Raw genomic sequence first — 65,945 nt, 5'->3', positions numbered from 1 at the left:
AAGTCCTAGAATAATTGCTTGTTTAGGGTTATGTCCCAAACATTTTTCGTGAACTTACTAAAGTTGAAAAAAAAGTTACGATCAGGTTACCCTAAACAAGCAATTTTTAATTTCAGGCGTAAGAACCTTTTCAATATTTAACTAAAACTGTAATAGATTTGCCAGTATTTCACTCTCTAGCACAAAGATCTTCAAAATGTCTAAGTACACAGAATTGGCTTGATACATTTATATCTGCCTTTGTATGTATTCTTGTAGTTACACTGATGAGTTTCCTCCAACTTACAGCAGCTAATTATGAAGCGTATTACGTAGTTAAAGCCAAGTACCAGTTCTCTTGACCATTTCCAGTTGACAGGATTAGCAATGTCAATGTATGCTATAAATGCCTGTCTACAACCTGCTTGATACAATGTTATTTACGTGAACATCTATCAGGGGGTTACTTTCAATACGTCTAATTGCTTAAAGAAAATATATTCTCTGGCTTCATTTTGATATTTCTTTGCATGATAGAACAACCTATCCTTCCAGTTGTCAAGTGCGCTTCTTGAATCTTTTAACACGGCATAACCATAAGTAAAGATATCCTATGCCTTTGATGTGTCTTTTCAAAGGCATAGGATATCTTTACTTGAAGTCACAACATGTGGTGCACTAACTGGTATGCCAAAAAGATGGCTTACTACTGAATTAGTCAGCGTATACCTGAACTGTTTGGAACGGCCAAATGAAGCTACAGCTAACACCTAGCAAACTGTTTTACTATAGAAAATAATTATGTTGGTTGCTCGTAACATTATCCCTTTGTGTTGTTTTTTTTTTTTGCATCTGCGGCAAACAAATGTGTACCATGTCGCACGCATACCAGTTACTGCACCACATGTTGTGATTTCAAACTTTTGCAACAATACATGGTCATGTTATAAAACAAAGGTATCAAACTGTAAGTTAGTAAATGGTGCCAGATAAAATTCAAGTCCCTAAAGGAAATGGATAACATGAAAACATCTAAATTACCTGATTTTCACATTTCTAATATTTATATATGAAGCCATGTTTGGGGAGAGACATTAAGGTATGAACATACTAAATAGCTGGCCTTTATTCTAGATAAAACTGACAAATTTCAAATGGCTACAGCACAGAGCAGGACCTCTTTTTAAATGTCTGTAGCTTACATTTTTACATTTTCTTAAAGAATATTGTCAGTGCTGAAAAAAAACATCAAAAGAAAATTGGGGGTCATGTACTTCAGTCAAACAAACCAACTACAATATCAACTAAAAATGATACCCAAAATTGTATGACCTACATTTCAATAATAAATCTGTCATGCTATCATATTATTGCGAAAATGATTCCTATATGTCAAAGATAGACCTGTTACTAGTATGTGATTTCAGCAAAAAATGTACAAAAAGGAAGGAAAAAAAGCTCTAGAGAGCAAAGAAGGGGGACTCTTTGAATGCGCCATTTTGCGACTACCATGATTTTTTCCGCTCCAGTTTTCTATTTAGTGTCTGTATACCCTAATTGTGACCCTTGCATTGCTTAATTCTGTTGAATCTACACTTGACTTTCATTACCATGTACACTTCATAGAACCAATTAAATGCCAGTGCAATAACACAGTCATGTATAAGAAATATAAATTTGTCAAACAAATGTATTAGAGAAGTACTGGGAAACCTAATAAAATTCTTAGATATCTATTAAATTGGTCTTAATATCAGTTTCTTTTATTTCATGAGTCTTTGGATGAGTCATTTGATTTGAAAACATGATTATGTCATTATATTGTTATGCAACATACAAAAATGATCCATTGAAGGGCCTCTCTTTTTTATATAAATCTATTGCCCTAATAAATACAGATATATAGGTTAACTCGTGGACCTAAACATGTGAATATTTTTTACTTTTTTGATATTTTATACATTAGATCCATGAATTCTGTTTCTATACTTATGTTAAGTTCAGTAATATGTTAATTTAATGATTGAAATAAATTAATTTGCCCTTAAAAATGTGATTTTTAACAATTTCCCCTTTAAGGACCTCATATTATTTTTCCTGAGTCATGTATATTGAATGTGTATAAAATGTAATTGAATAAATTTTGTGTCAAGGGTTATAATTGGTTAAGGTAATGAATTAACATTTTTGAAATTGTTCTAGATATATTTAATTGAAATAAATAAAAGGTAGTTCCCCTTTTGGGCCTCATGTTTTGGTCTATTCAAGCCAACAAATCGTATATGTAGTCCATTTCTGATCCAGCATTCTTTATGATAGTTAAACACAAACTTTCATGCTTTCTTCATAAGAAACATCTTTTCACACGCAGTTTTGAAATTAAACATAAGTAAAATCTGATTACCTCCCTTTTTAGTATGTATCTTGAGAAATAAGAGTATTTTGTATTAAACTTTGTATATTTGTCAATACCAAATGGTTGTTAGTCTATGCTAGTGATATGTTATCCATGTTTAGATCATATGAAACATTTCTTTATAGATAAAGTTCAAATTAAAGGAAAAGAAATTTTTTTTCAAGACATTTTACCTCCCTTTTTAAACTGATTTAAAAGGAGGTTCCAGGGCAGATATAGCGTGTCTCCTCCTCTTGTATGATTTGGGATACATTAAAGTAATTTCATGCAAAATTTGGTGCTTTCTTCACAAAGGGGAACATCTTTGCCATTTTTTGTTCCATATCTTACTCGCTAAAAAAGAAGAACTCTAAACAAACTGAAATTTTAGTTCGTCTTTGCACAGGGCAGTTAATACATATGTCTGTAGCAATGCAACAAGTTCGACGTTTTACAGCATAGCTCAAATTCAACATCAGAGAATAATTAAAAAATTAACAAAGTAAATTTCTAAGGCCAAAGGTTGACCTAATCCTGTTATTACTTAGAATTATCAAAATAACAACAAAGATAATAAATCAAAAACAAAAGTACAAATAAAGTGTGTATTGAAAGGTATGAAAGTCGAATGACACAAGTATTAATTTTGTCTAGTTAGTGATGTTTTATTTACAGGAACACCTTTTCTTAATAACCTATGTCCCTTGTGTTTAAAAAGACTTAAAAATAAACAAGAGGGCCATGATGGCCCTAAATCGCTCACCTCAGTATCTGAAGACATGCAAACAATAGGTCACACTCAAGAACAGTCATAAATGTGACCACTTGGGTGTTAACAAGTTTTTCCTTTGATTAGACCTAGCGACCCTAGTTTTTACCTAAAATGACCCCGATTTTAACTGTATCTATAGATTATGAATTTAAACATTCTGACCAAGTTTCAAGAGGATACATTCATAAAAGTGACTTCTATAGGGTAAACAAGCTTTTCCTTTGTTTTGACTTGGTGACCTAGATTTTGCCCCCACACGACCCAGATTTGAACTTGACCTAGAGATCATCAAAATAAACATTCTGACCAAGTTGCAAGAAGATACAGTCATAATGTGACCTCTAGAGGGTTCTCAAGCTTTACCTATAATTTGATCTGGTGATCTGGTATTTGACCCCATATAGCCCAGATTCGAAACTGATTAGCGATCATCAAGATAAACATTCTGACTAAGTTTTACGAAGATACAATCATAAATGTGACCTTTAGAGTATTAACAAGCTTTTCCTTTGATTTGACCTGGTGACCTTGTTTTTGACCTCACATGACCTTGATTCGAACATGACTGAGAGATATTCAAGACAAATATTCTGACCATTTTACACAAAGATACAGTCATAAATGTGATCTCTAGAGAGTTAACAAGTTTTATCTCTGTTACACTATGTAAAAACAAGTGACCTCGGGGCAAGGCCAATTTTGATCCTGGAGCTCAAATTTGAACAAACTTAGTTGAGGTCTACTAGATGAAGATAAAAACCAAATATCTAAGCTCTAGGCCTTGTACTTTAGAGAAGAGATTTTTAAAGTTTTTCCTTTTGGTTGCCATGGATCAATATAATTTGAACAATTTTGGCAGAGGACCATCCAAGGATCATTCCTGTGAAGTTACTTTAATTCTAGCCTTGTTGTTTCAGAGATGTTGTTTAAGTCAATTGTTAACGATGGACGATAGACACTGGATGCCGGATTATCTACCTATACTAATAGCTCACCCTAAACCTTCGGTTCAGAAGAGCTTACAAAAAGACAAAACAAAATGGCAAAATAATAAAACAACAAAACGGAAAAATTTCTGTTTGACAAAAGAAATACACTGATAGGACACTCAACAATGTCATCACAAACCTTCAATTAGTTACTATGCATGGTTTAAATTTGTCTTTTCAGATGGAAAACTTTTTGATTCAGAAAATTTACACAATTTTAAGAAACATTGTGTGGATTTTGATGAAAATATTTGTCTTTAGGTTATACAATATCTTTGTGGTTAGGACCTAAAAGACAAAGGCAACTGTCCTTTTTCTTGAAACGTATGTACTAAACATTCTCATTCTTTCAGTTTGCATTACAAAGATCATGTAACGTCTAAATCAATGAAGAATATTCACTTCCGTTCTAACCATTTTCCATGTGTTAAATAGGAAGTTTTTCATTATAAAGTTAACAATTATAAAATAATTACTTAAAGCTAAAACAGAACAAATAACAACCAGGAATCTTACAAAATATCCCAATACTAACACAAATCTAGAGCTGTCACAGAATGCGCCAGATGCTGGACTTAGTACAGTGTCATAAGAACAAGCCCTATAAATTACCATGTAAACTGTGACCCAAGAATGACCCAAGAATGCAGGAGCATGGCAACAAACATGGTAGTTTAAACCTGATTTTAATTTTTACCCAAAGTATCTCTACAAACTTTATTGTTGGATCTTGAGCTTTTAGAGAGACTTGGTTATTTGTGCAACACACTGGCTTGGTATGCGTGTGTGTGTGTGTTCGGGTTTAACGTCTTTTTCAACAATTTTTCAGTCATATAAACGACGGTGTCTACTTGTAGCAGTGAGCACAATGCCCAACTTTATAGTGCTGCCTCACTGGAATATCACGCCGTAGACACGTGGCATGATACCCCACCCAGTCACATTATACTGACACCGGGCTGACCAGTCCTAGCACTATCCTCTTAATGCTGAGTGCCAAGCGAGGAAGCTGCTAGTACCATTTTTTACGTCTTTGGTATGACGCGGCCGGGGATCGAACCCACGACCTCCCGCACTCGAAGCGGATGCTCTACCACTAGGCTACCGAGGCGGTTGGCTTAGTATGCAATGCTATTGGAAAAACTATCAAAAACACAAGAGATAAGAATCGGACACGAAATGAAATTTTTGACATAATACAGAGGCAAAACTCAGTAATAAAACTTGGCATATACATGTACACTTTAATAGTGAAAAAAAAAATTGTTTGGTTAAGGTTTCTTTGAAACTGTTTATTTACAAAAAAAAAAGTAAAAAAACCCAACAGGAACAATGTAGTCAGTCAGACAAGATGATTACACCTGCAAATTCTTTGTGGGGGCCTTATTTATGTTCATACAAAAAATGTCTAATCATCAAAATCATTGAAGATTGACTTGATTTTCTGAATGTTTTCTCTGCAATGCGGGCACCTGCTTCCATTTGTCTTCAAGTGGAGGGCACATACCAGACAGCTTGTGTGTCCACATGGAAAATAAAAGGCATTAGGATCTCGATCGTAACACACGATACACTTTCTATCAGTCTTTATTTGAACATGAAAAGAAATTAAAGAAATCTATGTAAATATTACCATCTTAATACTTTGGGTGTCCCAAAAAAGTGAACCACCTTTATAAATATTTACGAGGAGTGATCGGATAGTACATAGACTTTGTTTATAAAATCTAAACTAATCGTCAGACCTATATTAAATTTGCTCCACATTTTTGATATCTTAATAAACTCTATATAAATTTTTATGAAAATGTATAAATGAACAATGAAGCTATATCTATAAACTGAACCATATACGTGAAAACCTGGAGCAGGCCAAATTTTGTGAATGATGTTAGATTTAGCGTCACAGCATATCTTGATAAATACACAATATTTTTATTCATACATGCATATTGACACAATAAAATGGAAAACAATCTTGTGCAATTATTTCATTTAGACATATAATTGTTATGTATTTTTGCAACGCTAACACAAATTCTGTTGCAATTGCACAACAGCTATGAAACTCCCTTATCTTATATTTTATGGTTCTAGACTGCTCCGGGTTGAGAAAAAAAGGTGGAATGACATTTACAGAATTGAATTTGATGGAGTTCTCTAGGAGAATTCAATTTTATGTAGCATATGTATAGAAGGTTAAACTACATTTCAGTGAAAATTTAGAAATGGTTTAACATTTCAAAACAAAGATATAACAAATTGTATGAACTTTTTGAAATCCCTCATATATCTCATTTGTGAATTACTCTAATTTGATGAAGTTATCTATAAATTTATGTGCTATTATATGATATACATTTACAATATATTGGTAAAAACATATACATTTTTCACAACTTTGTACTTATGTACATAAATTTATGTTTCAAGTGAAAAAACAGGATGCGTACTGATAGTAAAAAGGAGCAACCGAGTATTAAGTACATTTGGTTGAAAATAATGATCTAAAACTTTCATGTTTGCAAATGGTGATCTAAAACTTTCATGTTTACAAATGGCAATATGAAATTGATAGTCAACATTGTCTCTGAATATGCTTAGTGTGTTTGTTGTTATTTTTAAAAGTGTACATGTAAGTCAAATGTTGTTTGTAATAAGCTTATCATGTAATAAATGCACTGCTGAAAGTATTTTTGTTTAAATACACACTCACATAAAAAGCTTTTTGCTAAAGATGTTTTATGTCTAAATATCACACATATCCAGGAGGAATCTTATTTTTTGAAATAGTCCTTTCAGTACAATAATTAAATCTTTAATAGATTTTATTAAAACCTAAAAATGTCAGAAAATGATGCCCAAACATGAGTGACCACCTTTAACCAAATCTATAAAGAAATACAAGTTATGGCCAATATCAAAATTTCTCAATTAAAGGTCAAGGTCAGTTTGAGGTCAAGGTCAAATGATCATACCTCAATGTAAAGGCGTTGTTTTAAGGAACAATGCGTGTCAGTATGAACAAAGTCTGTCAAGAACTAAATATTCAATTATGTGATCGTTTTAATCATTCACTCTTTCCATGCCCAACAAAAAAGTCTATAAAAACCTGTAAATAAAAGCTAAATTTCAAACTGCTTTGCTGTTCTTATGTCAAAGAAACAATCCTGAAAGGATAAAAAATATACTTACAGTAGGTGTTCCAGCTAAGGCAAATGATGTGACAGGGGGTGATACAGTCAGTGTGTTCGTTTCTGGAACCTAAAAATATACATGTATTGTTAATGAATGAATATAGTAAACGCTATTCAAAGTCAGATAATGTAAAAATGGGCCTATTACAACCTACTAATAACTCCTTAAAGTTCAATCAATAGCATTTATTAGAATTTGTTTGAAAAAAACTGCAAAATTTAACTATCAGACCAGCTCAATACAAACATGTGAATACTCAAATAAGTATAAATTCTTTTAAAATATTTATATACATTTTTGTACCTTTGTTGTCATTTCCACTGGCATTATTGTATTTGGTAAGCCAAATGACACATCATGGTCTATGGGATGTGAGACATTATGTTCCATGGACTGTGAGGCATTATGGTCAATGGATTGTGAGACATTATGGTCTATTGGATGTGTGACATCCTGGCCTATTGGTTGTGAGACATTATGGTTCATGGGTTGTGAGACATCAAAGTCCTAGAAAGAAAATATAAATTTGATATTATAAAATTTTTTGATAGATCTAAAATATAAACACTCATTCAGAGCAACCAGGTATAAAATTACAAGAGGACCATTGGTTCTAAAGCGCTCTCCTGAGGAGAGGCACAAATTGCACACAAATTTGGGTATAGCGAATGCAAAATGACATTCTGTAATGGGCTTAAAACTTGCTCTAAGTGATGTAGTTTCAGATTCACTTTTTGTAGAGGGCCCTTACATGTCACATGTTAACATAATACATAAGCTCAAGACCTTCAGATTTTAAGGTTTATTTCAGTGTAAAACACGTGGCCGCAGCTAAGGGCATAATTTAAACAACTATTGTTAGGAACTCTTAGATGTTATTATTTGCTCATAGCTTTATGTTTCAGAGAAGAAAAAATACATTTTCATGTAATATATCTGACCCCCGGGGAAGAGCACGTCTAGACCTCAGGGACATAAATTCAACAAGATTCAGTGGGTCCCTTAGATTTTATTTTATGCCAAATATCTAAGCTCTAGGCCTCATGATTTTTCAAGTTTAACTTTATAATTCAATGTAAAACATGAAACCCATGAGGCGGTGCCAGTTTTGACCCCAGGGGCTTAATGTAAACAACTTTCAAAAAGGACCCTGAAGAGTTATTACGTTTCAAATATCTTAGCTCTAGGTCTCATTGCTTTAGAGAAGAATTTTTTATGTTTTACAATACATTTTCATGCAAAACATGTGACCTCAGGGTAGGCAAGTTTTGAACCCATGGGTATAATTTGAACATTTTCTATGAAGAACATGTAACGACGAACTGTACTCTTTTCTAACTTAACGATTGTCGATATAATTATTACGACAATTGAAAAATATTTCAATTATCGAAAAAATCGTATCGTCTAAACAAAATCATCTGCCAAACGACATTAGTTTTGTCGAGTTTTCAAAAACTATTTAGTTTGACGAGTTGTATCATCTCGCTTTGACAAAAGTATTAGGTTATGTCAAGAAAATATAAGGTGTGTTGACCAAATATTTCATGATAATGCACATAATTAAATCGAATTATATAGATATTTCTAATCAAGGCGATAAAACATAAGCCGACATTCGTAAAATTATCTAGACAAGTGGAGGCCCTTCTACGTTTCCGTATCTGAAAACACTACGAGTGAAGAAAATAACAAGATAAACAATATTATGGCGTTTTCGTGCCTTATCGTAAAATAGCATTTATATGTGTGAATTTTAAACATTCAAAGTAAAATGTGAAGTAAAATATCAGATCTGCACTTCCTAATTTCTTTCAATTGTATATATTCATTTTCTAAAAACGCACCTTTCATCTGAATAAGGGGTTGAACGGGTGGTAAAATAAAAAAAAAATACGTTATCTGATACAAGTGAAATTTTGATATGTGAATTATAATACATCGATCTGGTCTAACACACACATTTTAAGCGAAAAAGATTCAATGATTCTTTCAACAATCCCTAAAATGTGTTCTCTGAATGTGAAAAGCGGTACATAAATGTATAACATTATTGACAGGAGATTTTTACTATATATTTTTTTTCTAAATAACCAACTATATTGTACAGAACTCGTTGTAATGCTTTAAAATTAATGCATAAAATTCTCATTCTCCTCACATTTTTACCAATATCTAACTTTTTCCCCCACTTCATCAATTTCAATGCCATATATACATTGACATTCTGTGTTAAACTTGGTTGAAATGTGCATGTTGAAAACAAAAACACCTAACAGTCGGCGAGCAGATGTACTTTCAGTAATTTCTTAACTATTTGCAAATAGCGGGTTAGCTCTTTCGGTATAATTAACAAGCTTTAAAGTAATTTTAAGTTTCTATTTTTGTGTATATAATAATTTGTCTTTGTATGCTCCCCACGCTTTGTTGGGTTTCTTTTCGATAAAGATTGTTTATCTATCCTCTATTGACTGAAAGTTATTGTAGTTTTTCGCCACATTTTGTTTCCTGGTTGTCAACACTTTTTATTATATTTTCGATACAATTGGCGCAATTTTGTCTACAGAGGTACCTTGAATATAAAGTGAAATCATTCTTTTTAATCATTCTTTTTATTTGATACTTGTTTGTCATAAAGTGGAGTGGGCATAAGCACCTAGTTTGATTAGTTCAAAATTAAAGTTTGGAATAAGATATGGTTGACTGATCATATTAAGTAAAATAAAAAGGTGACAATATTGGGAATCATACTCTCTCTCTAAACATTTCTAATTAGCCTAAAACTTGATATGCATTTACTAACTTTGTACTTGTGTTCGCAAGATATAATATTTTAGAAATATTGATGAACAGCCTACGACAAAACTTTGTATAATTTGCATTATACATGCATGAGTGGATCTATTGTGGGGTCCATAGGTTCGGACCATCCCTCACCCCCACCCCCACCCCCCACCCCTCGAAAAATTCTTATAAAAGGAAATAATAAAAAGGAAAGAAAATGGTTTTTCGAAAAGGCAACATTAGGACCGCATTTAAAGTGTATGTGTCTGCTGCTACATACGACCCCTACTTAATTCGTATTTTTAAATTAGTTATTCAGCTCAAAGGAGCAATGAATTTTACCTTTAAGAAAACTTATATTTATCATTTGTTAATAAAATTGCGCTGGAAAAGTTGTTCTGAAATGCTCCTAAAATGTCCCCGAATGCAGGAAATTAAGCGTTGAATTTCAAAATTTTCCGGGCAGGGGGAGGGGAATATGCCTACTTGATTGACTGCCTGTTTAACAAAATGTCATTGACTCTAACTGACATCCTTGTTATTGGAAATGGCTAAAACAAATTATTTAGTGTATAAAGACGCATATTTGCCCCCGATTCCACCACCCCCGAGAATATTGATTGGTACCTCGCTTGGTATAGGTAAATTTAATGTTAACAAATGATCATAACATTTAATACATAAATAACTCACAATTTTAATTTTGTATGACGAAAGCTATTTAATTTTGAGTTGATTTGTTTTTTAAAAGGCGTGCAATTTATCAAGTTGAATTCATGGCCAGTTTTTAGAGGGCCATAAACAGTTCCATCGTTCAGTAAATACACAACGCGAGGTCAAAACTGCTTGTTGTTAATATGAAAGTGGATTAAATTCTGGGGTTTCCTTGGCCGAGTGGTTAAGGTCGCTGACTTCAAATCACTTGCCCCTCATCGATGTGGATTCGAGCCTTACTCGGGGCTTTGAATTTTTCATGTGAGGAAGCAATCCAGCTGGCTTACGGAAGGTCGGGGTTTCTACCCAGGTGCCCGCTCGTGATGAAATAATGTACGAAGGGGCACCTGAGGTCTTTCTCCACCATCAAAGCTGGAATGTCGCCATATGACCTATAAGTGTGTCGGTGCGACGTTAAACCCAACAAAATAAATAACTGAGTTGCTTCCACTTACAACGTTATTGCCAACCCAAAACAATCCACTTAGAAATGTTCTTCATTATACATGTATATTACGGTTTACATTTTTAGTTTTACTGTTAAGTTAGTAATTCAAAAGAATGGTTTTGTCCGAAAGTATATACATAAACCTAGGTAAAAGGCAGAGATCAACACAAACAAACTAATCTGAGAAAGTTTAAAGGTAGCTCAGGCAAAGGCGGACTCTGTGGCCTTAGGTGCTAGAGAGTGATAGAGTGGCCTACGAGCCCGGGAGATCTGTCAGCGAATAAGAAGCTTATCTACATTTAAAAATTTTATACCAGTTACAAGATACAATTAAAGTAGCAGGACCTCAACAGTTTATCCGTTAAAGGAGGTATTAGCTGTTAAAAGGTGGTGTTGACAGTGAGTATGCTGTATTTCAGAAGATTTTATCATTAATATATCTAAGGCACAGACATTTTTCTACTGAAACAATCGTTTACCTACTAAGGACTATGGCTGATTTACCCCTGTATTCATTTCTTCTTTCATTAATTTCTGTTACTTCGTCTAAGTTGGCACCAACCGTTATGATATTTAGACAAAAAAAATAATCCAACAAAGTGGTACAGCTAAAATGACATAGAGAAACCGAGCCGTTTAGATTTTCGTTCTGATACATCAAATTATCTGCAGCATCACACAAATCAATTTTGCATTCTTATTGTATGTAACACTATGGTTACTCTGGATTAAGTTCATCATGTATGAGGTTCTTATAATACCTGTTTTGTGTCGGTGCGACGTTAAACCCGACTTTATGTTTGAATATGCGAGCGTTACCTTTCTTACATTTCTATTTAAAATGTGCATTCTTACATTTATATTTAAAATGCGCATTTGACATTGAGTGTACAGTTTTATCTACTATATATATGACGTGAAACTATATTTGAAATCGAAAGGTTGCAAGCTTTACGACAACAATGACTTGTTGTGCTGTCGTTATGCCGTTCTGTCGAAGGCGCAGGCACGGTAGCACGACATAACACAAAGAGCCACCATATCAAATAGATACTTTCTACTGGAGCGGCTTTTGATTTTGCAAATTCACATTCGAGGCTAAGCCTAAATCACATTGTACATTGTTTTGAATTGTGACACTTACAAAAATGACTAAAATATAGAATGAATTACTAAGCTCACATGTACAAACTGTATTTTCTTTGGAAACGTATTGCGTAAAAGAAGACGTAATACATACATTGAAATATTATTTCCAGAAGTCTTCAAACGTCCAAATGTTGACAGTTTTTGTATTTTTCAGGGATATGAATCCCTGTTTTTGCACATATAAGGACATATTCTGAAGTAATTCTGTGACACACTTCTCTCAAGCAGGGAAAATGTGTATGAATGCAGCAAGGTTTAAAAGTAAAGGGGGTTACCGCCTGATGTAAACCTTATCTAAATACTGATGATTATTATTAGATATTTCGTACCTACCATAATATGAATCTTCGAGTAACTCAAATACTATGATTAATTTTGTTCTGTTCGTCAATAACACTGGAGATTTATGAAAAATGTACTAATATTTTTTTTAAAAATTAACAAAAGAAACAAACGTTAAAATAATTCAAAGGGTTATCGCGCATGACCGGTGTCTCCAATGATGCATGAGATTGATATTGACATTGTATCTGCTCGCGGTTAAGATATGGGCATTCAGTCTACTTTTTTTTACTTTTTATATTTTGTTCGGCTCAAATAATTAGGTTCTTTTGTGTCTATTTAAATTGTCTAATTGGTTATTCAAGCAAAACATCTTAACAATTGTCAAAGTTGAAAATGTCGGAGATATTACAAGTACTAAACACAACTGTCATATTGATCGATATTTGAAGTAGGATTTACGCAATTATTATTATTTTCGTAAGGATTAAGACGCCATTTAGACAATTTTGAGATAAGAAAATGAATTATGAGGAAACTGTCAATTTCATTAAGCTGTTTTTGTTATTAATGAACGGCGGAACTTTTTTACTTAGGACGTTGATTTATAAACTAATTTCAGAATCTGGAAAATCATTAGATGATCTTTTACTGCAAAGTCGTTATTTATTCGACATGGAATTAAAGAAGAATAGGAAGCAATTCGATCTATTGTTTCCAGGAAGCTCTCAGAAGGCAGATATTGAACAGTGGGATATTTCATTACTTACATTTGTTTTACTCAATGTGTTTAAAGGATTCTTTGATTGTTCAGAAATAATATCAATAAAAGTTATTAGAGATCACAGAAATAAAATTTTAGCACATAATGCAAATTCAGAAATGACACTCAAGGACTTTATGTCAGCTTGGAACCAGGTTTCGTGTGCTCTAACACATTTGTCTGTAACAGTGACACCGAAAGATCAAAAGGAGTTGAAATGTATTGAGTCAAGTATATTTCAAGATCCCTTTCAGAAGAAAATAGTTGGGCAACTAAAGGAGATGGGACAAACAGACACGTTAGTACAGGCTGTTATAGAAAAGTTCATGCCACTGGTTAAAAAGACAATATTGGAATCTGAGAAGAAAACCCAAGAACGTAAGTGGGTTTAAATTGCATTATCTGTTAATCTAGCCTTATGCCAAGCAATTAGAAACAAGTATATTCCTCGTCCTTTATTTCCTTTTCCGTAGACCAAATTTCTGAACGATACAAGTTATCGCAGAAAAATATAAATACCTCTTAACAGACATTTGCTAATTAAGACGAAGTTGAGTGTAAATACCTATGACGATCGGTTTTTCACGGGGGCCACCTCAATGTTATTATAATTATTATGTGCAGTTATTATAAGGTCAAATGCGTGATCGAAAAACTTATCACGCTACTACTGAGCGGTAGGGGATGTAAATCTGGCTTCCTCTGTTCGTCTGCCCGTCACAGAAAATTTGTAATACACATAGCACAAAAAAGTATTGAGCGACCGTCGCCAAAAAGTGCAGTTGTGTGGGGATGTTATTCAACATTAGGAGTTGTGCACCTAAGATTATAGTATTACTGAGCACAAGGTGGTCAAAGTGAGTTACTGTGGTAGCACCGTTTCACTGTTAACACTCCAGAGGCTGCAAGTTAAGTCCAGCCGTAATGAAACTTAGAATGTTATGTTGAGAAGATGTTGACAGACTATGGGTCATTATGTGACTAGGTCAAATAATAAAATAAGCAACACTGTAGACTCCATGTTTTCTACTGGGTCTATAAAAGACCTAGTCAGAAAATTTGTCTTTATAAAATGTACATCAAGTTTGAAATTAGATTATTAGGGTCAAAGAATAATATCATTAGGTAAAGTTATGGAAAATTATCGTGAATACACTTAGAACCCATGTTTTATTTTCGATTTTTTTTAAAACCTGGTTAGAATATTTGACTTGATAAAAGCCAGATATACACGTAGTTTCGCATTGGATTATGTGTGATTAAAGGCTGTATCATAGTCAAATAAAACATTCTTAGTTCTTAACACTCTAGAGGCAATATTTTCTGCTGGATCTTTTGACATTGGGTCAGAATATTTGCCTTTATCAAATTTAGGTTAATTTTGAAACGGGGTAAAAATCTATGTCATGAAGCCAAATAACAGACCATGCAACAGTTTGTTGTTTCCTATTAGTTTTACAAAATCAAGGGGAAAAACTATTCTCTGCAGTGTACTATAAGTTTCAGGAAGATTCGTCCATGGATATCTTTTTTTTTTTTCATGATAACTCATGAATTTCTAAAGCATTTAAAGGGCTAAAACTCTGCTGTTACAAAGGATGTTCTGGTGACATTATTAAGCTATGCGTGTATCACCACCCAACAATGACCTATATTTGTGTTAAATTTCATGAAGTTACATTGTGATGTTGGACTTAATGGAATTTAAAATATTTAAATGGGTTATAACTCTAGTTAACGAAGAGTTCCTGACAAATTGCGTGTGCATCACTACCCTATAATATTCTACATTTGAGTAAAGTTTCATGAAGATTCACCAATAGATTATTTAGATACTGTCAAAAAAATCCCTATTTTACCAAACCGAGGGAAAATACACTGCTTTTACTGCGTAAAGTTAGGGCGTAATTCCACGTGTGAGCAAAGATCAAATGCTAATCAATAATTATGTGACGTTTAGTGATTCTAGCTAAAGTATTTTATGAATCATAAGCATGTTCAACCTTTCTTACCAAATCAAGGGGAAAACACTGATTTTACTAGTAAGTAAAACGGGACAATACTACGTTTGAGCAATAAAAATTTGAGATTTGGTGATTCCAGTTGAAATACGTTTTGAATTATAAGCACTTTCATTTCGAATTTTAAGCAAATAAAGGAGACTATATCTGCTTTTACTGGATCAAAGATAATATTTAGCAGGAGCAAAGGTCAAGAGCTAGGTAATATTTATTTGGGGTTTGCTATTCTATCCTGAAATTCATTTTGAATTACATGCATTTTCTTTCAAACAAATCAGGGGGAGAATTTCTGTTTTAACTGAGTCAAGGAGGGTAATTCTACAACTGAGCAAAGGTTTTGTGCTTCTGTTTAAATATTTTAGGTCTGGTGATTCTAGCTTAAAGACGCGCCGCAAAATAACTGTATTCATGATGGTAATTGTACATGATTTACCTTGGAGAAAATGAGAAATAACAAATTGACAGTGGCATATATAAGGCCAAGACAATGTGCTTACTGCCTTAATATATTATTAAATTTATGAAGTAGCATACACAGTACTTGATGTTTTAAATTGCGTTTAGACCACACTTTGTTTCTACAGTATAAGATAGTTATTATTCTATGTTTATAAAACTATACTGAAAAGAGAATGACTAAATAAGTTTGCAGATGAAGTTTTGAAAACACATTAATTCAGGTAGGGCCTAAATTTTCCACCTGCAATCTTGTAGATAAGCTGTATTATTATACCAGTATTATCAGAATGATTTGCACGAAGTTCATTATGGAGGAAAAAGTAGGTCACTTGATCGTCGTTGTCTTTAAACCCTTTTTGAATCACAAACATTTTCAGTTTCGGACGAATGGACGCACGAAAATTCTTAATATTCTAGATGCCAATTTTTTACATTAATCTTAGTCAAAACATTTCTCGTTATAAATGTAAAAATAGTTTTATCTGGGATATAATATATCATAGATAACATTCTTGACGTTCTTCATACCTATTATCTATGTCGATCGACATTTTATTTGGACAAAGATTCTGACCAAGTCGCAATAGGATAAGGCCATAATTGTTATCTTTGGAATGTTCAACGCGAAACTGTTCACGTCGGACGACGACAACGTACGATACACTGGGCGATCACACTGGCTAACGCTGACTACTAGGTCTCGAACATTTCGATAAATTGTAATGATGTTAGATCAAAAACCTTTATCGATATGTGTTAAAATATTCTCTGGCTGACAGACGGACGGACATACAGAACTAAATCTATATCCCCACAAAATGCTGGCATAACGAGCAAATTCAGTCAATTTATATTCCCCGCCTATGTTTTGTGAAAGTTATGTACAAAAGGAAAATGCAACGGTTTGTCGTTTCCTATTATTTTTTTAACAAATCAAGGGGAAAAACTCAGCTCTGTAGTGATCTTTAAGTTTCATCGAGATCCATCAATAAATTACTTTGATTTATGGGTATTACTTAGTAATCAATTTTAAAACAAGTTACTGAAGAGATTCAGATAAAAGATAAGTATGCATCACCGTCTTATAGTGATCAATATTTGTAATAGATTCATAAAGAACCATCAATGAGTTACTTTGTTATATTGGAATTTTCATAGAGTGTAAAATAATTAAAGGACAATAACTCTGGTTAAAGAAGTAACGCTGACAAAATTATGTATGCACCACTGCCGAAAATAAAAATCCATCATATCTATATAAAAAGGTATAGTTCTATGAGCAAAGGTCATATGCTACTTAATAATTATGGGAAGCTTGGTGATTCTACCTTTTGAATTACAAGCACTTTCAGTTATATCCCCAAACATATCGAGGAGAAAATATCTGCTTTTAATGGATGAAGGTTGATAATAATACGTGTGAGCAAAGGTCATGTGCTTTTTGAATTATTTAAGCGTTTTAATTTTTTTTTTCAAACAAATCAAGCGGAAAAAACACCGTTTTTACAGGGTCAAGGGGAATAATACAATGTACTACGAATGAGCAAAAGTCGTGTGCTTATTTATAAGTATTTTAGATTTGGTAATTCTAGTTTTAACAACTTTACAGTCATAAGCATTTTCAAATTCGGACGGACGGACGAACGCCCGGGCTCACGAACGGGCAAACATTAGGACGGAAAAAGCCAATATTCAAATAATATCCCTTCGTATTCACCAGGGGATAGTAAGACATACCTTATCATTATTTGGCGCATGTATTTTCGTCTGCTCATAATATGATTTAAATGCGGAGATGGCCCTTTAAAAATATCGATCGTCCTAGGTGTCCACACTCCACTTCCTCTTAATTCGCAAATGTCTAATAATACATATAACGTGATATATTTGATGTAGGTCAAGATGACCCAATTTCAAATCAAAAGTTGACAATTAGTACAAATTCTGATTCGATTGTCAATGGCGGAAATATGCTATATAGTGTTTAATTACATGCATAAAAAATACAACTCGTTGTGACAAATAATCATAGGTTATTAGATTTGTAACGAAAAACATGCAAGAGTTCTGCAGCGAACATACTGCGCGATCTTAAAGGAGCGCAATATTACTCCGCGAAGGAACAAGTGCATATTTCTCGAGGCAAACCCAACAATCGCTTTATCAAATATGCATCTACACTTAAAACCAGTAAATAGTACTACAAACCTGATATTAAGCCTTAGTGAAATTGAAAATATTGTCGTTCAGGAACTTTTTAAACGCGACGACATTCAAGTAAGTGTCGTCACAAATGACGTCAGACACCAATATAAAATCTAAACGTCAATTTGAAAAATGTTAACGTATAAAATTACATTTTAAGTAAACGGGGATTAAAATGTGTATATACATTAGCAGTACTTTGTGCACGATATCTTTAAATAGTAAGATACATATGTTACATATCAAAGTTTACATTTCCTACCGAAGACTGCTACAAAAATTTTGATTATGGCATACTGTTAGTATAAGATTAATTCCTTTTCATAATTTGTTACAGAGATTGATAAATGTATTGAACAATTGACGATTGTGCAGGAAGAACAAAAGAAACAAAGCGATCGGATAGGTATGTTATCTGTTTATATATGTAGCTTAAATTTAAAAACATCGCCTTGGACAATCAATTTATAGAGTCTTTCCTACCACCACAGACAATACATTATATATATTATTTAGACATAACGCTATATTTATCAGCCTTAACTTACCAAGGAGTTTAATAATATGTTTTAGTTGTTAAACATAAATGATGGCAATATTGATAATTATAATAATAATGATCTTAAATATAATACGAAGTTCAAACAAACATTGCAAAGCATTAACATATAACATTTGAAAATAAGAATATTATACCACGGCTAGTAAACCCTAGCTGCACCACCAAAAAGGTATGATAAGAAAAAGAGCCATCGACATTTCCGTGGTGAAACTATCACAACTTTCATATAGTAACTGTAAACGGCAACATTCTGTCACATATTTTCATTAATAAACTTAAAAAAAACATGGTGTCAATAGCTTTTCACCTTATTCGCACAATTGCACATTTTGATATCTGTCTGTATTCGAGCTGTAATTTGATTCATAAACATACTATAAGAATTATCGCGCATGCAAAATGGTCTGAATATGACTTACAGAGGCAAACATCATCAGTAATGAAATCTCCCATAAAAGAAATATGCTGACATTTTTTAACAGTGGTGGCGCTATCGCATCAGTGATTGCGCTATATAGTAGTGGTGGTGCTGTGGCTATGGCATGCGTTTTCTGTTCAATGGTGGCTAATACCTTGTTTAAGATCTGAACAAATTGAACCTTGAATCAATAAATACACACAGAAAAGAAAATATTTCCTAGCTAAACATTTCCGATATAAAAGTGTACACATAATATACTAGTATCATATATGCCATTTTCACCGAGAAATGCATCGATATCTATAATATCTAACCTGCTGAACTCTATCTGCATTGAATTATTTTATTACATCTAGAAACAACAAACATGTAACATCAGCATGTGTGAAATTTTCGTGAAATGACAGAAATCCAATTTTTACATTTTTAAAAATGCTTTCAGAACATCTATTAATACTTCTGAAATGTTTTTCCCTTTGGTAAAAAGAAAGGAATCAATCGAATTATCTGGTATATATTATTGAATTTATTCAATTATCGGCAAAGCAATTACATTTATTACATTAAATCAGTCAAACTAAACCTTGTGTGTTATCATTACATATCGTTTGGTTTGATAAAAAGGGAGATAATTACAAAATGTGAGAACTATATCCAGAAATTTTAGAATGAACATTCACACTGTACCAATTTTCCTCCATTTTGGAGCTGCAGTTATGACATACAATGCTTTATTAAAAACGTTTAACTTGAATAAAATAAGTAGGATATACCGGGAAGTAATTCTAAAGTGGCATTATGCGCATCTGAGTGCACATGGTGTGTTTTTGGTGAATGTTTTATACACTGGCACCAGATCAGAAAGAAAATGTCTCTGTACATGTTATACCCTACCCCTAGGTATTCTATAAGAACCATGGTCATGAACGGGAAAATATACTAACCCGTTTCCATCGTAAATTTCTCAACTTAAACGTGCAGTTCGGGGAATGGGTACCTAGTATATTGAACAAGCGATAATTCATCTTCCATCGTGCACCAGTCACATTGTCTCAATATTCCATATTGCTGAGATTATCAAATTATTTTATGCTTTCGTCAACGTTACAGAAAAAACTTGCCTGACCTTCCCTAATGAATATCCGGTCTAGAGGTCGAGGCAGTGTGCACATGTTTGGCGAAATGTAAACAAACAAAAACAGAATTAAACAAAATCACATTTTTACAATAAAACTCGAAATGATGAATGAAATTCATCTTGTATATGATCTTTAATTTGAAATCGTACATCAGTCTGCATTTGTTCTGTAAATCTTATTCATTTTGCACCTTTATGCTGCATTTTCACAGTTTAGCGAACACGTGTAGTAAAATGACGATTGACATACATTTTCACATTAGCCAATCAGAGTAGTTTTGAAATCTAGAACGGAAATTCACCAGGGAAGTTCAAGCAAGTTTTTTGTGTAATGTTGAAATAACTATAAACTACGCGTTGTTTTTCTAAAATACGATGTATTGAAAAAATGTGACCGCAAACTGGTCTGCAGTTCGCAGTTCGCAGTTCGCGTTTCGTATTGCGAACTGCAAAGTGGTCTGCAGTTCGCGATTCGAATTGCGAACTGCAAACTGGTCTGCTGTTCGCAGTTCACGATTCGAATTGCGAACTGCAACCTGGTCTGCATTTCACGATTCATAATGAAAGTTTATTGGAATGTTACTCTTAAATGTAAAGGGTCTGCACCCCCTACCCCACCTACCCCGCCCACTCCGCTATAATTACAAAGTGCCGGCTAGTCTGCGGTTCTTAGTTTTCGATTCGAATTGCGAACTGCAAACAGGTCTGCAGTTCGCAGTTCGCAGTTCACAGTTTATGATTCGAATTGCGAACTGCAACCTGGTCTGCAGTTTGCGATTCATAATGAAAGTTTATTGGAATGTTACTCTGAAATGTTAAGGGTCTGCACTCCCTCCCCACCACCCCTCCCCCGCCCCCTCCGCTAGAATTGCAAAGTGCCGGCTAGTCTGCGGTTCTTAGTTTCCGATTCGAATTGCAAACTGCAAACTGGTCTGCAGTTCGCAGTTCGCAGTTCACGATTCGAATTGCGAACTGCAACCTGGTCTGCAGTTCACGATTCAAAATGAAAGTTTATTGGAATGTTACTCTGGAATGTTAAGGGTCTGCACTCCCTCACCCTCCGCTAAAACTGCAAAGTGACGGCTAGTCTGCGGTTCTTAGTTTTTGATTCGAATTGCGAACTGCAAACTGGTCTGCAGTTCGCAGTTCACGATTCGAATTGCGAACTGCAACCTGGTCTGCAGTTCACGATTCATAATGAAAGTTTATTGGAATGTTACTCTGAAATGTTAAGGGTCTGCACTCCCTTCCCCTCCGCTAGAATTGCAAAGTGACGGCTAGTCTGCGGTTCTTAGTTTCTGATTCGAATTATGAACTGCAAACTGGTCTGCAGTTCGCAGTTCACGATTCGAATTGCGAACTGCAAACTGGTCTGCAGTTTACGATTCATAATTGAAATTTTATTTGAAATACTACTCTTATGATTTAAGTACTAAGTTAGTGCTAGCTAAATAAATGTTAAGGGTCTGCACTCTCTCCCTCTCCATTAAGAATTTTAAAGTGCCGGCTAGTCTGCGGTTCTTAGTTTCAGATTCGAATTGCGAACTGCAAACTAGTCTGCAGTTCACAGTTCGCAGGTCACGATTCGAATTGCGAACTGCAAACTGCCCTGCAGTATGGTATACTTCCTCTGAATCTGCAGGCCAAAGTACAAAGTACAGAAATGACTCCTTCATGACTCTCTGACACACGTGCTACCCTTTCTATTGTGAAACTATGATGAGTGACTTAGGGCCATCAAGGTTCTCTTATTATTAGTCTCCATAGACAATTCAAGGGAGATGCATTGTTTTCTGTCTGTCTGACTGTCCGGGTTTTCACAAGTTATAAGCGCGGGCCTTTACAACTTGAAGGCAATGACCAGCATATAATGTAGATTTTCATATCGTTGGCATATTCCACTAGGATTATTTTTGGCATTTTATAGAATCTGATTTTAATTATTTTAAAATAAATATTGACTCGTTAACCTATACAACAGGTTGAACGTTATCCGTATATTTTCCGATTCTTGAACGGTGCCCGGCGAACAGTGGACAGCATACTACTCTTCAATTCAAAGTTCGACTAGAAAAGTGGTGATCAGACTGCAGTTTGAAATTTGAATCGCGAGCTACTTGGTTAGAACTTTAGATCTCTATTTAACCACCATGTTTTAGAACTAAAATCAGAAGAATAACGTTCTTATGTACTTATTTTGAATTGCAAACTGCAGAAAAGTTTGCAGTTCGCAATTCGAATCGTAAATTGCGAACTGCGAACTGCAGACCAGTTTCCAGTTCGCAATTCGAAACGGAAAGTGCGAATCGCAGACTAGCCGACATACCAATTCTGATGGAGTGTGGAGTGGGATGCAAACCCATAACCTTTATTTAGCAACCGCTTACTTAGTACTAAAATTATAAGAGTAACGCTTCTTATACTTACATTTTGAATCGTGAACTGCAGGCCAGTTTGCAGTTCGCCATTTGAATTTTAAACGGTGAAAAACTGCAGACTGGCCAACAGTGTGCAATTTTAACTCATTCAGGCCTAATCCCTTGAACATCCGTGATATGAGATAAGCGCTCCAAGTCGGATCCCTTATTAATGCGTGATGATAACGATATAGCGTAAGTCGGGTCCCGTATTAATGCGTGATCAACCCCTTGTTAAAAAACGTTTGATTGGTTTAAAATTATAAACACAAAGGGCTTTCCCGAATATTTAGCCAATCAGATAAAAGCTTTAACTTCGCAATGATGTTAAAAATATTTTGATTGGACAAGTATAATCTGTTTTATACTTATGTAAATGCGGGAGTTTCAAAACGAAAGAAAAACAAAAATTGTAAACATGGCGAGCTTTCATGACAATGATTTTTCGGATATAGACGACACAGAAATGGAATATATGATGGGATTTAATGAAACCGTGAATGTAAATGTTAACGTTTTCAGTGGAAATCCGGGACCTTCCGTGATTATGGATGTAAATAAAACTGAAATGGATTATTTTTTATTTATTATTCACACCCCAGATGATTCAACAAATCGTGGATGAGACCAACAAATATGCAACAAAAAAGCAGCTGGAGAAACCTGATGATAAATGGAGGAACGTTACATTTAGTGAAATAAGAGCCTATCTTGGATTTCAGATTGTGATGGGGATTATTGCAGCACCAAATTTGGATATGTACTGGAGTAGTGATCCTATGTTTAGTCCATGTGGAATAAAAGAGAGAATGACACGCGATCGGTATGATAAAATCAGTAAGTACTTCCACGTAGCTGACACATCATGCAATCCGGCACGCAGACAACCAGGCCATGACAAACTTTCACATGTTCCACCGATTATTGAAGCCGTGCGTGTAAATTTGATGGCCAATTATAAACCGCACCGTGAAACGACAGTTGATGAGGCTATGATTGGATATACCGGTCGCTTAGGATTCAAACAATATGTGCCAATGAAGCCGACTAAACGTGGGATCAAAGTGTGGGTAAGGGCGGACCCTCACAATGGATATGTGAATGACATTCAAGTGTATTTAGGTAAGGAGAACCGTGACGGAGACAAGGGTTTAGGGGAACGAGTTGTGATGGATTTAGTAACACCAATTTTGAATCGCGGACATCATGTGTATTGTGACAATTATTTCACTACGGTAGGACTATTCGAGGAATTACAACAGCAAGGAACTTACGCGTGTGGAACATTTAGATCCAACAGACGAGGAATTCCGGACGAAATAAAACAGCAGAAGCTGAAGGAACAAGGAACATCTATCACGATGCAGAAAGGAAACATGGTTGCGACAGCTTGGAGGGACAAGAAGACCGTATTCATTTTATCTACAAACTTCGATCCAACAACGCCGAGGACAACAGTTCAACGAAGGCAGAAAGACGGAAGTCAGAAAGATGTTTCTTGCCCGGAGTCCGTACGAAATTACACAAAGTACATGAACGGTGTCGACCATGCGGATCAGCTACGGGCAATGTACAGTCTAGCGCGCAAGTCAGCCAAGTGGTGGAAATATCTTTTCTGGTTTTTAGTTGATCTTGCCATAGTTGGAGCCTATATTCTGATGAAGGAATCACCAAATCACCAACAGAAGACAAGAACAGGAAAACCTAAGCCACTGACACAACTGGATTTTAGAACGAAACTCGCGAAGCAGCTAATTGGGGACTTTATGCAGAAAAGGAAACGCGACGTGCTCAAGGAAAATATTAAGTTACAAGGCAGGATATGCTGGCCGGCTAATTTGGGAAAAAGGCGAACCTGTAAGATGTGTTCAAAAAATGGAAAGCGACGCGAAACACAGTATTGTTGTGAAGGATGCGGTGTGAATCTTTGTATTGAGTGCTATAAGCCGTACCACGTTGAAAAATTTCCGGAGCGATTTGGGAAATAGTGCTCAAAATCAGTGTGTAAATAAATTAAATCTCTGAACATCAAGAGGGCTTGTAATTCATTAACAAAATATTAAATAAAATAAATATAAATATAAAAATCTATAAATTTACTGCTTAACTTCTCTATTTACAACAGCATCTGTGTATGTATAAGCCGCATCATGAGAAACCTAACATAGTGTATTTCGGACCAGCATGGATCTAGATCAGACTGCGCGTAAGCGCAGTCTGGTCTAGATCCATGCTGGTCGCAGACGCGTTATGTTGGTTTTCTCATGGCGCGGCCCCTATATGGTATCATCATTACCTGTCAGTCAACAAGAATGACATTTGATGTAAATATGTTTATTATAATGTCTATAAATTATTTAACATTTCTACATTTTAAAAAATTCAAAATAATTACTTGCCGTCTTGAAAGTGTGCTAAATTAGAAATGTGTGTTTATTGAGCCAATGCAGTGTCGCGACTAGTTATGCGAAAGTGAAATTGTGCGCGTTATTCATTATTCGATATGTGGAAAATACAGGAATATATAAAGCGCAAAGGAAAAAATATATAGTGAACATCTAGGAGTTGGTAGCAAATTAAAAAATTAAGTACCCACTTCCCTAAAAAAAAAAAAAAAAAAAAAATACACATATATATTGTACATTACTGTATATAAGTGAAATGATTTTATTTGACAGCATGCCCAGATCTTTATTATAAATAATGTACATACATGTATATATATACATATATATATATAGCTTTTTTACATTTTTTTTCTATATAAAATTAGAAAAAACACTACCAGCTTCCTTGAAAGTGTGTTATTCAATGAAAATAAAAAGAAAATAAGTGCAAAGTCTGTGAAATCAGGAAAATTCAGTGCAATTGTGCAGTGTTTTGTGTTTATTCAAGCCTTGGAATTTAATTAAATGCAAAATATATTGGATTAACTTACATCACAAGAAAGGTACAGGTATGCCCAATATGCATATGAAGTTTGGTGAGTCTGTATTTCATAATGACCCAGTTACAACCTTTTTTGCATGGCATGTGCATGTTGTTCAAAATCCTTGTACAGGATTTATCAGTTTATCACTTTTGCTGTAGACTCCAGCTATAGATAAACCCTTAGACTCTTATTAGAGATAAGTTATCAGGCCTGAATGAGTTAAGGGGAAATTGCATGTTCTTTACCTCTATTTAGCAACCACTTATTATGTACTGAATTATAAAAGTAACGTTCCAATATACTTTTATTTTGCACTGTGAACTTTGCAGTTCGCAATTCAAATCGTGAAATGCGAATTGCGAACTGCAGACCAGTTTGTAGTTTGCAATTCGAAACGGAAAATGCAAATGCAAACTAGCTGGCAGTTTCTAATTCAGATGGAGGGGGAGGGAGTGCAAACCCATAACCTTATATAGCAACCACTAATAAGAATAACGCTTCTAATACTTACATTTTGAATCGTAAACTGCAGACCAGTTTGCAGTTCGCAATTTGAATTGTAAACTGTGAACTGCAGACTGGCCGACAGTGTGCAATTATTACGGGGAATTGCATGTTCATAACCTCTATTTAACCATTTATGAAACGTTCCAATACTTTCATTTGCATTGTGAACTGCAGACCAGTTTGCAGTTCGTAATTCGAATCGTGAACTGCGAATTATGAACTGCAGACCAGTTCGCAATTCGAATCGTAAACTGAGAACCGCAGACTAGCCGGCATATTCCAACTCTAATGGACGGGAAGGGAGTGCAGACCCATAACCGCTATTTAGCAACCACTTACTAAGTATTAAAATTGTAACAGTACAATTTCTTGTACTTTCAATCTGAACCGTGAACTGCAGACCAGTTCGCAGTTTGTAGTTCGAACCGCGAACTGTTGACAAGTCTGCAGTTTGCCATTCGATTCCAAAGCCATGACCTTCGAATTGTGAAATGCATTCTAGTCCGCAGTTTGCAGGGCTGTACTTGTCAGACTACACTTTGAAATTTGAATGATAAATTGTGAAATGCATTCTTGTCCGCAGTTCGCAGGGCAGTACTGATCAGACTGCACTTTGACGTTTGAATCGTAAACTGCAGACCAGTTTGCAGTTTGCGATTCGAATCGCGAACTGCAGACCAGTTTGCAGTTCGCAATTCGAATCGTGAACTGCGAACTGCAGACCAACTTAACTGAAATTGTTTTAGGTATAAAATGCGCGATTGAAACGGGTTAGTAGATTTTCCCGTTCATGACCCGTTCAGACCAGTTTGCAGTTCGCAATTCGAATCGTGAACTGCGAACTGCGAACTGCAGACCAGTTTGCAGTTCGCAACTGGAAACGCGAACTGCGAACTGCAGACCAACTTAACTGAAATTGTTTTAGGTATAAAATGCGCGATTGAAACGGGTTAGAAGATTTTCCCGTTCATGACCATTGTTCTTATAGAATACCTTGGGGTAGGGTATAACATGTATAGAGACATTTTCTTTCTGTTCTGATGCCAGTAGTTTTATAAAAGCAATTTTCGGTTGCTGTGCATTTAAATGATTGTTTTAAATTAACAATAATGCCGCATAAAGTATTTGAAGGTAAACTTTGTGTTTTTAAAATATAGAAATCGGACGAATAAAATAATAGTTCTTTTCTTCAGTCTTTTACGCAGTGATCTCCTTTACCTTTAAGTAGAGATTTCTGTAGTTGAAGGGAAGCAACTCCTGCGTGCAGGTTGACTTTTCTTAAAATGACTACCCCAGTCAAAATAAGAAAAGTCATATTTGGAAACTTATTATTTCGTACTTGTAACAAGAAGAGTTTTGTATATTGGGTTAAAAGCTATAACTTCCTCCACCCGTTTAACTTACGCATCTACATCAGCTGGATTTCTACTTGAAAAATGTGCATTTTTCCACTTAAAGTAAATCACTTTTCCATCATTCTTGTGGGTTTGAAATCCTTCAAGTGACGTAACATTCTTTGAGTTAAGTTAGCAATGCACCTATTTCCCGAAGATTACTGGTTCTACCCGAGCATTTGCCAATACCTAAAATGGCGGGCACCCGGGTATTCGTTTACCATTCAGAGCTTAGAAATTGCCATATTCCTAAATTGGTCTGTAATGACATAAAGCCCTAAAATTAAACAAAACGTCATGGCCCATTTCTCGAACACACTCTTATGTTGTACATAACATTGACACAGTGCAGGATAAATGGCAACTTTCTATCTGTAATTGTTGAGCAAGACTCATGTGCACATCTCGGCATTATTTTGGGCATATGTGGGCACCTGGTTGAACCGCTGACTTAAATAATGACCAAAGCAGGAATCGAACCCACAGAGACTATGGTCTAGTAATTTGATACCGACATCTTTCACCACTTGGCCACAGAGGTACCTTACTAACTATACAAAACGACCAGTTAGATTGTCAAAATAAAACATTACTGATTAGAACATTTACATTTCTATGTGATGTGTTATTCAATGATTAAATTATGATTTTTTAAATAAGGTTCTGCATAAGTAGAAAGGCATTTCCCTTGCTTTTCTTGCATTAATGGTTTTCAGTTTTTAATACATGTAGTAAATTATTAACATATAACTGGGTATTTAATTTGTATGTCAATAACATCCTTTTAATATGTAGAAAAAGTTCAACATTAACTGGACGAAAATGAATGAAAAATGATTACAAAAGAGCACCAAAGGCGTTGAATTGGGGAGAATAAAGTGAAATACCTATGTAAAACACGGTGATGCTTAGCTTTTTAATTATAAATGACAATATTTATGCATATCAGCATGTTTAATAAAATTTTCCTAATCTCGTGAATTTCATACAATACTAAAGATACATTTTAGATGTTGTTGCTTACCATTCTTGATACCACAGGAGGTCTAGGAAGTAAAGGCACTTTAGTTTGTTCTGCGACATTTTCTTTTGTATATTCATTTCTAGTCTCATTAGATTTTCGACATTTCAAGCCATTGTTAAACCAAACTGGTAAAAACAATATAAAAATTACACTGCAATTACTGAATAAAGATAGGTTTTCAGCGTAAATGATGATATATTTGAATAATGCATAGAAATATAGCTGATACGTAAAATCGTTCGCTACTGAAACATAAGCAGTTAATATCAGATACTAATAATATAAGTTTATATATAATTTTAGATATTCTGGCTAGAATGGAGGTGAATACAAACAGTATAAGAAGCAGACAACAAGTCCAAGAACACATAATTAAAGCGTCAAATAGTATCATCCAAGAAGGTTCCGATGTTGACAGCTCTAATGATGAAGTTTTATCAACTGTTGGAAACCTGTTTAAAGGAATGGAAAACCAGGGTGTGAAAGTTGTTAAGGCGGATATAGGATCCATTCTGTTTACATTATTGTGTCCTACAATAAGGTCTTTGCGAGACGTAACACTTTACTTGGAAAGCCCAGAAATACTAGAAAGGTTATCAGATATTGAGAATGCTGTGGAAAAATGTCACTGTTGCGTAGCAAAAATAACAATAGATGTAGATCTAAAGAGTCTCCAGTTTGCCACAAAGAAAGCAGGTAAAAGACCTCTTAGTAATACCATGGGATTTATATAAAGTAATAAGTTAACATCTGATAGCATGAATAGTTTCAAAGATAAAGCTGTTGCGTTATAGTCTTTCTGACAGGGTTACTATCAGGATTTTTTATTATCAAATCAGGTGTAAGCACGCGCTAACTTAATATCATAATATTGTTACAGTAATACTTCAAGTAAGAATTTTTTATAAAGATTTTGATTAACACATACAAAAGAAAAATAAATGAGATTTAAATTTTAGAGAATGTTATCGGTAGAAATACAAATCTTATTTATTTCACATTTTGATAAAGTCAGCACTGGAATTTCTGATATTTTTCTTCCCATATTACACTGTCATGATCGAGAACCGGTATCGCATGAATATCACAACGCGTGTGATAATTACGCGGCGGCGTGAGAATCACACGATTTAGGGTATAGCCGTGATAATCACTTAGTCTTAGTTTTAGACGTATATTCAGCAAAAGTTCTAACTCCACTCCTACAATTTTTGATATAACTCGCCAACTATTGGACTAGTTTCAGCACAATTTGGACACTTTATACGAGATCAGATATATAATAAAAGTAATTTATGAAACAATTGCGTAAAATGGCAAGTTCATTGAAGCGTGAGCAATTTGAACAATACGACCCCCAAAATGAAAAATCACACAATCCTAGTTCTTAGAATCTCGTGTTATCAGCGGCGCGGAGAACGTTTCCATTAGCCTAACGTCATTGGGAATGACCAGTTCCGGGGAGGGTCGATTATGATTTTGGCGGGCGTGTCACTGAACACTAAGATCAGAGCTGTGATGGTGTATGGTAATCAAAACGCAGCCCTGTGTCAAAACGAATTCTGACGTCAGTCGCCATTCCCCATATATACCAAAACAGGGGCATGCAATTGAGATGCAAGAAAACGATACCTGTCATATAACTACTGTAAAACGTAATATGCTGCAGAGACACAACAACATTCGTGTGCTACGGTACCATGGTGTTGAAAGTCTTCTGACTGAAGCCCCATTGAATACCTGTAGGATGACCTTGGGCGAAGAGTCAGAAGACTGATAGCTGTCTTCCATGAGCTACAAAATGCTGTTGTTAGGACATGGAATCCAATTCCACAAGGTCGTATCCGACCGTTTATTTGATCCATGCGTTCTTGGAGTACAGCCGTTATTAATATTCTCTGAGGGCAGACGAGGTACTAAGAACTCGGATTATGTGATTTTTCATTTTGGGAGTTGTACTCTTTAAATCGTTCACGCTTTTAAAAGCTTGTCATTTAACGCGATTGTTTCACGAATTACTTTTCTTCAATATTTGATTTATATAGTGTCCGAATTTCGTTGAAATATGTCCAAAGGTTGGTGAGATTTATCCAAAATTGTAGGTGTGGAGTTAGAACTTTTGCTGAGTATATATACCAGTATGATACATACAAGAGCTGTCACAAGAGACAGCGCGCTCGACTACTTCGATGTTGGATAGTGAAACTGGGCACATCTGAGGAAACTGGAGCTGTCACTGGAGTGAATACAATGACGGACGAAGATATATTGCATAATAGCCTGAGTCAAAAATATTAAGTAATAATAGAGGTATATCAAAACACTATATAAGTATATTCTAAGTAAAAAGGGGGCATAATGCACTGAATATTGGTGCAAATGTTATGCACCTTGTGTCATACGATGCGGGTGAATATGTGGAACAACTACTTCAAGTTTTAATTAAATATGCATTTCATAATACCTGAGATATAGTGAAAATGCGTCAAAATTAACCTTAAATTCTAAGTAAAAGGGGGCTTAATTCATGAACAAATTGTGACAGAGTTATGCACCTTGTGTCATATGATGTGGGTGATGATGTTAAACAATTACTTTAAGTTAGAATCAGATCCATTCAGTAATAACAGAGACAGGGTGAAAGTGAAAATGCATCAAACTTTTAACCTGAAATTCTAATTAAAAGGGGGAATAATTCATGAAAAAATGTGCCAGAGTTATGCACCTTGTGTCATATGATGTGGGTGGTGATGTTAAACAACTATTTTAAGTTTGAATCAAATCCATTCAGTAATGATAGAGATAGAGTGAAAGTGAATCAAAATTTTAACCTGAAATTCTAAGAGAAAGGGGGAATAATTCAAGAAAAAATTGTACCAGAGTTATGCACCGTGTGTTATATGATGTGAGTGACGATGTTGAACAACTACTTTAAGTTTGAATCAAATCAATTCAATAATAACAGAGTTATTGTGAAAGTGCATCAAAACTTTAACCTGAATATCTAAGAGAAATAGGGGATAAATCTTCAAATATTGGTACCAGAGTTATGGCCCTTAGGTCAGATGATGTGAGTGATGATGTGGAATAACTATTTTAAGTTTGAATCGAAGCCATCAAGTAATTGCAGTGATAAGAAGAAAAAAAAGAAATTGTAAAAAAATACTTTAACCAATGTGGGGACGCGGAAAGATGCCGACACCGGGTCAAGTAGGATAGCTCTCCTTATAGTCCAGCTAAAAATTATTCAACAATTTTTCTCCATCAACGGGTATAAAATAATTGGGTATTTAGGTGCTAAGCAACTCGGGGTGTGCATCAAAGGCACATATTTTGAAAAGAAACTTCATAGAAAATAATTCAGTCTTCCTTTTTAAAATAATTTAAAAATGTTTCTATATACTTTATCTAAATAGAGTATAATTATGATGGACCGATGTGAATATCAAGAATCTGGGGCGGAGACTGATGGGAAAACACACATAAGAATGATAGATTTGTGGCTATGTTTTTATGATAAAGCCTCAGGCGGCGTGATTTTCGGTATGAAAAATATATCTATATAATATATAAAAAGATTCAGAATGACTTCTACATCAATTCTCATTTTTTTCTTTTCTGGGCGTAGCATTAGGCCATCGCAAGGGTGCCTAGTTATTTAAAAGTATAATTTTATTTGATGAAAATGCATTCTTTATTTAAAGGAAACATATATTTTGCATTAAATATTTTGAGTATTTTTGTTTGAGTAATTATCTGCGTGGCAACACAACTTTCTTTGAAATTAATTACAAAGAAATATTTCTGTGTACTGCATTAAAATTTAATGTTTTATAATGAGCTAATTAATCTAAAACAATACAGGGCAGGGACATATTCTAGGCATTTTTAATTGAGAAATATGCGGTTTGGCGCGTGCCCGTACGAAACGATCTAAAAGATGCGAACATGCCGAGAACATGCTGCGAGCATGCCGCCAACATACTTTTTCGCAGGAAGTTTTCGCGGGATATTCGCTGCTACCTGCGATCATGCCGCGATTGACTTTATAATAGTTTGCGGAATATTCGCAGGAAGACCAATGATCGCGGCATGATCGCGAGAAGAACATAGAAAATTACAATCTTTCGGTAAACTGTTTATGAAGAGCTTTGATAAGAACTAATAATTGTAGATCAATTAGATTGTTACAATATTTGTAAGGTAACAGTATGAGTCTGATAATTTAATTACAACCAGATATTTTGGACATGTGTAGAGGGATATGTATGCATTACATACATTTTTATATGTTAATGGTGATTCCTAGCGGATGATAGGAATATATTCTTATTTGTGTTTGTTTTGTTTTCTTGGGTTTAACGTCGCACCGACACATTCATAGGTCATATGGCGACTTTTCAGCTTGATGGTGAAGGAAGACCCCAGGTGCCCCTCCGTGCATTATTTCTTCACGAGCGGGCTCCTGGGTAGAACCACCGACCTTCCGTAAGCCAGCTGGATGGCTTCCTGACATGAAGAATTCAACGCCCCGAGTGAGGCTCGAACCAACATCGAGGAGGGGCAAGTGATCTGAAGTCAGTGATTTAACCATTCGACCACGGAGGCCCCTATTGGTGAATGGTTAGTCAGAAAATAATGTTTCATTTCTATACTCTTCATTAGTTTGATAAGTAAGATGTAAAAGTAAAACTATGACAGATTTGTAGTTATACATATTTTTATAAGCTTGCAGTATGAAGAAACAACATTGGGATTAAATTAATACATGCACTGGGACACTGTTATTTAAATTACAATTAATAGTTAAAATTCATACGTATTTATCATTAAAATAAAATATGTACCAATTACCAAGAGATAAAAAAGTTCAGACATTGACAATTTGAATTTCTTATAGCCTCAGTGATGAAGTTTTGTCAATACATTTATATCCCTGATTCCTGTTGATTTATTTGTTTTGCACTTCTGTGCATGCTATTTTGCTAGTCATGGTTTTGGTTTTCAGCTACTTCGCGGCTTGTTCGCACAAACTAGTTCGCGGGATGATCGCAGGATGATCGCAGCAACTTGTTCCCGCGAAGAACACAGCTACTTGTTCGCGAGAAGTTCGTGGCAACTTGTTAGTGGCAAATCTAATTTGCATGTGAAAAGCGAACACCAACAAACGAACATCACGCGAACATTGTATCAATTGTATCAAAGGAGTTCGAGGCATATTCACCTAATATTCGCGACATAATCGCAACAAGTGTTCGCAGCAAACTATTATATTTAGTGTGTGCTTCAAAGCATTATTATATCTTTTAAAAAATGGGATTTTTCATAAAAAAGCAATTCCGTATTTCTTGTTAAAAGTTTGTTTAAAATGTGTCCGTGTATTTTTATTTCAATAGAATACTATTATGATGGACTGATATGAACTTGAAAATTCCAGGGGTAGGTAATGATGGGTAAATACACATCAGAATCGCATGATTTATGGTTAGGATTTGTTATCACTTCGCGGGTGGCGTGATTTTAGTTTTATGATATACTGATACGTTTCTTTTGATAAACAAGGAGCGGATAATAACTGACGCTTTTTTATTGAAAAATATGCCGTCCAGCGTGTGGCCGTTAGTTTAAACTGTATTTATTTCCACAAATTGTATATACAAACATGAGTACTATATTCAAATTAACAAAGTTTGATAAAAAGACATATATCAATCAAAGTACAAACAAACAAAGAAATTTTTAATCGAATGGATTGCAAACAAGCTACTTAAAACTTATATGAATTCCGCTCCATAAGAAAAACAGAGGTTAGATGAAGAGTAGTAACTAGGCTGTGTAAGTATGTACATCATGTTGTATTAATCGGAATATGAATGTGAAAAGTATATGGATAAAACAAAGCTTTTGTGTGGTTTATTTTGTGTGTGTGTGTGTGTGTGTGTGTGTGTGTGTGTGTTTTAATGATGAGTGAAGAATTTACGAGCATGTATATGCTATTGTCTCTCGTCGTCGTTTGGGGGTGGGAGAGGGGAGATGTTGATTGTCGCAGCTTATGTATTGATTCAATGTGAGAACTAGTTAATTACTCCCAGTGGTAGCCAACGATTTGAATCAGGCCATTACTCAGCATAACATGAGGATTCCGATACGACACGCAGTGAAAATATTTACGATCCCTGATGAACAAAGATCTAACATTGATGATCACTTATTTCTTGGACACCTTCCAGAACGAATCATCATTGGTATATGAATGGAAGACCTGGCACTAATCCATTTGATTTCAAAAATTTCAAATTTTATAAACTGGAAGCCAGTCTTGATAGTAAAACCATTTACAACCAAGCCTTCCAACCGGATTTTGAAAATGGAGAATGTATGCGATTCTACAGTCATGTCACTCTACCAGGCAACAGGAGCTCTTGGAATCAACCGATCGATTCGATTGACCTTGGCAGGATATAAAAGTGACTATGTACACTCTCTGGGGATTTGATCTAACCACTGAAAAAGGTTGCAAGAAAGGTCAACTTCACCCTGTTAAACGGGGAACGAGGATAGATCTTCAGTTTGCACAAGCACTTCCTACCGTCTAGACTAGCCACTAGAGTGATAATAGAGACAAAAGCCAGTCTATTTTGGAGATTTTCACAGAGGAATGATGTTATAATTATTGGACATAGGACATAGACTGGCTCAGTTCACTACATTCAGTCACAGACATGTAAAAAGATATATTATAGTCTAGGAGCTAGTCTGTCTACCGTCGTGATAGTGTACGTAGAATTTGACAATCAAATTGAAATCAAAGGGCTGACAGAAGTAATCACAGATTATTAAACATGGATGGTTAGAAGCATCGGGGAAGATGCTGAAAAAGTGAAATATCACGAAACTATATCCAAAAAACTGCAGAATATTTGATACACCTTTAACAATTGTGTTGTTAGATGAACCTCAAACATTCATCTTCGATGAAGTACATACGAACTATTTTGGATGTCAAGTGGATCATATGGATATGTACGGACGAGTGGGTGGAGTTGTACAATGAAAAAGCTCCTCAGTCGAATGTTATGGAAAAGTGGTATCCAAAACTATAGCTTATGGAATTCCATGGCAGTGAGAATGTACAAGCCTGACATATGTGGTTAGATATAAGGAGGAAGATAGACCGCCACCATTCAGGAAAGCTAGATGAGAATATGGACAGAACGGATGAAATACGCCTGGAATATTGAATACCCATTAACTTCAATACATCTTGACTAAATCGTTTATATAGAATCATCTACCAAAGCAGAAACCCTGTCATAGCAGAGCTTACATAGTGAACACACATGACTCAGAGCAACCCGGAGACCATTGGGTGGCTATTTGCTTAAGAGCAAATACAGTCATCTATATATGTACTTTCAGTCTTATGGATAACCACCCGTTGAAGAAGCTATTCGACAATATCATAAGCTTTTGCTCTGGATGCATTAGTCAAAGAATGTGGTTTAGGGTTTATTTTGACTATCAAATTTCGTTTAGAGCCAAGATGTTGGCATCTCAATGAGAAAGACGTTGGAATTTGGTTTAAATGATTCTGTGGACACTTGTATGAAAAGCTAGATCACTAGCTAAACTTTTGAGTGTTGTACAGCAGATCAGTCTGATAAACTCGTTTTACCTTTAATACAGTTACTTGTTCAATAAAAATGTTTACACACAATATTTTTGTTTTGTTATTCTTTTCCCTATCTAGGGGTTGTAGTAAGGTGCCATAAAGTTTCCTTTAAAAACATCAGCGGTCCTGGTCTTTTGTTTATCAGCTTAACCATGTAGATATTGGTCTTCCACATCAGATCAAATTTCACATTATTATTTGTATTAACAAGAATCTAACTTTGAATAACAACATTTGAAAGCAAAACACGTTGGTGGAGCGATCTATTTATATCTATTCCCGTCTAGTTGTTCTATAGTGAAAACCCGGGATGACGTTTTGTAGACAAATCGAGCACGACTTTAAAATGTGCTTAATACCGGCATGTTCTAAATCTCTGGCCTGGTCTGGCTCAGTCTGGCCTGGCCTGATGAGCCCAATTTTCGAATGGGCTGGGCCAGGTCAGGCTAGATTTTATTGTACATATAGAAATGAATGGCATAAAATCTAAATATACAATTACAGTAGCAGGCAATATTAACCTGCATTGTTTACTTGCAGCAGGTCAAATAGAATGAGAAACCAGTCCTCTGGAGAATCATTAATTAGCCATCATTCATCTTATTTGAAATACGGATTTGCACTGAAGAAAATGGTGTAACTAAATGATAACTACCGTTTTTTTTTCTGTAATCAAATTATTTAAAGTCAACCATAACACTTAGTTTTAAACTAATGGATAATTTCATTAATAAGTTTACCTGCTGCAATATAGCGGCATGTTCTAATCTCTGGCCTGGCCCGGCCTGGCCTGGTCTGGCCCGATGAGCCCAATTTTCGACTGGGCTGGGCCAGGTCAGGCCAGATTTTATTGTACATAGAGAAATGAATGGCATAAAATCTAAATACACAATTACAGTAGCAGGCAGTATTAACCTGTATTGTTTACTTGCTGCATGTCAAACAAAATGAGAAACCAGTCCTCTGGAGAATCATTAATTAACCGTCATTCATCTTATCTGAAAAACAGATTTGCACTGAAGAAAATGGTGTAACTAAATGATAACTACCCATTTTTTCTGTGATCAAATTATTTAAAGTCAACTTTAACACTTGGTTTTAAAACTAATGGCTAATTTCATTAATAAGTTTACCTGCTGCAATATAACATAATATTTGCATGCAGTGAATGCATCTCTTTGGGAATTGTAATTACAGGTTGTGTCCCTACTATCCTTAGCTGACCTTTTAACTGTTCAGTTGAACTTTTAATGTCTGTTTGGTTAAGTTAAGCTGATGTTCAATTTATGGAAGAGTAATAAAAATAATATTCATTGTGGGACCTCTAACTCATTGTCAGGGTGTTGGCATTTTAGATTATTGATATTTTTCTTGTACAAAAAAATAATGGTGCAGTGTGTTTATGTTATTTCTAAGTGATATATTTAATGCTAAAAGATGCTCTTGAGCCTGTTTCACAAAACTTTGTATGATTTTTTTTCCTTATCTTAGATCAATATAAAAACAATCTTACAAAAATATTCAGTATGTGTATAACCTAAACTACAAAATTTATTTATCGCTTCCCCGCACCATACTATCCCAGATTCTAGAACGGAGGTAGCATTATTTTAGAAATTGAAAGTTGTTGTCCGTTAGTATTGACAGGTGCCACTCATTAATCTTCGCCAATATTTTCGGGCGTTTTCTTTATTTTACACTATATTTGTAACCTGAAAATATCTAAATTGACCAAAATAACATGCAAAGTTTACCAATGGCACAGTGGCGTAGTGATAAGTTCTCCGACTTTCACACATGTTACCGCGGGTTCGATTTCAATTCAGATTGTTTTCATTAAATCATTATAATGTCATTTTATTGATACTGTTTTTATTCTTACAACATTTTATGGTAATAACTTGTATGTAGAAGAATGTCAAATACTTGTGTATTTCTTTCAATAAATGAACAATAAATCACGATAAGTGACAATTTTCCTGCATTCTAAGTTTAGAGATGAAATTTTAAAAAAAATAATGACAATGGTCAAACAGGTGTTTCGAACTTTCAGTCCCGAGATTGGTAGCTGAACGTTTTGTCAGCACAACTATATATGCATGTACGACCTGGCGGTAAAGAAATGTTTATATTTTATTTGGTTTTCAATATTTATATTTTTATTTATGTTTGGGCACCGAAATTGTTTTTACGGAAGCATACAGAATATTCTTGAGTAATACTTCAATAAGTTCGGACAATACTAAATAATCCTCAATAGACAAAATATTAAAAATTAGTTAGGTTATTCAATTGGGGGAAAACCAAACCACCAGTCAAGAGTCAATTGAGGTGGAGATCCCCTGATAATAGTCATAACAATTAATCAGGCATCACCTTTAAATTAGAAATAATAGTTATGTTAGCTACAGGCTTATTCCCAGGTGTATAATTTTGCTGAGTAGGAATTCAAAATGTATTTATATAATGTCTGAAATATCCAAACATATTCTTCAATTAATAAGTTCAAAAGTGAGATTTTAAAGATGCTGTAGAAATCACTTTCATCTTTAACAAAATTGAAATCTATGGCCTGGCCTGGCCCGGCCCAGTCGAAAATTGGGCTCATCAGGCTAGACCAGGCCAGGCCAGAGATAAGAACATGCCATGTTCCAGCATAGATTCTGTATTAACAGCTGTTTATGCAGAACATGCTAAAGAACGTTTCCGTTCAGTAGATAATTGTATTACATGTACCTGCATAATATTAAAATATTTCTTTCGATTTTACACTCTGGAGCTTACACTGTATGTTCGGATGTTAATCACTAATGATTACGCCTGCTTCAGACGTGGCTGGGTTGGACGAAGGCTATCAGACTGAAATGAAATGAAAGTGATAATTACGTCACGGGACTAATAATTTGTCAGTACTAAATCTTAAAGCCTACTTTGGACAGTGGCTTTGGAAATATATCTGGTTTCGAAAACCTTTTCCCTTTTTTGTATCGTGCCTTTAATTAGTAGAAATGGTTGAATTAATCAGTATTTCTCCATATTTGGAATCTACATTTACTCAAAAATTGAATTAAATCATTGCATTCAATAGATTTTGTTAGACTATATACAACACTAGATGTTATGTGACATATAAGATGATCTCTTTGAATGGAGATTGGGAATTCAAAATGTATTTATATAATGTCTGAAATATCCAAACTTATTCCAAAAGTCATATTTTAAAGATGCTATACAAATCACTTTCACCTTTTACGAAATTGAAATCTATGGCCTGGCCTGGCCTGGCCTGGCCTGGTCTGACCCGGCCCAGTCGAAAATTGGGCTCATCGGGCCAGGCCAGGCCAGGCCAGAGATTAGAACATGCCCAATATAGCTGAATATTTGCATGCAGTGAATGCATCTCTTTGGGAATTGGTATTACAGGTTGTGTCCCTACTATCCTTAGCTGACCTCTTAACTGTTCAGTTGAACTTTTAAGGAGTGTTTGGTTTAATCAAGCTGATGTTCAATTTATGGATGAGTAATAAAAATAGTATTCATTGTGGGGCATCTTATAAGTGGTCCGGGTGTTGGCATTTTAGATTATTCGATAGTTTTCTAACACAAAAATTAATGGTGCATCTAAGTTTTCTTTTCACTTCCTGTGATAGTCACGAGAGCTATTACAGAGCTGAAACCCTCCCCTCCCCTCCTCCCACCCTACCACCGGCGCCGACATTTGTCTGTTCATCTCTCTGTCCGGAAGAAAGTAATGGTTTTCACTTAGTCTCTAAAGGTCCCTTTACAACTCGCCCCCCCCCCCCCCTCCCCCCGCCCACATCTTTGTTTCACTTACTAAAGATTTTTGAGATGAATCCTGTTTTATATTTTTACTTGGATAGTTTTTACTTTTACTTGACTGTGTTTCTCTGTATTGTTTCTTTAATCATCAAGACTTCACAACACATCCCCAATAACTGTCATTCAGAGTCTTTTCATTTTTGTGGCCCATCTTCATTGCCAATAGAGAACTTATTTGTTATTGCAAATTATGAAAGAGAAGTAGTGGTTGATATGTTGATATGTGAAGCAACGTAATCTTTATTCTTGATTAGTATATGCATGTACATGATTTTTAGTATGTAATATATTGTTATGTTATATATTACCAAAATATTTATAATTGTATTTATGTTATTTGTAATTGATATATTTAAACGCTAAAAGATGCTCTTGAGTCTGTTTGACAAAACTTTGTAGGATTTTTTCACATACTTAGAACAATATAAAAGCAGTCTTACAAAAAATATTCAGTATGAATATAACCTAAACTACAAAATTTATTTATCACTTCCCCACATCATATTATCCCAGATCACGGAACGGGGATAACAGTTGTTGTCCGTAAGTATTGACAGGTGGCACTCATTAAACATCTCCAATATTTTCGGGAGTTTTCTTTTTTACACCATATTTGTAACCTGAAAATATCTAAATTGACCAAAATACCCTGCATACTAGTAGTTTACCAATGGCACAGTGGCGTAGTGATAAGTTCTCCGACTTTCAAGCACGTTACCATGCGTTCGATTTCAACTCAGACTGTTTTCATTAATTCGATAAAATGTCATTTTATCGATACTGTTTTTATTCTTACAATATTTTATCAAATATATCTAACACCCTTGGTAATAACTTGTACGTAGAAGAATGTCAAAAAAACTTGAACAATAAATCACGATAAGTGTGACAGTGTTCCTGCATTCTAAGTTTACAGATGAAACTTAAAAAAAAAGACTGTTTTCATTAATTCGATAAAATGTCATTTTATCGATACTGTTTTTATTCTTACAATATTTTATCAAATATATCTAACACCCTTGGTAATAACTTGTACGTAGAAGAATGTCAAAAAAACTTGAACAATAAATCACGATAAGTGTGACAGTGTTCCTGCATTCTAAGTTTACAGATGAAATTTAAAAAAAAAGACAGAAAATGGTTAAACAGGTGTCTCGAACTCACATCCCCGAGATTGGTAGCTTAACGTTTTGTCGGCACAACCATAATCTGCATATACGACCTGGTGATAAAAAAATGTTTATATTTTATTTGGTTTTCAGTATTTATATTTTTATTTAAGTTTGGGCACCGAAAATTTATTTACGGAAGCATACGGAATATTCTTGAGTGCCAGTTGAATAGTTTCGGTCCTAAATAATCCTCAATAGATAAAAAAAATTGCATGTAGATAGGTTATTCAATTGGGGTAAAACCAAGACACCAGTCAAGAGTGAATTGAGGTGGAGATCCCCTGATAATAGTCATAACATTTAATCCAGGCATCACCTTTAAATTAGACTTGATGGTTTTGTTACCTACAGGCTTATTTCCATGTGTATAATTTTGCTGAGTAGGAATTCAAAATGTATTTATATAATGTCTGAAATATCCAAACATATTCTTCAATTAACAAGTTCAAAAGTCAGATTTTAAAGCTGCTGTAGAAATCAATTTCACCTTTAACAAAATTGAAATCTATGGCCTGGCCTTGCATGGCCTGGCCAGGCCAGGCCGGGCCAGCCCAGGTCAGGCCAGAGATTAGAACATACCCTAAATGCCGTATGTTCCAGGGCATGTTATAGTCTCTGGCCTGGCCTGGTCCGGCCTGGCCTGGCCCGATGAGCCCAATTTTCGACTGGGCCGGGCCAGGCCAGGCCAGGTGAGGCCAGATTTTATTGTACATATAGAAATGAATGGCATAAAATCTAAATATACAATTACAGTAGCAGGCAATATTAACCTGTATTGTTTACTTGCTGCAGGTCAAACAGAATGAGAAACCAGTCCTCTGGAAAATCATTAATTAGCCATCATTCATCTTATTTGAAATATGGATTTGCACTGAAGCAAATGGTGTAGCTAAATGATAACTACCGGTTTTTTTCTGTAATTAAATTATTTAAAGTCAACTATAACACTTTGTTTTTAAACTAATGGATTTTTTCATTAATAAGTTTACCTGCTGCAATATAGCTGAATATTTGCATGCAGTGAATGCAATGTCATCTCTTTTGGAATTGTAATTACAGGTTGTGTCCCTACTATGCTTAGCTGACCTCTTAACTGTTCAGTTGTACTTTTAAGGAGTGTTTGGTTTAATCAAGCTGATGTTCAATTTATGGATGAGTAATAAAAATAATATTCATTGTGGGGCCTCTTATAAGTGGTCAGGTAGTTGGCAGTTTAGATTATTCGATAGTTTTCTAACATAAAAAGTAATGGTGCATCTAAGTTTTCTTTTCACTACCTGTTATAAAGTCACGAGAGCTATTACAGGGCTGAAACCCTCCCCCACCCCACCACCGGCGCCGGCATTTGTCTATTCATCTGTCTGTCCGGAAGGAAGTAAAGGTTTTCACTTAGTCTCTAAGTGTCCCTTCACAACTCCCTCCCATCTTTGTTTCAATTATCAAAGTTTTTTTTAAGATGAGTCCTGTTTTATGTTTTTACTAAGACAGTTTTTTTTTAAATTCTATTTGTGTTTCTCAGTATTATATTGTTTCTTACTCATCAAGACTTCATCCACAACACATCCCACACTACAATATACCAATAACTGCCATTCAGAGTCTTTTCATCTTTGTGGCCCATCTTCATTGCCAATAGAGAACTTATTTGTTATTGCAAAATATGAAAGAGAAGTAGTGGTTGATATGTGAAGCAACGTAATCTTTATTCTTGATAAGTATATGCATGTACATGATTTTAGTATGTAATATGTTGTTATGTTATATATTACAAAAATATTTATAATTGTGTTTATATTATTTCTAATTGATATATTTAAACGCTAAAAGATGCTCTTGGGTCTGTTTCACAAAACTTTGTAAGATTTTTTTCACATACTTAGAACAATATAAAAGCAGTCTTACAAAAGATATTCAGTATGTATATAACCTAAACTACAAAATTTATTTATCACTTCCCGGCACCATATTATTCCAGATCTCGGAACAGGGATAACAGTTGTTGTCCGTAAGTATTGACAAGTGGCACTCATTAATCTTCGCTAATATTTTCGGGCGTTTTCTTTATTTTACACCATATTTTAACCTGAAAATATCTAAATTGACCAAAATAACCTGCATTGTTTACCAAATGGCACAGTGGCGTAGTGATAAGTTCTCCAACTTTCACACACGTTACCATGGGTTCGATTTCAATTCAGACTGATATAATGTAATTTTATCGATACTGTGTTTATTCTTATAGCATTTTATCAAATATCTAACACTCTTGGTAATAAATTGTACGTAGAAGAATGTCAAAAATTTGTGTATTTCTTTTAATAAATGAAGAATAAATCACGACAAATGTGACAATTTTCCTGCAATCTAAGTTTACAGATTTTTTTACAAAAAAATGATGAAAATGGTCAAACAGGTGTCTCGAACTCACATCCCCGAGATTGGTAGCTGAACGTTTTGTCAGCACTACGAGGGATGTTCGAAATGAATTGCTTATTTCTATCTAGAGACTTCAAATTTCAAGTTAGCCCAAAAGGGCTCATTTCATGCCCTCGAAGTACTCCCCGTGGCTAGAAATGCGAAGTTTCAGCCGATGTATCCACTTCTTGAAGGCGTCACGGTACGCTGATTTAGGCACAGTAATAAGGTACTGATGAATAGCAGATCCAAGTGCCTGTCGGGACTGGTATTTCCGCCCAGCAAGGAATGATTTCAATTTCGGAAACAAAACGAAATCACATGGGGCAAGGTCTGGGGAATACGGGGGGTGAGGCAAAACAGTTACTTTTTCTTTCTTCAAAAAACGCCGTAACTATTGCGGAGGTATGAGCGGGGGCATTGTCATGTAGAAGACGGACATATTTAAAACAGTGGCAGGGCGTCGTTTCTGATAATACTTTTTCAGTTTCTTCAGTACTACGTCTTTGTAGTACTTTCCGGTGATGCTTTTGCCCTTTTTCACCGGCACTTTTATTGCGACTTCTTCACCAGAGAAGAAGATTGCATACAAAACCTTCTTTGCTCTCAAAGAACGTTTGGCAATTATTGGGCGTTTGCTGTGTTTAGTGGCCCAGATCTTATTGCTAACCTTTCTGACGGGCTCAAAATAATGGACCCAGGTTTCATCACCTGTGACGACATTGGCAAACTGCTTTTTGTCATATTTTGGAAACATTTGAAGCAGCTTTTTGGCCACTTTAACCCGTTGCCTCTTTTGCTCATCATGGCACCCATCTAGCAGAAATCTTTCTGACTTTCAAATGCTTCTTCAAATTAAGGTGAACCGTTGATAGTGATATGCCTACCTTTCGCGCAATATCACGAACTGTAAATCTGGCATCTCCTTCAATGATTTCCTTTATTTTGGAAACGATTTCTTTACGAGATGCAGATTTTGGCCTACCTGATTTCGGTGCATTTTTGATGGACTCTACACCAGACTCAAATTTCTTTTTCCACCGCCGAACTGTGTCATAAGACACGCAAGAAGGTCCATAAGCAGTAGAAAGTTCAGACATCAACTGCTTCAAAGAACAATCAAGTTTTGAGCGAGCTTTGATGTAAGCCCGTATTTCATCTTTCTTGTCGACGCTTTTACCAACCATTTTTACTACAGTGGTCAATGATTGCGTGTATTCAAATGGCAAATTTTATGTCTTACACTTAGTCTAACATGTACATTTATACACCGTTGTGTAGGTATTGAATAACCCTATACAGGTAGGTATTGGTTTTTATCGTGCCCACGTGGATATCGAGCTAGAGGACAATAAGCAATTCATATCGAACACTCCTCGTATAATCTGCATGTACGACCTGGTGATAAAGAAATGTTTATATTTTATTTGGTTTCAATATTTATATTTTTATTTAAGTTTGGGCACCGAAAATTTATTTACGGAAGCATACGGAATATTCTTGAGTGACAGTTCAATAGTTTCGGACAATACTAAATAATCCTCAATAGATGAAATAATTACGTGTAGATAGGTTATTCAGTTGGAGTATAACTAAGACACAAATCAAGAGTCAATTGAGATGGAGATCCCCTGATAATAGTCATAACATTTAATCCAGGCATCACCTTTAAATTAGACTTAATAGTTATGTTAGCTACAGGCTTATTCCCAGGTGTATAATTTTGCTGAGTAGGAATTCAAAATGTATTTATATAATGTCTGAAATATCCAAACATATTCTTCAATTAATAAGTTCAAAAGTGAGATTTTAAAGATGCTGTAGAAATCACTTTCATCTTTAACAAAATTGAAATCTATGGCCTGGCCTGGCCCGGCCCAGTCGAAAATTGGGCTCATCAGGCTAGACCAGGCCAGGCCAGAGATAAGAACATGCCATGTTCCAGCATAGATTCTGTATTAACAGCTGTTTATGCAGAACATGCTAAAGAACGTTTCCGTTCAGTAGATAATTGTATTACATGTACCTGCATAATATTAAAATATTTCTTTCGATTTTACACTCTGGAGCTTACACTGTATGTTCGGATGTTAATCACTAATGATTACGCCTGCTTCAGACGTGGCTGGGTTGGACGAAGGCTATCAGACTGAAATGAAATGAAAGTGATAATTACGTCACGGGACTAATAATTTGTCAGTACTAAATTTTAAAGCCTACTTTGGACAGTGGCTTTGGAAATATATCTGGTTTCGAAAACCTTTTCCCTTTTTTGTATCGTGCCTTTAATTAGTAGAAATGGTTGAATTAATCAGTATTTCTCCATATTTGGAATCTACATTTACTCAAAAATTGAATTAAATCATTGCATTCAATAGATTTTGTTAGACTATATACAACACTAGATGTTATGTGACATATAAGATGATCTCTTTGAATGGAGAATATAACCAGTCATATTTTTCTATTTATGCGTCTGTATCGGCATTGATTTAAGAGTTTGATAGAAAATGAATGCTGACTCCAACATTGTAGACACATATTAACATAGTAGGCTCTCCATAAACCCCTACTGGACCAGGAACACCAGTTCACCGGGGATACCAATGCTTCCGATTTCACCCATATCTCCACTTATTCCTGGCGGGCCTGGCATACCGAGGAAGCCAATTTGACCCATCATACCTGGCGGACCCATCTGACCATGCTCTCCGTTATACCCAGTCAATCCAACATCTCCTATTAGACCACTGATACCATCGAATCCCTTCTCCCTCTTTTCACCTTGAACTCCTTTTGCACAAATGAATCCAGGAGGGCCTATCCTCCTGTAGAATTATATAAAAAGCAAACCTTAAGAACCAAAAACGAAAAGTTGTTCTCGTACTGCCTCTTCAGGTGTTCCCATTGTTCTGCTAAAGAAGTTAAGCGGCTTTTTCTCAATGCTTGTAGATATTAGAAATTCATTATGGTATTGACAAAAAATCTGTGAGGACGTGGGCGTCAATGATATACATAATAATCGTTGATAATGTGTTAGAATCGAAATGATAGATCTCAAAAAGTGTTTGTTCTTAAATAATAAAATCATTGTTTGTCGTTTACATGCATACACATACCACTTTTAATAAAATTCCTCCGCGTCTTACTCCAAATAATGATCTTTTTATTCAACGACAAATGACTGTTTTGGATATATCATTTCTTAAATAAAAGTGACTTGTTATATTTTGTGATTTTGTCTAATACCCATATGATTTATTGCATATAATTTTGATCAGAAATTTAACGGTATTTTTCTAAAATTTTGCTTAAATAATAACTGCAAAAATGCATATGACACGTTTTTAGTCGACGCATATTACTACGCACAGACAATTGTATTGCTTTTGACGATGAATAATATCCAGTATTTATAAGGCCGTATTCAGCAATGTTTAAAGTGTGAAACGGGGTGCCTACAGCCTTAAAACGTCCTGATACACGTAAAAACGTCCTGGAAAGTACTTGATTTTATTCCTGACTAGATCCTACATAAAAGAAAATGACACAAAGAAATAATTACGAATAATTTTATCATTAAGAAAACTCTCTATATACTTGTAACATAGCAGACTCGTATGTCAGAGATAAAAAGAAGTACAAAATAGACTGATTACCACTGTTTCACAGACGCACATGGCATTAAAAACACTCTTTATCAAACGTAAGTATAAGAAATGCTTACTGAAACAGCTCTACGATGTTTTCTCTGTCGTAAACGGCATCCTGTATTTTGTTTCCTCGGCCTGGTAGACAACATTTAAAATGTCGTTGGAACTTGGTTTAAATAATTCTATGGACACTTGTATGCAAAAGCTAGATCACTAGCTAAACTTTAACATTTTGTGTGTTGTACAGCAGATCAGTCTGATAAACTTGTTTTATCTTTAATACAGTTACTTGTTCAATAAAAAATGTTTACACGATATATTCTTGTTTTGTTATTCTTTTCCCTATCTAAGGGTAGTAGTAAGGTGCCATAATGTTTCCTTTAAAAACATCAGCGGTCCTGGCCTTTTGTTTATCAACGTAACCATGTAGATGTTGGTCTTCCACATCAGTTCAAATTTCACATTATTATTTGTATTTTACAAGAATCTAACTTTAAATTGCAACATTTGAAAGCAAAACACGTTGGTGGAGAGATCTATTTACATCTATTCCCGTCTAGTTGTTCTTTTGGGAACACCCGAGATAACGTTTTGTTTACAAATCGAGCACGACTTTAAAATGTACTAAATGCCATATGTTCCAGCATAGATTCTGTATTTAATAGCTGTTTATGCAGAACATGCTAAAGAACGTTTCTATTCACTCGATAATTGTATTACATGTACCTGCAGAATATTAAAATACAATGTATTTCTTTCGAGTTTACACTCTGAAGCTTACACTTTATGTTCGGATGTTAATCTCTAATGATTACGCCTGCTTCCAGACGTGGCTGGGTTGGACGAAGGCTATCAGACTGAAATACAGACGCACATGGCATTAAAAACACTCTTTATTAAACGTAAGTATAAGAAATGCTTATTGAAATAGCTCTACGATGTTTTCTCTGTCGTAAACGGCAACCTGTATTTTGACTCCTCGTCGTGGTGGACAACATTTAACATGTCCCTCTGCAGTAAAGTGTATCATACATGTCCATATCTGGGTCACTTTGGAGGGTCCGACCGTCGGTGCAGAAGTACGGACAGACTTGAAACTTGTCAGGATTGATGTTTAGGGTAAAAATGTTCAAGGTTTATTGTAAACACCTGAATACAAATTCCGTATCATTTACAATAAAAGTCCTACTGAATGGGTTCATTAAACTCCTACAATTAATGGACACAAAAATTAGGATTGTTTCAAGTATTTTTAAGAGACAGTTAAATCTTTTTGAAGACAACAGTAGAACTTTATATAAGTTGTTACCTCGTGTGAAATTTGATAAATAGTTACTCGTAAACCTAGCACCATGTTAGTGCTAAATCATTATTCAAATCTTGGTAAATATACGAAACAAACAATTACAATGTACCGAAAATAGGATTTAACAAGAAATAGACATATGTTATATTACATTATAAGTAAATCGAGAAACAAAGTCATTATTATGAGCCTTTAAAGGAGACCATCTCAGCAGTCATGAGGAAAGACTTTATAAGCGAGCTACAGATCAAGCCCGGGAAAGACCAATCAAGTGGTTCAATAAGAAACTGGTTAAAGTTTCATCTATTTTTGGCCCAAATAAGGAGCCAAGCAGAACTATTTGAACAAACTTGAAAGATGATACAGACGAAGTTTGGTGAAGATCATTCAAGTCGTTCATGAGAGGACATTTCAAGATTTATCTATTTCTGGCTCTGGCAGCCTCCAAAAGAGGTTGGTAGAACCTTTAGAACAAACTTGAGAGATGACCTTACAAGGATCTTACTGGAGTTTGAAGTTTGGTGATGATTCATCTTGTGCATGGCGATAAGAGTTGTTTTCATGATGTCAATCACATTCAAAAGCAACATCTTATTATCTTTTTCACTTTTCATATATTCTGTAATAAGTTATATTTTTGGAACAAAAAAAAACGCCCTTTACATAAAGTTAATAGAACTGAATGTTTACCAGACTTTTATAAAATTTTGTAAAATGGTCCGATCGAAACCATTTCAAGGAATTTGAGAGGACAATACCAGGATGCAACAGTTACAGAAAAACATTTATTTTATGCTAACTGATGAAATACTGTGTTTTATTATCTATCTTGCCTCCTACAAGTTTCTTGCATTTCTATTGGTCAACAGACGTCACGTGGAGACAGGACATATTCCATATCCTGCTAGTACATTTCAGATATGAATTTTGATTTTAAAAAAAATGGCTGCCGCTTTGTTAATTTACAAAATATTAGATTATTGCATGTAAGTAAAGGGTAGTCGGCAAGATAAAATCGTTACACAGCTTGTCGGTGACAGGATACGGGATATACGCTGTCTCGAAAATCCATATCAGGCTCGAGCTTCGTCCTCGCTTGATATGGATTTCCTCGACAGCGTATATCCCGTATCCTGTCACCAACAAGCAGTGTAACTAATAATACCTATATACATTCTGTAAAAATTCGGCTTGTATTTCACAATTAAATATGAACATACAGACAAAAATTCCGTATTGTACCTTTAAAATTCCGTATTGTACATATTGTACCTTTAAAATTCCGTATTGTACCTTCCGTATTGTATGCTGCCGGACTATTTTCATAAATATGCATGACCTGACACATTTCTATAAATAGCGCACATAAAAACTTCACTTGGTAAAGGTATTATATATAATAAACGGTCATTACAACAGTAGCTAGATCTGGGACTTTGTATTCGGCTCTCGTAGATTTTGCAAGGTCGGATCACACTCGGCGCTTGCGCGCCTCGTGAGATCCGATCTGGCAAAATCCATTCGAGCGAATACTGCATCCCAGATCAAGCTACTGTTATAATAACCCTATTTTATCAGCGAGATATAATCCATATCACTCACTGTAAATGCCGATTTACTTATACATTGTGTATAAATTTTTAATTTTTTGCTTAAAACAGGTTGAAAATTGTAGTCGCACTTTGTTCTTTATAGTATATTTCTCGATTCAAATTATTTTACTTAATGAGAAATTCATAACGTTATGCAGCAAAAAATAAAATAAAATGGAATTTTATGTTGTGTGCGTCTTTCTAACGGCACAACACGTCTGACGTCATGTCTATTTACGTACGTCTGTTTCCCGCGCTGAGATTAAAATTTGTTGCAAAGTGCACATTTCAACGTAATTAAGCATAAAATAAAAAGAAAATTCGTTTGTTTTGAGTGCATATGGAGTATATCTCACCTCGAAGTGAGAAAATTTTCGCATTTTCACTCGCGCTACGCGCTCATGAAAATATTTGAAATTTTCTCTGTTCCATATTCACTCAAAATAAACAAATATCTTCTATATATCTGCGTGTAACAGCCCAAGAATGACGAAGTAGGATGCGAAAAAATACAATATCACCAGGAAATTGCCGACAGTCTTTATACGGGTTAACTACAGTAACAGACAATGATGATTTTTTTCTTATATTTAGGTTTTATTAGTGACTATGTTTTTAACAAATCAAAACAACTTAAACAATCTTGGTTGAGGGTCCACCACAGAACATTTCTGAGAAATTATTTCAAAATTGAATCGGCGATTTGGGAGAGAATATCATTTGAAGATATTTCTATCTTTAGCTCTTGCAACCATGCTTTCTGACGAATCAGGAAAATTTGAATTGTTTAGGTGAGGAGGTCTTGCAAGGAACATTTCTGCGAAATAATTCCACCATCAGATTATTGGTTAAAAGAGAGGTCGTTAGAATATATTTTTAGCTCTGGCAGCCATTTTTTTTTCCTACGAATCCGAACAATTTGAACAATCTGTCAATCAATGAACATTTTGTCAAAAATAAGTTTGACAATATTCTCAAGTTCCCACTAAACCCCAATAAGGAAAAACTATCCCATCCCTTGGTGAACATGTTTTTTGAAATAGTGAAATCATGTGAAGGAAATTGGTAGGTCACCCAAGGAATAATCGAGTGATATAAATCTAAAACGAAGCTAACGAGAGTTGATTTTCCAAGTTTACCATATAGCCATATATGGAGAATATTAGCCCTGCCCCTTGTGACCTTGCTTTTTTTCACAAATCAACATACCTGAAGGAATTTTCTTGGTGGGTTACACAAAGGACATTTCAGTGAAATTATTTTATTCCATTAAGTTTTTCCATATATCCATACAGAGAAAATTAGCCCCATCTTTAGCGACCATGTTTTTAGACATATCACAGTAACCTGAAGGAATCTAGTAGATGGTCACCCCAAAGAACATTGCAGTGAAATAATTTTGAAACTGAACCAGTAGTTTCAGAGATTTTTGAAGTTTTCCATAATGCGATTTAGAGAAAACTAGCTCCCCTGCCCAGTCTGAGGCCACGTTTTAGAGAAATCAAAACTAGAGCTATCATTGAAAGTGATGAATGTACCCCCTCCCTCCACGCACTGATACAGTACATTGCAATTTGACGTAAACAAGATTGCATAATTGTAGACTGTATGTATATAGTAGCGTAAAACAAAACGAAGTCCCACAACCCTGCAGAATATTTTTCTGAAGAACTTAACATGCACCATGCACAAGTAAGGCTGGTACTGATCACTTGTGTGAAGTTTCATTAAGTTGTGTGCAATGGTTCGAGAGATTCTGCGCGCACAAGATTGCATATGCAGGCTCTATGCATAGTAACAAAAAACAAAGTCCCATTTATCGCTGCAGAATATTTATCTAAAAGAATATGTACCATGCACAACTAGGGTTGGTAATGATCACTTGTGTGAAGTTTCAGTTGTGTGCAAGGATTCGGGAGATAAGGCACACACAAAATTGCATATGCAGACTATAGGATATTAACAAAAACAAGAGGGCCATGAGGGCCCTTTATCGCTCACCTGACCCACTGACCTTGAGATCATCAAGATTAACATTCTAACAAAGTTTCATTAAGATGTGGTCATAAATGTGGCCTCAAAAGTGTTAACTAGCTATTCCTTTGATTTGACCCCGTGACCTAGTTTTTGACCCGACATGACCCAGATTCGAACTTGACCTTAAGTTCATCAAGTTTAACATTCTGACTAAGTTTCATGAAGATACAGTCATAAATGTGGCCTCTAGAGTGTTAACAAGTTTTTCCTTTGATATGACCTAGTGACCTAGTTTTTGACCCCACCTGACCCAGATAGATCATCAAGTTTAACATTCTGACCAAGTTTCATGAAGATACAGTCATAAATATGGCCTCCAAAGTGTTAACAAGCGTTTCCTTTGATTTGACCTGGTGACCTAGTTTTTGACCCAACCTAACACAGATTTGAACTTAAGCTATAGATCATCAAGATTAACATTTTGACAAAGTTTCATTAAGATATGGTCATAAATGTGGCCTATACAGTGTAAACTAGCTTTTCCTTTGATTTGACCTGGTGACCTAGTTTGATTCTACATGACCCAGATTCAAACTGGACCTTAAGATCATCAATATTAACATTCTGACCAAGTTTCGTGATGATATAGTCATAAATGCGGCCTCCACAGTGTTAACAAGCTTTTCTTTTGATTTGACCTGGTGACCTAGTTTTTGACCCCGGATGACCCAATATCAAACTCGTCCAAGACTTTATTGACGGTAACATTCTGGCCAAGATTTATTAAGATTGGGCCCAAATTGTGACTTCTAGAGTGTTAACAAGCCTTTCCTTTGATTTGACCTTGTGACCTAGTTTTTGACCCCAGATGACCCAATATCAAACTCGTCCAAGATTTTATTGAGGGTAACATTCTGACAAAGTTTCATTAAGATTGGGCCAAATATGTGACCTCTAGAGTGTTAACAAGCTTTTCCTTTGATTTGACCCCGTGACCTAGTTTTTGACCAAAGATGACTTAATATCGAACTCGTCCAAGATTTTATTGAGGGTAACATTCTGACCAAGTTTCATTAAGATTGAGCCAAAATTGTGACCTCTAGAGTGTTAACAAGTTTTTCCTTTGATATGACCTAGTGACCTAGTTTTTGACCCCACCTGACCCAGATAGATCATCAAGTTTAACATTCTGACCAAGTTTCATGAAGATACAGTCATAAATATGGCCTCCAGAGTGTTAACAATCTTTTCCTTTGATTTGACCTGGTGACCTAGTTTTTGACCCAACCTAAACCAGATTTGAACTTAAGCTATAGATCATCAAGATTAACATTTTGACAAAGTTTCATTAAGATATGGTCATAAATGTGGCCTATACAGTGTAAACTAGCTTTTCCTTTGATTTGACCTGGTGACCTAGTTTGATTCTACATGACCCAGATTCAAACTGGACCTTAAGATCATCAATATTAACATTCTGACCAAGTTTCGTGATGATATATAGTCATAAATGCGGCCTCCACAGTGTTAACAAGCTTTTCTTTTGATTTGACCTGGTGACCTAGTTTTTGACCCCGGATGACCCAATATCAAACTCGTCCAAGACTTTATTGACGGTAACATTCTGGCCAAGATTTATTAAGATTGGGCCCAAATTGTGACTTCTAGAGTGTTAACAAACCTTTCCTTTGATTTGACCTGGTGACCTAGTTTTTGACCCCAGATGACTTAATATCGAACTCGTCCAAGATTTTATTGGGGGTAACATTCTGACCAAGTTTCATTAAGATTGAGCCAAAATTGTGACCTCTAGAGTGTTAACAAGCTTTTCCTTTGATTTGACCTGGTGACCTAGTTTTTGACCCCAGATGACCCAATATCGAAATCGTCCAAGATTTTATTGAGGGTAACATTCTGACCAAGTTTCATTAAGATTGGGCCAAAACTGTGAAGGCCTCTGGAGTGTTAACAGTCCAATTGTTGACGACGCCGACGACGGACACAGGGCGATCACAACTCACCTTGAGCACTTTGTGCTCAGGCGAGCTAAAAAAACAGAACAGCATAAATTTTTTTCTGAAAGAACGTAACATGCACCATGCACAACCCTTTACCATGCACAACTAGGATTGTGCTAAGTTTCATTCAATTGTGTGCATTGGTTCAGATGAGGCGTGCACAAGATTGCATATCGAGGGGTGAATGCGAAAAAGTTCTTAGTGCTTCTTTATTTAGTTGCACTTAGAACTCTTTCGCATTCATCCCTCGATATGCAGACTCTACGTATATAGTATAATAACAAAAAACAAAGTCCCGTAACTCTGCAAAACAATTCTGAAAGAACCCAACATGTACCATTACTGATCACTTGTGTGAAGTTTCATCAAATTGTGTCAAGGGCATGGAGAGGTGGTGCACACAAGATTGTGTCTACAAACAGACGGACAACCAGAAACCAGTATACCCCCTTTGCAGCTTTGTTGTTTGTGGGGTATAATAATCAGGACAAAATTAGTAGATGGTCACCCCAAGGAAAATTGCTGTAGTTATTTTGAGATCTGGCCTGTAGTTTCCAGATTTTAATACAGAGAAAACTAGCCCTGCCCCCCTAGCAGCCATGTTTCAATGGAACATGACGGTTTAAAGGAACTTTGTACATCGCCTGAGGAGCATTACTGTGAAATCATTTTGAAATTAGGCCAGCAGTTTCTGAGGAGGAGATATTTTAAGTTTTTCCTTCTGGTTGCCTTGGCAAGAATGACTTTTAGATTTGAAGATAGATATCTAAAAGGAGACCACCCAGGGAACGTTCATATAAGTTTGGATCAAATAGGCTTGGTGGCTTAGATTAAAGAAGTTGTGGACAATAGACTGATGAAAACACCCAACAACCCTAATAGCTCTCTATGAGCACTGTTTCAGAAAAAATGTTACAGTATATGAGCAGCTTTTTGCTACCTGAAACAAATTAACAACATAGGCATTCTTTTTCCTATATTTTATTCATGATGGAGTCTTACAAATGACAAAATCAAAGTTTCATAAAACATGTGATCTTTTTTAAGTCACAGGATTCAGGATTTTCAAGCATATTCAAAATACAGTGTATTACATAGAGGATATTACACAGGTATTTCTTTCATATGGACTTAATTACAAGTCAAAGAAAATACAAAATATTACTTATTTCAGCTAGCTGGTATAATACCCCTTCTTAAAAGTATTATAAAAGACCTTTTGCTATCAATAAGTTGTATTATGTAAATGAATTTAGATAAAAAGATTTCAGTATTGTAGAAATGTATCCAAAAGGAGAAAAAATTACCAACTGTTCCAATGGTGCTCAGTTTTGAAATCAAAACATTTTCCTTTTAGGTAAAATACTTGCTCAAAAATGTAATTAAGTGAAATAATTCCAATATCACACTACATGTACAACTGACAGTCAAATAAGTTAAACTTCAATGTTCATTGTGAATTCTACAAACAAAAAAAATGACTTCAAGATCTAGTATCCCTACACAGAGCAGTAAAAACCTACTTTCTGTTAGCAAATGTTTACCCCCTTTGACTTTGTCCAAGATGCGTAAATGTACAGCACTTTTCAAAGCTTCAAACCAACTTACAGTTGTTGAGAACAAATACAAATGGGAAGTTACAAGACTTAATCATATAAATATTTTTAACATAACCAATAGCATAATGTAGCATAATGACAAATGTATAATAATTGAACAAGCATACCAAGGGTACTGCTTTGTAAACATTATCAATGATTTTATCAGTTATTAAATCCTGTTTTAAAAATAGTCTTTTTTATGAAATGGGTGATGAAATTAATGAAATTTTTAGAACTTTTGCAGATTCAAATGATCTACTTGCAACAATTTCACTTTTCTACCAAGTTTGTGATGGTCGAAGCATTTCACTTCTTGAATGACGACAAAATTTTAACGATTTAAGACAATGTTGAAAGCACAATCACAATATGTAATCCAGTTCGTATCTGAGAAAGTTATTTTTAGCATCATTAGGAACCCTGGGATAGGCTGGTATCATGCCATCTTGTGCTCCAATATATACAGTATTATATACTTTCCAATAGACATCTCGAACTTTACGTGCTGGATGAAACAAACCCTGTAATGGAAAATGTATTTCTTAATAAATAATTCAGAAAAAAAGCTTTTGGTACATTATTTTTCTGGACCGGGTGTTAAATCTTATTTGTTATTGTTTCACAGTCTCAAATTTTAAGTGACAGACATACATTTAAGAAAACATTCCATAACCTTTTCATTTCTTAACATTCAACAATTTGAAAGTTGATTTATCAAATTTTATTTTAAATCCACAACTACCTTAAAAGTTTTATTAAATGCTATAAAATACTTCTTGCTGTCCAATACATACTAGAAATACTTTGTAAATGCAGGAAAGGCAACAAATGTAATAAAATTCCCAAAAATCTTACTTTAAGAACATAAGACATCTTAGAACACGAAATGCCCCCCTGATGCATTCAGTAATTGCCCAAGGACAGAAATTATTTGGTCATTGTGCACAATAGTCCACCTGTTCTTGGTCAAAGTGACCTTGACCTTTTACCTACTGAGCTCAAAATCAATAGGGGCATCTGCTGGTCATAATCAACCTCCCTATTAAGTTTTATAATCCTAGGCCCAAGCATTCTCAAGTTATCATCTGGAAATGGTTTTACTGTTCCAGGTCACCATGTCCTTGACATTTGGCCTACTGACCTCAAAATCAATAGGGGTCATCTGCTGGTCATGATTAACCTCCCTATTAAGTTTTAAGCTCCTAGGCCGAAGCATTCTAAAGTTATCGTCTGGAAATGGTTTTACTGTTCCGGGTCACTGTGTCCTTGACCTTTGGCCTAGTTACCTCAAAATCAATAGGGGTAAGCTGCTGGCCATGATCAACCTCCCTATCAACTTTTGTGCTCCTAAGCCCAAGCGTTTTTGAGTTATCATCCGGAAACTGTCAGGCCTGGGATTCAGTAAAAAAAAAAAAAAAAAAAAAAAGCCTGGAAATCTACATTCTGAAGCCTGAAATGTTCTTTTCAATTGAATTATATAGGGAAATTCTGGCTGCTGAAAACCTGAAATCAGGACCATTCCTGAAAAATCCCAAGCCTGAACCGTTAAACTATTCCTGGTCACTGTGACCTTGACCTTAGACCTACTGACTTCAAAATCAATATGGATCATCTGCTGCTCATGATCAACCTCCCTATCAACTTTTACGATCCTAGGCCAAAGCGTTCTTATCATCCAGAAAACGTTTAACTGTTCTCGGTCACTGTGACCTTGACCTTTGACCTACTGATCTCAAAATCAATAGGGGTCATCTGCTGGTCATGATCAACTATCGTAAAGTAATCCTAGGCCCAATCGTTCTTGAGTTGTCATCCGGAAACGGTTTAACTGTTCTGGGTCACTGTGACTTTGACCTTTGACCTACTGATCTCAAAATCAGTAGGGGTCATCTGCTAGTTATGACCAACCAACCTATCAACTTTCATGATCCTAGGCCCAAGCGTTCTTGAGTTATCATCTGGAAACGGATTGATCTACATACCGACCGACCAGTCGACAGACCTCTGAAAAACAATATAACCCTCCTTCTTTGAAGAAGAGCATCATCAACGACATGTCCTAATACCTGGCAAACATGTATAAATGTAAAAAGACCCATATAATCATAAATTGCATAGATAAAAGTTTAGCTAACCTGTAAAGCATACTGCAGTACTTTTGAAGGTCCTACACCTACTCTCATGCCCTCAATGGCCCCCATAAATGCCTGAACAACATGTGGTGAGGTTTCAAACACATTAGGCCACACATAGTTCATCAGGTGAACAAGGGCATCCTCGCAACCAAAACCAAACACACCAAGGGCCATGTGCTGGATGGCTGACATGGAAGTCTGTCTGTGTACCAGATCTCTGAAAACATTATAACATAATTAATAATTTTTATTTTGTTGGGTTTAACATCACACCACCAAATTATGTTATATGGCAACTTCCCTGTTTTTTATGGTGAAGGAAGACACCAGATGCCCCTCAAGGCATTATTTCAGGCATGGGTGGGCACCTGGTAGGAACCACCGACATCTATAAGAAGCCAACTAGATGGCTTCTTCACATGAAAAAATTCTACATCCCAACCCAAAGTGGTGAAGTGTAAGTGATTTGAAGTCAGAACCTAAACCATTCAATGAAATATTGCATACACTCAGAGTCTCTAGCTGAAGCATGAAAGAATATGATTTATCATCTTTTTGACTCATTGCCTATAGTTGTACAGATTCTGAAGAAATTCCAGAGGACAGATTCATGTCAAGGTTACTGGTATTTCACTCCTGTTTCAATGAAATAAATCTGATTCATAAATTTAACTTCTGCTACATTTCAGCATACTTGTATCTACAGACAAATTCCCCATCTTCTGCCTCCATAATAATTTTAGCCAATTATCTGTAATTTAGATAATTTTGAATTTCTTTCAATGGCAAAACAGGCTCAGAAATAAATCAGTTCTTTCTTGTAACATGACTTCCAGATCTCATGCAGGGCCAACTTCATTAAATGGATGGTTACAAAAGACCTTGCATTTAGACACGATTTTGATTAAAGTGCTCCTTCATGAACTCTAGTTACTGTATCAGCAGAAAAGCTATCTTTTTTGCTGGGTTTAACATCACACCTACACTATTATAAGTCATATGGTGATTTTCTAGCTTTTGATGGTGGAAGAAAACCCCAGGTGTCCCATGGGCATTATTTCATCACAGGCAGTCACCTGGGTAGAACCACCAACCTTCTATAAGCCAGTCAGATGCCTTCTTCACATGAAAAGACCAAGTAAAAAGAGATATTAACAACAGTTACTGCTTACCTGTCCATTAGAGCATCTTCTAACAGTGGTGTTACTGCATAAATATAATCTTTTCCCATTTCACCAATGTATTCAAACATAAAGGATAGAGATTTGAGCACACCATTTTGTACATTCAGTTCTGGTACACGATATTCATTCATTAAAGCGGGTAACACTGTGAATGGTGAACATGTTTCTGCTACGATAGCTATAGCTACTGTTGTACACACACGATTCTGTCGTTCCTGTACCTTCAGATTGTTGAGTAATGTAGCTAATACGTCATGGGGACTGAAACAGGAAAGAAAGTACTGGGTAAAAAGCAGCTGTGTTAAAACTTGATTCTGACATTGTTTGGCTAGGTTCTAGATGTGAAAAACATATTTAAAAGACTGAAATGGAATAGATACAAGAGCTGACACAGTAGACAGAGTGCTCAGCTAATTCAATGCTGCAAAGTGAACTAGGGCATATCTGAGGAAGCTGGTGCTTAATGCTGCCAATGTGGTGTTGGACAACAGTTTATATCAGAGTGACATGTAATTTGGTAATAACAGAGACAGAGTATGTGTATTAAAACACTAAGTACAAAAGGGACATAATGCACGGACTATTTCTGCAAGAGTAATGCACCTTGAGCCATATGATGTGGCTAAAGATGTGGAACAACTATTTTAAGTTTTGAATAAAATCCATTCAGCAATAACTGAGATAGAATGAAAGTGCATAAAAAGTTTAACAAGAAATTCAAAGTAAAAAGGGGGCATACTCATGAAATTACTGAGCCAGAGTTATGGACCTTGTGCCATATAATGTTAGTGATGTTACATGACTGTTTAAATCATATCCATTTTGTAACAACAGAGACAGACTGAAAGTGCATCACAATTTTTGTCTGAAATTGTATTAAAGTTAAACATGGAACAGTTCATGAAATATTGGCGCCAGAGTTCTGGACCTTGTGTCAAGTGATGCAAAAAATGGTGTCAGAGTTATGTGGCATCACAGTTATGTACCCTTTGTCATTAGATATGGACGATGATGTGGAAGAATTATTTTAAGTCTGAATCAAAGCCATTAAGTAATAACAAAGATATAGTGGAAGTGCATCAAAATTAACTTAAAACTGTAAGTAAAAATGGCATATAATTCATGAAATATTGGTGCCAGTTATGAACCTTGTGTTATATGATGCGGGTGATGATGTGAAACAAATGTTTCAAGTATGAATCAAATACATTTAGTAATAATAGCTGTGTGAAATTACATCAATAATTTTTAACCGAAATTCTAAGTAAAAAGTGTATACTGGTGTCAGAGTTATGGCCCTTGTGTCAATGTGAATTATGATGAGGAAGTTTAAAGCAAATCCGTTTAGTACTAACACAGATAAAGTGTAAGTGCATCAAATCTTTAACAAAGAGGACTGGGACACTGAGAGTAGGATAGCACTCCATATATTTCATGTAGTCAAACTAAAAATATAGACAAACTTCGCAAAAAGCTGTGTGTTGCCTAGCTTCATGTAGTTTACAATACAAGAATTTCTGTAATTAGTAAAAAAGATAATCGCAATATTCTCATGTTAAAATCTGAAATCGCTTTAAATACAAGAAAATGCCAAACACAGCAGAAATTGGTAATTAAAACATTATCAAGACTTTATTTACCCAATAGCTTTTGCAATATAACCAAATGTGTTGACTGTTGCTCTTCTGATAGCTTTCTTGTGGGCTTTCAACAGTTCTAACAATTCAAAACAGATTCTCATCCATTCTCTAGCGGACACATATTCCGCTCCACGGTCAGCAATACGACCTACAAGGTCTATACAGTTCTCTTGTACCTTTTCATGTCTGCAACAGAAAATTCAACTTTAAAGATTCTCTTTTGACATAGGTTTAACTCCATTTTTCTACCATATTTCTGTTAATGTAAAGCAGCAAGTTAACACCTAACCTGTTGTCCTTACTTTGTCTTGTTGCAGTCTGAGTAGACTTCTTGCTGGTAAATGACAATTGACCAAATGAATAGAATGTTTGATATAAAAAACTTCTGACATGTCTTCTGTCAAATCCTCATGAAAAATATTAACCATACACTTATACAGAAGCAGCTGCAAACTTTAGGTCCAGTCTTTTCTTCTATCTTTTGAGCTTTTTGGGCAAGTCTTTAAGGTCTTTAGGTTTCACAATTAGTTTAGTGACTAAAGTTTTAAGACCATATGCTGTGTATATCTAGGGTGTTTGCAGCAAAGCTCACTACACACAAAGATAAAACTAATTAAACCTTACATATAACTGCCTACTTTCTGGTCCTAAAATCCATATTAACTAGAGATGCTTTTGAGAAAAGTGCATGTCTCCCACAACTGCCCCTATGAAAAATGTTAGTTTCTCTAGATGTTTTAGACAAGTGGATCCAATTAGATGGTCTGGATGAGTGGATCCAATCAGTAATTCAAGGGCCATAAATCAAAAGTGCCTGGACGGATTTGGCTAGTTATCAAACTTGGGTAAGGTCTTATGGCCAAACACATTTTGTTCAAGTTTGGTGAAGATCGGATGAGAAATGTTCGACTTAGAGAGCGGACAAGAGTAAACAGACGGATTTTTTCGGTAATTCAAGGGCCGTAACTCTAAAATGCCTGGACCGATTTGGCTAGTTATCGAACTTGGCCGAGGTCTCATGGTCAAACATATTTTGTTCAAGTTTGGTGAAGATCGGATGAGAAATGTCCGACTTAGAGTGCGGACAAGAGTAAAAATGCCAATTTTTCGGTAATTCAAGGGCCGTAACTCCAAAATGCCTGGACCGATTTGGCTAGTTATCGAACTTGGCCGAGGTCTCATGGTCAAACACATTTTGTTCAAGTTTGGTGAAGATCGGATGAGAAATGTTTGATTAAGAGTGCGGACATGAGTAAAAAGGCCAATTTTTCGATAATTCAAGGGCCGTAACTCCAAAATGCCTGGACCGATTTGGCTAATTATCGAACTTGGCTGAGGTCTCATAGTCAAACACATTTTGTTCAAGTTTGGTGAAGATTGGATGAGAAATATTCGAATTAGAGTGCGGACAAGAGTAAAAAAAACGATTTTTGGTAATTCAAGGGCCATAACTCCAAGACGCCTGGACCGATTTGGCTAGTTATCGAACTTGGCCGAGGTCTTATGGTCAAACACATTTTGTTCAAGTTTGGTGAAAATCGGATGAGAAATGTTCGACTTAGAGTGCAGACAAGCTTTGTGACAGACACACACACAGACTGGAGTAAATCAATATGTCTCCCACACCACTGTGTGGTGGGAGACATAAATATATAAACATTGTATTTCTACACTTTAATGAGTTTTACATATTTTTCAATGGTATTACAGTTTTTGTTTTTTTGTTTTTGGTTTATTGCCATTTTCAACAGTATTTCAGTTAGGTCATGGTAGTCATTGTTCCTGGATTCTATACCAGTACTAACCTATTCTCTGCAAGTTAACTTTCAACTTCCCCACAAAAGTAAGAGGTGGAGAATAAATGATTTCAGATAAAATGTTGTAATGGAGAACACAGTCTTGCAAGGCGATAAAGTTCACCACCCTGTAATCTGTAAATGAAGTAACCTTTACCTGTTTTTCAGGATAGGTGTAAGTCTAGGTAACAGATCTTTGATGGGTGGGGTCATTTTTGTCATACCAATCACATTCACAATGGCCTTCAAGGCTCCAAGGATACTTCCCAATACTTCTGGGTATTCTTCTCCCAGGTACTCATATAACACAACACCAAGATGACCCATTAACTTCTCCTGTAAAACAAAGCAGAACATTTGAGGGCAATACAACATCCTAGTAGATTCTTTATAGAGTTCTACAGTATATTAGTCAGTGATCTGTTTCGAACAAGTTGAAACTATTTCTCAGAAATTAACAGACAACTTCCCTTATATTAAATCCATAAAATCCATTGCAGTTCACATATGTGCTTGAGGAGAGTCATTAACAAAGGAGAACAGTCCAAAAGAACAGCAACAGTACCAAGACTTCCTAGCTATAAATTACATATAGCATTAGATGTATACGACAACTGAAATTTCTAGATTGTTTCTACATTTGGTTTAGTGCTGTTTTTTCAGCAGTAATTCAGTGATATACAGCCGTCAACCTTCATTTCTTGGCAGTATTACTGGTCTTATCATTTCCTCTCAATGAACCAACAACTTCTCTACATTAGTTACACAATTATTTTCTTCAGTCAATCAAAGAACATTCTCCTTGCCCTGGGCTCAAGCCCACAAACACCTGTTAAGAAATCACTAGGTTTACACAGCTGAGCAAGTGGTCTCTATGACCTAAAATTGGCTCAGTAAACTTTAAAAGATATCCAATGACCATCTCTCACTAAAATATTTCATCTTTAGGTATTTACTTCAAATGTAGAGATTCTAATCTAATAATTACTATATGTAAACCTAATGTGTATACAGAGCCACATTCATAATAAAATGTTATGCAGTAACAGTCCCTTATTTGAAAAGCTGACATTTTCATAAGGGTAGAACACATTTATAAATGTGTTTAGCTACAAATGTATTGTGTACTATTTTGAACCTAATGCTGTCAAAACACAAACATTTCAATTTCAATGTTTACATGCTATTGGGTCCAGCATACCTTTAAGATTTTGCTACAATTGAGCTAAATCAAATCTGTACAAAACTGGAGGTTACAATGAAGTTGTAAGACCACATACCTCCTGACATGTTTTCATGACAATGGCGATCCTCGAGATAAGATCAGCTGCCTGTTGTCGCACCTTGGCTGATTTATTATTGAGACGCCATAGAATTGTACCACAGATCTGAGGCAAGTATGGTTTCACACGTTTACCAAGGGCGTTTACAACAGTACCAAAACCATTCAACATTACAACATCCTGGAACAAATCAAACAATGTTATCATGATGAAATACAGTTATATATAAAATTTTAAAACATTGTTAATAATTTTTAAACCAATGGTGTTAAAAATTGGAATGCAGAAAATCATGTTCAATCAAATATCACACCAATCTTAAAATTTCATCAGAAATAACTGAAAACACTGAAAAATTCTAAGTATGTATACTATTGAAATGGAACTACTTTGAGTTTCTTACTGCGTATCATGAATTTAGTTTAAATTTTCATCCAGCAATAAGTAATATTTTGCCAACTTTTTAAACATCATGTTTTGCAAAATATGTATCATCCCAATATCACATTCAATTTCAAAAAAAAAATATCATGGATTACACTATTAATTATCATAATTCAACAGTATAGTATCAAGCTTCGAAATCTTACCTCTGTCGTCTGTTCCTGGAAGGCATACAGGATACCGTCAATCAGCTGTTCTTCCAGTCTTGAATCAATGTCTGCAGCACCCTGATTTGCCATCACCTTCTCTATTGTCTCCATTACCATCTTTCTATACTGTTCCGCCTCATCTTTCAGGTCATCCACAACTCGTCCGATAATCTCAGCAGCCCCAACTTTGTTTGCTATCTCCACTGTAGTGTCTACAAGCTGTCATTGCCAAAAAAAGATAAAAATAATAGGTTAATATCTTTATTTCAATATGTATACATGAACAGATATGAAACCAGTAAAATTGTTTGAAGAAATTTCTCTCATACAGTATAAACAAGCAAACAATCCCAGCTAGGAAGTATACAATGTCCACACCTCCAGATTTATCAAATATTTAAACATTTAAAAAGTCCAATGAATAAAACTTATTGCATATCATGAATTTGACAGTAACTTTAAATGTGTGTAAATATCAATAATTTTTCATGACTTTGTATTTAATGATTTATTCATGGTTTTTTGTATTTAATGATCTATTCACGATTGTAGTATTTGATATATACTGTTGTCTCTGATGTTCATCTAGAGGCGTGCCTCTTCAAAAATAATGAAATATTTACATAATTTAATTAAATCACACATGTAACAAATTCTGCATAATCAAGTTGTCCTTATTTAGGAAATATATGAAGGGATATTTCTTAGCCTTATTCTTGGAAACAAAAGAACATGCAAAACATTTCTCTAAGGTTGTGCTTGTTTTCAAGACAGCCCTCTCATCACTGTATCTGGAAAACATTCTGTGTCAAAAAATATACATTTACTAAACTGTTACAGAAGGCAGAAGCTATTAATTTTGCAATAAATTAATTATGTGCAATGTCCAAAGAAATTCTATGACTACAAATTTCCTTTATGCTTCTTGCAAATTAATTAGTTTAAGTCCTTTAAGGACAACAACACATTGCAAACTAGCTATTTTCTTTTTTTCTTATTATATTCAAAAATGCATTAAATTCTTTCCTCATTAATATCTCCATCTTGGGACTTAAAACACAACTTTCACCATTTCTGAAATTAACATTACTATCGTTCTCTCTTAAAACTCTCTGATATTCAGAATGACATTGAGGATAAAAATGTTTACAGCGTGGAAAAACAATACTAATTCTCTTGACAACCTGTCGATAATTTCTCCTGTCGAGAGCCATGCGCTGGTTCCAGAAATGTTTGAAGAATGGTGGTAGAATCTCATCTTTGATGTACTGAGGCTCAACACCATCTGTGGCACAACACTGTTTAACGACTTTCAACACAATCTTCTTCATTTCCTCGTCGGGAGACTGAAACTCTCGGATAAGAATCAACATCACTTCCCTGGTGTAGTAGTTTGCATATTCTGCATCCATCAATGGGATCAAGTAACCAATGGCTTTCAAGAAAGCAGCAAGTCCCTACAAATATACAAAACAGGTCACTGAAAACAATTCCAAAATGTATTCAAATTATTTG

At 35.2% G+C, this 65,945-nt stretch overlaps 2 protein-coding genes across 2 annotated transcripts in view; one reads left to right on the top strand and one right to left on the bottom strand.

Annotated features, from left to right (window-relative positions):
• Positions 1–13,116: 13,116 nt before the first annotated feature.
• On the top strand, positions 13,117–29,480 carry LOC123562047 (uncharacterized). Its single transcript, XM_053518579.1, has 3 exons — positions 13,117–13,851; positions 18,496–18,564; positions 28,857–29,480. Exons 1-3 carry the CDS (start codon positions 13,233–13,235, stop codon positions 29,285–29,287), a joined length of 1,119 nt encoding a protein of 372 aa, XP_053374554.1. The 5' UTR covers positions 13,117–13,232; the 3' UTR covers positions 29,288–29,480.
• Positions 29,481–55,163: 25,683 nt separating this feature from the next.
• The window catches only part of LOC123531303 (splicing factor 3B subunit 1-like), a gene marked incomplete at its 5' end in the record, with an annotated part of 23,857 nt that continues 13,075 nt past the window's right edge, over positions 55,164–65,945 (bottom strand). Inside the window, 8 exons of the mRNA XM_053517954.1 lie at positions 55,164–56,320; positions 57,935–58,151; positions 59,107–59,379; positions 60,759–60,944; positions 62,712–62,890; positions 63,835–64,017; positions 64,428–64,649; positions 65,615–65,887. Coding sequence (XP_053373929.1) covers positions 56,162–56,320; positions 57,935–58,151; positions 59,107–59,379; positions 60,759–60,944; positions 62,712–62,890; positions 63,835–64,017; positions 64,428–64,649; positions 65,615–65,887 — 1,692 coding nt within the window. The remainder of the gene's footprint in view (positions 56,321–57,934; positions 58,152–59,106; positions 59,380–60,758; positions 60,945–62,711; positions 62,891–63,834; positions 64,018–64,427; positions 64,650–65,614; positions 65,888–65,945) is intronic.

This window comes from Mercenaria mercenaria, chromosome 11 (assembly GCF_021730395.1).
Source record: "Mercenaria mercenaria strain notata chromosome 11, MADL_Memer_1, whole genome shotgun sequence".
NCBI lineage: Eukaryota > Metazoa > Mollusca > Bivalvia > Venerida > Veneridae > Mercenaria > Mercenaria mercenaria.
Note: the sequence above shows the minus strand (reverse complement) of the source record. Positions and strands in the feature narration are given on the sequence as shown.

Bases quoted from the DNA above. Each gene is read 5' to 3' on its own strand.
- LOC123562047 (XM_053518579.1), top strand. From the start codon at position 13,233: ATGAATTATGAGGAAACTGTCAATTTCATTAAGCTGTTTTTGTTATTA. The intron at 13,852-18,495 runs GTAAGTGGGTTT...AATTTGTTACAG, and splicing joins TGAGAAGAAAACCCAAGAAC to AGATTGATAAATGTATTGAA. The intron at 18,565-28,856 runs GTATGTTATCTG...ATATAATTTTAG, and splicing joins GAAACAAAGCGATCGGATAG to ATATTCTGGCTAGAATGGAG.